The 53885-nt window shown below is 44.1% G+C and overlaps 1 protein-coding gene and 1 long non-coding RNA gene across 2 annotated transcripts; one reads left to right on the top strand and one right to left on the bottom strand.

Annotated features, from left to right (window-relative positions):
• Window positions 1-3671: 3671 nt before the first annotated feature.
• On the bottom strand, window positions 3672-30846 carry RCL1 (RNA terminal phosphate cyclase like 1). Its single transcript, XM_068423821.1, has 9 exons — window positions 30704-30846; window positions 27934-28005; window positions 26930-27105; window positions 20752-20826; window positions 19384-19508; window positions 17767-17892; window positions 14880-15036; window positions 8991-9094; window positions 3672-3991 (listed from the first exon to the last, which is right to left on the bottom strand). The coding sequence occupies exons 1-9, from the start codon at window positions 30837-30839 to the stop codon at window positions 3841-3843; spliced, it is 1122 nt and encodes a 373-aa protein (XP_068279922.1). The 5' UTR covers window positions 30840-30846; the 3' UTR covers window positions 3672-3840.
• Window positions 30847-30961: 115 nt separating this feature from the next.
• LOC137676746 (uncharacterized) lies at window positions 30962-36019 on the top strand. The gene is made up of 2 exons (XR_011050128.1): window positions 30962-31130; window positions 34699-36019. It is a non-coding gene; the product is annotated as an uncharacterized lncRNA (long non-coding RNA).
• Window positions 36020-53885: the final 17866 nt, after the last annotated feature.

Raw genomic sequence — 53885 nt, forward strand, 5'->3', positions numbered from 1 at the left:
ATGACTGACTTTCATTACACATACAATGCTGTCACCGCAGAGTTCAACCCACACACCCTTTGCTGCAGGACTTTCTGTCTTTTTACCCCTCCCACTGGCAACAGATAATAGGTGTTTTTCAGAGCTTGTCAGTGCTGCTCCTAGATCAGACACAAGGAAAACGTTATACGTATCCCAGCGAGAATGATCTTTTAAGACAGAGCTTAGCAAGACCTAAGCAGTAACTGTAAAAGATGCCCTTTCCACCTTTTTCTTTCATTTGGAGTTGCCCTGACACAGCTGCATGTCTTATTTGGTATCCCCTAGGATCAAGACTAAATAGAAATGCTTTCATCAGACATACAAAATAAGTGTGTGGAGATGGCCATACAATATCAAAAAAATGAGAAACAAACTCATAGGCAAAATTATGCCTCTCGAAAGCTGGTACTTTTCTTCTTTTTTTCCTCCTATTGCTGTCTCAAGAGCATGACTGAAAAACGGGGAAGTGAACGTCAGAGCTTGCAAGCAGCAGAATTATGCCTCAGTGGCTTGAAACAAAATCTGTTTGACTCACATCACCTGCAGGGAAGGGGAAGAAGATAGAGAGTATCTATCCTCTGGCAGTAACATAATCACCATTTTGAACATATTACCCAAGGCAGCCATGTACATACTGTTTTGGCCTAGCTAACTTACCTACTGTGTGCTTCCTCAGAGAGCTATTGCACTGGCTTCTAGCGGTACGCCTCCAGTAAAGTGCATTGGCTTGGACTAAAGCAATTTCATCTCCAGCATAATCTCTACTACTCCAGAACCTGTCCTACAGCAAGTTAACAAGAATTTTCTGATTTAACCATAGAAGGTGCAGTCAAGTTACCATCGTAGCTTAGAAATGGAAGAGAGTTTGACGACAGATATTACAAAAGTGCAAGTGGGTGTAAAGGCACATTTTGCAAATACTTTTCACATCACCACTGTAGCAGCCTTTTCTGTTAGGCAAGTTTAAAGGAAGATATTCTCCATTTAATGAGGTGTTCTGATTAGCTCTCTACCAAACTATTTTTCTGTATGTTCTTCACCCTCTCCCTGTAAGTTAAAATTATTGCAATTAAAATGCACATTACAAAATACTTCTGTTAATTAGTCCCCTCCCACACCTGCACCTCCTTATGGTCCAGCCTTAAAGCTTTCTGTAAGCAGAAAAGTTTCCAATCACAGCAGAAGGGTATTAACTAAATTGGTGATGGATAGCTCAAAGAGTACAGGGTTATTCAAGTACAGCTAATCAGTTTGAATTCAAGTCATCAGAGTATTAAACCTGCCATGATGGACTGAGATGAAAGATGCATCTCCTAGTAACTAGCATCCTTACCATAAAGTCTGTGGCTACAAAGAGTATGAATTGTCTTCACCAAAAATTAACGTCCTCTGTCCAGCTCTAAAACAGAACTATCTTACTGCTTGTGGGATCAATCCGCCAAAACAGGTGTTAATCGCTGTTCTGCCAACAAACAAACAGCTTTTATCTGCAGGATTTCCTGATAAGTACTTTTCACAGAATGTGAACGTCAAACAATTTTAAGAAAACTCTTACCTAAAATCTCCTCTGGAATTGTTCCTGTTTCTCCAGAGACTGGCTGTTCTGGAAAAACATATTCCTTTCATATACATATCTTTTTTCTCTGGAAAGCAACAAGCAATTCTGAGTCATAGCAAGCATTGTGCTGTAAAGCTATGCAATTTGCAGAGGGGCTAAGGGTTACCAGTCTAACTTCAACACCGAGGTTTAGTTAAGTATGGGTAATTTTATGACATAAATACTCTATTGCTAAAGAATCTGCTACCTGGGCAAGACATTGCCCTTTCTATGTTTGGTGCAACTGAAACATTGGGAAAAGCTGTCACAGCTTCACAGCTTTAAAGTTAAGAGCTTAAAAAGTTTAGAGATAACAAAGCTTTTGATTTTTGAAGTTGTGACAATACTTTCAAATTTTTTTTTAAATTCTGAGCTGTACTACAAACTTGTATCTTTAATTAGTGTAAGATTTATGTTTTTATTCTAGTGGCTATTAATCTCAGCTTGTACATTTCACCTTTTGGATCAGTGGCTCTCTGTATTTAGGGTAATGTTAATTTGGAGAGTTTCTAGCTTTTTCATTGCGCAGGTGACAGAGGGGAGCAAGGTAAAGTCTTCCTTGCCCACATACTTTTTCCTAACGTAACTTAAAATATAAAAAAATACAGTCAGAGGATTTTATTTCATATTCTGCTGTTTTATTTGGAGTTTCCTTACCTGCCAATGAAATTTTGGAAAGCAAGTAAATTATAAGAAGGGCCTTGCCCTCTCCCTTCCTCCCACCCTGGCAACTCCCAAAGCTGTTCTTCTGATGTATCAGTTCAAAATAGCCATTTATCTTTTGAAGTGCCATCTTACAGGGCTGGGGAAAAGGTTTTTGGGATTTTTTTTGGTTGTTGTTTGGTTTTAAAGGGAAATAAAACCTTATTTAGGAGAAAACACTATTTTTCCAAAACATGTTTAGACAGAGTGCAAGAAGAACAAAGTACAGTACAAAAATGACTCGCACAGCCTGCAATAGTTAATAAAACACTAATCAAATACCTAACTTTTTGTCAAAATCCTTTTGGGTTCAATATACATTTTTCATATTACCCAGGTAATGCCCACTTTACAGTGGCATCAGATAAAGTCTGTAAGACCATTATAACACAGTCACTTGTATTTGCTCTATACATACACCAGCTTTTGACATGGTTTTACTTTACTCCAGACACACTGAGTGTTGTCTGAAGTCAAGTATAAATTTCTTCCCTTGTGTCAGGAGTTCAGCATCAACTTCAGCAGGTTTGCCTGGAATATACCAAAAGCCTTTCTGGGTAAATATTTATATCCTGGTAGAAACTTTTTGCACCTGTCAATCCAGGCAGTGCCCATACACCATTACCCCTCTTTCAAAAGGGAGCAGCTGCACAAAATGTGATGGCATAACTGAATATATTTTTCTCCCTCAAAGCCTACAGCTTTTTTTGCTACCTTTCACAACTAATTGTGAACTGCAGTGTATGGCATGCCAAACAAACCTAAAAAGAATATATGCGGTAAGTCAAAAACTGATGTCAAGGAGTTTTCTCCTCCCATGCTCATCTTTGCAGAGGAGGCTAAAACAAGCCAGTATAGGCTGTGATCTCTTCTGCAGTATTCTAACATTAAGGAAAATTAAAAGACAGGGGTTTTTTTCTTCCTCTGAAACTGTAATTTAGGCAATGTAAGCAGGAGTGAAGCATTTGACAAATTCTATACACATGCAATGTATAAACAAAAAATTCTTGTCACACCCTTAGTTTTATTTCCATGCCAATATTGTCTCTGCAATTACCTCAAGAATCTAATGTTCCTTTTGTGATCATTTGTTTTGCACTGCAAAGCTCGTTTTGGTCAATCTGGTTTTCCCTCCCTATCTAAACCTTTCAGAAAAAGATAAGAGTGAATTCTGTAGATACACAAAACTAGAGCACCCACTGCATTAAGGCTTGAGTGCACGGGGATGTAAGAGACACTTGTGTCCCATGCAGTGGAATACAGTGCAAAGAGTCCCAAGCCAGCTGAGACTCCAACCAGCCATTCCATGCAGCACAGAATACTGGTATTGCATTTATAAACAGCACAGGTCTAAACAGCCTAAACTCAGCTTTATTGTTTACATGCAGCAAGCTTGGGTACCTCTGCACTGGAATCATCACTGGTTTCCCTGTGCCAGAATAAGCACAGGGAAAGACACGTTTTATTGGATCTTTGCACCGTTTTCTGTCACTCCATTTCACGAAGTCTGCAGATGTTTCTTATCTTATACTTTTGCTAAGGTTGGAAAATCCAATGCCGACACACGTCATTAAGACTTTTTCCCCGCCTATGTTCTCTTCCTCAGGGGTCTTTGTTTCAATTTTAAACATGATCTGGAAGAAGCTTCTCAGGTGTCGGAGAAACTCAATTCTGAAGGAGAGAAAACAACAGAGTTTAAGAAACAAAACAGAAAACCCATTAGCAGTATGTACTAATGCTAATTCCAGCAATGACAACAGCGAATAGAACATGAAAATATTGCTTAGTACAGAGAAACAAGCCTACGGGCTAGTGACGCCTACTGAAACCAATGCACTCTCTGTATGAGCAGAGAGAGGAGGAATGCCTGCTAATATAGCAAGACAAAACAGTGAGGGAGGGAGAGGAGGGAGAGGAGGGAGAGGAGGGAGAGGAGGGAGAGGAGGGAGAGGAGGGAGAGGAGGGAGAGGAGGGAGAGGAGGGAGAGGAGGGAGAGGAGGGAGAGGAGGGAGAGGAGGGAGAGGAGGGAGAGGAGGGAGAGGAGGGAGAGGAGGGAGAGGAGGGAGAGGAGGGAGAGGAGGGAGAGGAGGGAGAGGAGGGAGAGAGAGATGTAGCCAGACAAGGTCACTTACTCATGATGCTGACTCTCAATCAGGGTCATATGAACCCCATACCAACCTGTGGTTCTTTTCCCTTCCTCCCAACGTTTAAAGCAGAAATAAAAGATAAACAGGGATAGCCAAGAGGTTGGCCTCGGGTGCATACTTTAAAAACAGAGACATCAGATCCTAAAGCACGTGTTTGATTTGTATTACTAACTTGTCCCTTCTTAGTTAAATGTTTAGTTAGAACCACATTCAGACTCAGAATTCTTTCCATTTTCTCTCCTGATTTTCAGAGAAAAAAAGTCATTTATTTTCCTTTCATCATTTTAGAATGAGAGGCGCAAAGAGACTAAACAGACACAGTGCTCCTAAACGCACACTGACTGGAGTGCAAGTGACAGGAAAAGCTACTGAAAAGTATAAAAAAAAAAAACATAAACAGCTGAGAAAACATTCCTCCTGGCTTCCCTGAAACAGGGAACAAGCAATTACACCAAAAGGCTACAAATATAAAATTGGTAATTGCTCCTCACAGAAGCCTGGTCTCTTCCAGTCATGGCCACAAGCAAGTCTGCAGTCTTGAACTAAGGTTTAATCTCCTGCAGCAACTGGTATATGCCCTTCTTAGGTTAAGTTTCACCTTTAAAGAAAGGGAATGTGCACATCCAGTCCACACATTTGTTTGGCTGGCAATCTGGAAAAAGCCTCTGCTCTGCATGCTGAGAGACCATAATCGCAAGGTAATCACACTTGCATCTTTACACCAAATCAAGGGAAAGTACCCACAAAATGGGAAGCAGGAGACCAAGAGGATAGGACTGTCCCCACTGCAACATCACGAGGCCTCCAAAAGCCTCCTGCCAGCTCCTATTCACGGAAATTGTGAATAAGCACAATGAAGTTACATGAGCAAGAATTGCCTTATCCACACGCCTTATCCAGTTGGGCATGGTGCTGCTCCTGCACTTTGGTACGTACATGGGGAGAGGAGGGAAACAGCAGGAGCCAGACAAAGAGAGGCTGCTGTTACCTACACTGGTCTGTGCTTAGCAAGATCTAAGAGTTATCTCTGGGGCAATCAGCTGAAAACCTCTGCAGGGTGAATGTGGGCACATGGCTCCCCACACTATGTACACCTTTCTACCTCACCTTCCTAGGCTGGTAACTGGCCTCAGCACAGACACTAGCTCTCTCATCTCTCAAATGAATTAACAGTTGAAAGAAAGAACTGAAAAGTGCCTTTTCTTCCATGCCTCCCCATCTGCAAAATTTCTGGTTGCTGCTAAAATAGGCAAATGGGCATAGGCTGGCACAAATTCTTCAGTAAAGCTGACAGGCAACAAGCTCTGTACCAGCCTCCTCCTTAGCTGGGTCCTTTCCCAGAGCTCTGGCAGTGTAACAAGAAAGCAGCCAAGCCCAAACCAGCAGGAGCAGCATGCTGAACTACAAGGAGGGCACAGAATAAACTGTACAAATGCCAGAGGCAGCAGGGAGCCAGAGGCTCAAGGAAAAATCCTAAAAGCTGATGGGCAAACCTTGCAACATGTTGGTGGGATCAGTTCAGTCTGTACCCCTCTTTGCACTGTGTGGACTACCATGCTTCTCTACCTCTTCTCCCTTTTAAATAAAGGCAGAGTGAGAAAAAGCAAGAGGGCTTTGCTACAGCCCCTAAGTACATGGAGAAGGCTCACGGGAGCAGGAGCAAAGGGGAGTTGGGAGAGAATTTGTTTGGGAGCAGCACGAGGCCAGCTCTGTCTTACAGCAGTAGAAGCACAAGTGGTAAGGGCCCTGGAAATAGGAGAAAAGGAGGGGGGAAAGGCATGGGTATGTGACAGAAGTGCAACAGAAAGCAGGTTTGTATTAGCTTGAGGCTGATATGGGTCGTGTCTGCGAAGATTTGCACCTCAAATAATAGCGGAGGCTGCACCAAGCATACGTGTACAGGCTGGAGGACTGAGGGAGGGGGTGAGAGGTATAGAGGAGTTTAATTTTGCAGGAAATTTAGACTCTGTATTCAGGCAAGAACAAGGCAGAGCTGAACCCTTATTCTCAGGCCCAGGGACAGCTACATGAGCCACACAGGAGGTTTTCTTCAGGGCCAGGCGCTTTCAAGTAAAAAACAATTCTACTACCAAAAAAAAAAAAACCCCAAACCCCACCCTGAGAACAGCGCAGAGCACAGTATTGCTCCCTGCGCCCCACCAGGGCCCCTCCCCGACAGCTGCCGGGAGGAACCGGGGGAAGCCCGAAGCCAGGCCTGACCTGCCGCGGCCTGCGGTCAGTGCCCGGACACTCAGGCCGCCAGGGGTCGCCGCGGTGCGGGGAGGTCCCGGCCCCGGCCGGGCTGCGGGGAGCCGGCGGCAGGTGGAGGGGCCGGGGGCGGCGGGGACGGGCACCCCCGACCTCGGGCCGTGCAACGACCAAAAGCGGGGGCCCGGGCGGGCAGAGGCGCCCTGCCCGAAGCAGCCCCGCCTCTGGGGCTGCGTCTGGCCCCGTCCCCTCCTCTTGAAGACCCTAAATGCTCGCCAAATCAAGGGCCAGGGCGCTTAAGCTTTCCCGTTGCTCTCCTTCACTTACCCCTGGCTCACGCCAATTCACCTGCAGACAGACTAGCCTGTCCTGTGAGACTGATCTCTGTGAAGTGGCAACACAGCCAGCACCCTGCATCTGGTTTTAAGATCAGCTTGACAGAGAGACGCTTACTTCTGTGAAATCTGGATTATAAAACGAGAGGACGTAACCCAGATGGCCACAGGCCAAGTGGTCTTTTTGGTGACCAGTGTCCCCAGTACCACTCAGGACAGCCCTGCTTATGGTGTTGTGCCCCCCCGCCCCACTATGCCATTAACAGGGGCAAAGGATGTCTCCTGTGGAAATTCCCAATTAAATTTGGGAGAGGCTTCCTTATTCTGATGTACATATTCCAAAGCACCATGTCCTCACGCAGTGCTCTCGTCTGCCAGCTGAACTGTCGCATTCATGCTACATTGTGCTAGACAGGGAAGCCCATCTGGCATAATGGGGCTTACAAATAGCTTCAGATTCTGCAGGGTGAAAGTGTTAAATGCAGAGATGTCACAGCCCCAAGAGGGAAACAGAGGGACAATGAAGTGGAACATGACAGTACTGCAATTTACTTCAAAAGCCCGTGCATCCCATGAGTTGTTCTGTAGCCAAACTTCCCAGCTCTTTATGAGCTGCCCTAGTGAGGGCACAGTGGTGCTGCAGACAGAGCTGTGTGATCTCTGAATAGATGCTCATTGGACTGATGAGTCACAGATTCTCACAGAATCACAGATTATTATGATCTCATGTGACACAAGCTGCTTCAGGATGTCTGCTCCTGACCTTCATCCCTGCCGCGTGCTCCTTGCTCAGAAGAAGTGGACAACCCACCTATTTGAAATCAGCCTGCTTACAAAATAAACTAGTGTGTTTGCATGATTTTCATAGCATGAAAAAAAAAAAAAGACCCAAAAAAGACTGTACAATGACAAGGGATTCGTTTGTTTCACATGCTTAACTGTGCACTTCAAACACTGACATCTACTTTTTGTAAGCCTTTCACATGGATACTTACTTTACAGGATACTTACTTTACTTACTTTACCCCTGTGCAATGGGAGGCTCCCCTGTCTTCCCCTCAAAATCTGGTGAATGTTGTTGCCAAGATATCAGGGGTTTAGAATAGCAGTTAGGCAATTTCTAGCTCTCATGTGATGGCACCACCATTCTTCAGTTATCACAGTACTGTACCTTTCACATATACAGCACCGGTACCATGATAACCGAAAAAGGACAGTTCATAGTCTTATTACTTGCTGCCGTTGTCAGATAAGCAACCCTCCCTCCATTTGATTAAAGGAAAACTGCTCAGTCTCTAGGAATAACTGTGATCTAGTCAATCACCTGTCAGTCCGATAGAGTAAATGAGATTTTTGATACTGGATGTCCTTCTCCTAACTTTTGTAGTTAGGAGAGTTGTAGTGTTGCAACTAGCAATGTAAGAAATTTAGTCCTTTTCTATCCTCTGAACCACTACCAGCCGCAGACAAAGCTTTAATAAAAATTGGGTCTGAAGGACTAGACAGAAGTCCGCTGCTCAATAGGGCTAAAGCTTTGGGGTTGCACATAGTTCCATGAATTGAAGTCTTAAGCTGTTTCCTATGGGCAATCACAGCTTTAGCGTTTGGCTAGCCGTTTGAAACATGCAATTTAATGTCACAGCTACAAAGAGATCACTAAGAAAAGATGGTAGTGTATGCTAGGCAACAAAAAGCAAACTGATGTACATATACGATCCAAGACCAAGAACCAACAATAAACCCCATCTCTGCAATTCTAATTGCCTCAGAACCAGAAATAATATAGAACAGTAAGAGAATCATCTTGTAACGTGTAGAAATAAATACTAGGTAACTTGCACAACCCGTCTCATTTGAAGATGGGTACAAGTTGTTCTATGCATAGCCACACGTAAAGTCTTTCATGTACAAAAAATAGCTGTGCAGTAAAACTAGCGAATTAAACAAGACTGGGTAATTAAACTGAACAAAACAACTTACGTGTATGGAGATAGAGGTCCTAACAGGACTTTGGAAACATCCCGTTGTCTGAGGGTCATGAGGAGCAAGGCAAGGCTCTGATTTGTTGAATCTACACAGCCGCCCTGCAAACCAAAATGTTTTAATAATTAATCTCTGTACAAACCAGAAATTCAGCTGGGAGAAGAGTAAGGAAGGATAAAGATACACTTAAAAGGCTGAATTACCGCTCCCAATTTTCAAGGGCCAAAAAGATAAAAATCTATATTTTGTAACAATGACAAATTAATTTTACATGGCAGGCTGGGAAAGGAACAGAAGTAAAACAAAACCCAGTAACAAGGTCACATTAAAGATCCCTCCCATCTCTCCCAACCTGTTCTCTTCTAACATGACAGAATATAAGCACTGAAGAATTTCTTTGCAGTAAACTGAAAATAGGTATTCATTATAGTTCATGTGCATTTGAAGATACCATGAATTGCAGCACTTTATGATAACTATAAAAAGTTACATTCAGACAAACAGTTCAGCATTAGCAGCAAGCTTGCAAAACAGCAAGTTAAAAGTTATTTCACACACATCTACCTAAGCCCTTGCTGCTAACTTTTGTGGTTTTACATTTGTAAAACATTTTTCCCCCTACTTAAAATGGAAGAATTTTTTTTAATTGCTATGTGAAAGAGCCATTCATAAAATCATGTAGAACTACACATACTCTTGTACATGTTTGACTGTAGTAAGTAATACATGCATGGTAAATTGTTTTGTATGTGGAAGGTGTCAACTATGACGCATATATAAATTAGAATTGGAAGGCTTTCTTTGTAAACAAAGCTTGAACGTAAATTAAAAGGGATACTATCAGTCAAGACTGCTCTAGAGAGAATTTACCAGCTATGACTATGCAAACATATTGAAAAAAGAAAAAAATATCTGGCATAACATTATTTCAGATTGTCCTCATATTCATCCTGATCCACAGCCACATGAAATCTGTGAACAGTTTCCTGCTCTATCAGGCCTAATGCTAAACCCTCTGAACAGGCTCTCTGGAGAGAGCAAAACTAAAAATTCATCCTTTTAAAAATAAATTCTCTAATCAGGTAAACTGACAGTTACTCTTTGTGGGCAAGGAGTCATCATTTTAAGATATAACACCACACAAAAAGGCAAGGGAGGAGCAAAATAAATTTTGGGCTACACAGATTAAGAAAACACAATGACGTGGCAATGTCAGCACATTTACTCAGTAAGAGAGCAGAAAGGAGGACCTTTCCAAGGAGAGTTACTGAAGGTTTAATTTTCAAGATGGCCTTGCTTCAATGTGACAAGTTTCAGCTCTGTTTTTCTGAAAAAAAGCCTCTGCACTTCATGCAACTAATGTACACCACAATGAAGGAAACATCTTTATTGCCTTCACTACCACGACCTAATTCCTAGCAACATGCTCTTACAGAATCCCTTGCTCTTTTAACAGTGTGAACCTGCCATACCAAAGTGAAGTTCATGCACTCAACCTAACGCCCTCTATGGGACTGATAAAAATTGTGCTTTGTCAAGACAACGGTGAACAGGGTACCTGCAGAATTTGCTGGTGTGATCTAGAGCCACAGCTCTCACCAGCTGTATTGGCAAATCTGAAAAACATGTACAAGAAGCAGATGAGAGTTTGGTAAGGAGTATTCCTGACACAGGACCTTCTGTTTTTGTAGTTCAGTTAGTAATTTTAAATGTGCTCTATCACTTGGATGAAAACTTTACCTTTTCTAAGTTTTTTTTTTTTTAAAGCCGAAAACATTATAAAATATCTATTTTTATGACCAAATTTATACAAAAGCCTCAATCAGCTTGGAGACAACCACGTCCTAAACAATGCAGCAAAACATGTTGCATCCATCACGTCCTAGCTGCTTACATAAGCTCTCTCACTGCAGTGAGTCAGTTGTCCCCGCTATTGTTGTGCATTAGCAATGCACTCTTATGCCCATTCCCACACAGGCAGTTGCCAGACAGGGAAACTAAGTGATTTGCTTGTAATCTAACAATGACAGAACAGTAACTTGTGCTAAATGAAGGCCATGCTGCTCCCAAGAAGGCCAACTTTTTTCTCTCAATCCACCTGCCACTTACTCAAGAGTCCAAAATAAAAAACAATCCTCCCACAAGAAATGGGATGGGCAAAGTCAGAGCCAAAGCACTGGCATTTGTTCCAAAACAGCTGGCACTCGTTACCAACCTAGGATGCAGCTTCTAGTCTGTATTAATTCAAGTTATCGCAGTTTCTCCATTATTGTTTCCATTGACAACAGAGCCAGATCCAGCTGGATGTGACAATTAGAGACACAGATCACTTAAAACCCCATCCATTTTGCAATGTTTTTATAAAAATACCACAGCTGACATGCACATACAAATTATCACAACTCTGGATATTGGACAACAGTGTTTCAAAGACGATTATTCTTCTGAGCTTGACCCCAGCTTTGATTTAGTCTTGGTTATCATTTGGCATACAACTTCCTCCCTTATCTGTGTGGTACATGTTTGCATGCCTCAATAATTTGTTATGTGAAGTGCAGAGGTTTGGTTTGGTTTGGGTTTTTTTTTTTTTTTTTTTTTTAGAATGGAGCAGAGCCTTGTCACACTGAAGTAAGGCCATCTTGGAAATTAAGCCTTCAGTGAAATGCTTCACTCATTTTAGCTCTAGTTAAATAAAATAAATAGCCTTACCCCTCCTGCCCCCACCAAGCCCCACTAACAACTCGACCTTTCTTCATTAAAGAACTCAGCCTTAAATAGGTATTACATCCTCCCCTATTTCTCACGATCACAAGGAATATAAACATTCAATCCTTTTCCAGTTCTTCCAGGCCTTTCCATTCTGATAATCACCTGCTATATAAAGCTCCCATAACTAAGGCCTTTCAAAGACAAGAGGAAAATCCTTATTGGCCTTCTACAATTAAGCTTAGGTAAGAACTGCATATGGATTTGTAAAGACAACGCTAGCCAGTCACTCCGCTAGCCAGTCACTCCGTGCCCCCTCTTTCAAGGCCACTGTAATGAGCACTGTGCCACTTATTATTAGTCAATTAGCTCCAACATCTTTCCATCAACAAATGTACATCAAAAAGCTCCACCAATTCCAAGCATCATATGCCCCCTTTCATTTCATTTTGAAGGCTTAGTAAAATGGACCATTAAGCACTCAACAAGACTCAAATCCTTAGATTTCCTAGGTTTTCAAGTTCACATAATAGCGAGCATTAAGCAAGCACTTCAAGAGACATCCCTGGGCCCCTTTAAAGGGTAATGTGGGTGACCCTGACAGCTAAAACCCTTCTACAGAGAATTATTTCCAATGCCCCCAGGATGCCATTTTCTGGTCAACCCTCCCTGGCTCCTGCAGCACAGTAACTACAGGCAAAGACACAGATGGAGAAACAGTCTCATAAAGAGAGGATCTAAACACAGCAAGAGAAATTCTTCCTTGAGCCCTGCATTCAGTGAGTTCCTGGTGTAAAGAGAGTGGGACTTAAAGAGTGTCTGTTAAGAACAACCTATTCTTGCCCCATGCACAGCTTTCCCAAATTTTTACTGTTACACTACATTATCTTATCTAGGCAAAGAAACTTAAAAAAAAAACCAGTATCTTCAAACTAAGCAAACAGTGTATGCTTTGCAACATGTTTTTATATCCTCTTTGGGGTCAAAACTAGGTCAAACTGACCTAAGCTCAAAAAAAAAAAAAAAAAAATTAAAAAAAAATCAATGAGAAAGCACTGGCCCAGAATCTGGAAAGATGGGCTGTGTGAGCATGTGTGTCATACATAAACTCAAGTGTGCATCCCTAAAGCTACAGAACAAAACCCACCCTACTGCCTATGACACAGGGAACGAGAAGTTCATGAACACTGAATAAGAACCGAGCACTCCAGTGCATAAGCAGCACGATAGCCAAAAATGCTAAGGAACAGGAACTTTTCCACCATGAGCTGCTGCAGCGGAGGACCACAAGCAGTCCATACACTGCTCAGCACTTGTCAGTTACTCTTGGACTGAAGGGGCCCCCACACAAAAGAACCTTCCAGGAGCACCAGCACTACCATAGCCACAGCTAACCACCTCACTGACTCAGAATCTGATCTTCAGAGACTTTGAAACCTTGTGGCCTATTACTTCATCATTCAAAGACTTGCCTGACCCTATTTCCTCCTCAAATACTTTTTTTCTGATGTCCCAAGATCCTCACTACCCTGGTGCTTTGCAGAATTTGACTCATTACATTCAAATGGCTGCAGTACACTAAAGCAGAACATTACCTGGTTCAGGCCTTTCCAGTCCCCCTCGTTTCAGAAGTTCCCTGTTATCTGACTCTTAAGAAAGTATGTCATCTGGACAAATTCCCCCACTAGTTTCAATCTGTCAAATGCTGGATGGTTTTCAAAGGAAAAAAAATACCTATTGCTGCTGATATATGTATGTGGAAATCGGATTTTTCATGCCTCCAATTGTCTGACTACCTGAAGATGTTTTCCAACAGGTTTATACAAAGCAACAAGTGTACCAAATTTTAGGTTGGTTTGTATTGGGTTTGGTTTTTATTTTGGGGTGAGGGCAGAGGAGGAAGCTGAAAGATTTTACAATTCACCCCTCAAATAAAAATAGCTACCTGTCACTACATAATTGTAGAAACAAAGAGATGTTTCAGTTACTAGTTGTGAGTGTGTTCTCCATGCATGCTGGACTTTCAAATGGAGGAAGAATATTTGTGGTGTTTCTATGAGATAAGAACCCTGGGCTAGAAAGGGAAAGTCCTCTAGCAACATGGTGCATATCCTGAATAAACAAAGACAACATATTAATGGAAGACCAGAACAAGTGGGAAGCTGGTAATTCAGACAGATGAAGGGTTTGCAGCTGAGAAAGGAAAAGATAACGCAGGCACAGATAAACAATCTACTACAGGCATGGATGTGATTTATGAGGTTAAGGGGTATTTTTATAATTCACTACATTACCTAATCCAGAATCTCACTAATGGCATTTTTAATACTTTGTAAAGTCCTATCAGGTTGTTCCAGTTCAGAGCAATTACTTTTTTAAAACAGTGAGTACAATTTGTAGATGACTGCCTCCTAAAGGCCAAATGTGTTTTGTTAATACAAACAGCTACTTATTTTAACATTTGTGGAGATATGCAAAAGCAGGTAGGTTCTTTATTAAATCAGAAACTCACTATGATGCTAATTGCCAAATAATTTGTAAGGCTGAAAGCTGGTCATCCACTAAAAGTCTCACCACAAATGAAAAACGTTCTAATACCAAAAAAAAGTTAGCTGCAGAAGACTGATGCATTTAAGATTCCTATGCTAACACTTGTCCGAGCTCCTTTCCAATGAACCATTCAGCCAATTCCTCATAAAACCAATAGATCTCAGCACATTTGACTTTGTCATCATCATCATAAAGCAGCCACTATTGAGGCTAGCTGCCTTTCCCCCCTGCCTTCTTCCTCGTATGTTCTCCCACCCATAATTCCAACCACTAGTTTAAGAGCATTGACTCTATTAGTACCCCTCCAACTTACTATTAAAAAAAAGTAACAGCCCATGTGAAGCCAACTGAATTCTGTTGCAGACAGAAAGCAACAAAAGAAAAATGTGCCACTACTGTGATTCATACATCATCTCCTGGATATGGGAAATGGCCCAGTAAGTCATTATACTGTTAATGGAACCATTCAAAACCACTCCTTACCTGGATGAAGACACTAGCAGCACCAGATCATTTCTCTGTTCAGATCCAAGCCTGTCTGAGAGTGTCCCCAAACCACCTCCTCCTTTACCAATATGTCATTGCCTTCTTCCCCTACAGCTATACACACAAAACATGTTGGCCACTTACCCTGTAGACCTCCTCAAGCAACAGCTTTGCACAATTCTGGCCAAGTTCCTCGGGAAGCACAGCTGTTCCCTGGCCCTGAGGATCTGAGGCTAGCTCAGCACTGAGAATAGTGCCATTGATGGTTTCTGCAGTAAGACACATGCCAAAACCTGGTGATCTAAAAGAAAGGGAAAAAGTGCTTTCGATTTAAGGACAAAAATTGAGTAATAAGCCAAGAACTACTCCCAGCCAACCTCCTCCTCAAGTCACAAACAGCTCCTCTCATAGGACAATACTGGGAATCTGACTTGCTGACAAATTTCCTGTTCTATACATTTGATTCACCCTGGGAAAAACATTAACAACAGTATTTAAAAGTTAAACCCAGTACCACTTGCCCCAAACCCACTGTGCTGGCTATTCCTGGCACAAATTCTTTAAAAAGGAAAAAAGGAAAGGAAAAAAAAAAGAATAAAATATTCAAACCTCAGAAATATCCTCCTTCATTAAAAAAATTTTTATTTAATTAATGTTCAATGAACATTTCAAATGTATCCAGAATTTCTTCTCTGTGACATTCAAAACCAAAACTAACTTTCTTTAGGGATCGAGCTCTTTCCCTGGAAGTTTCAATATTTAGCAAGATTAGACCGTAGCCATGGCACCAAGCAGGAGAATACAAAAAAAAGTTACATCCACATTACTTGTATTTCAATTGCTTCTGTTCACTTTCAGTTCAACACCATCCAAATCATTAACAACTGTGTAAGAATTCTGAACATATGATTTGATCAGAGCTTAGGATCCTACAAAATGCTATTGTGAGAGTTAAGAAATATTTTTGCTATAAGAAAGTCACAGATGGCTGAGTACAGCTTGCTGAGAAATCAAAAAGTTGTAAGGGAGGAAAAAAAAAAGTCACAAAGATCCTCTTATTTATAGGCTCTGGAAGAACACCAATAGCTAGCCATTCAAAATAAGGTTAACTTCCCACCGTTCTGGACTCCTGCTGCCTCCACCACCCAAACTTTTTAGTTAAAATAGTCCCACTGACCCAAAACTGTAAGGAATGTCACCAACATCAACAAACCACAAAATCAACCCCCAAACACCAATACACACAAACACTCCCAGTGCCAGAAAAACAACAGTTCCTCCAGAGACATTTCAGTAGGGCAGGAATGAAAAGATATCAGTGGTTCCCACCCATATTTAACTGCGTGCACTTGCTGAGCAACACAGAAGGTATGTTAAAGATGTTTCTCTTCTCCTTTCTTTGCTCTGAGAGAGAGATAGAGATCTAGACAGCAAGATAAGAACAGTGTCAAAGATGTTATTTTTCAGACAAGTATCCTTTAATAACTATACCCCCTGGCAGATTTTGTTAGTGTTCAGTGGCATGTGGCCATCTGCCTAAATAAAAATTAAAATCACACAGTGCCTCATGTACGTGCAGACAGTATAAGGAAGCATCCGCACAAACTTTTTGCTGCAAATGCTCAAAACAGAACCAGGAAGTTTCTCTTTGGAGAGACATTACAGGTGGCAGAAGATGCTCAAATAATGTATTCCTTGGAACTTTTGGCACTGTGGAAGAGATATAGTTCAACGCTTTATATTCTGAAATCACGACTTGTTTTGGGCTGGGCACAGATGGGCTGAACTAGTCCTTGCTGGTCTTACCAGAGGCACCATCGGAAACAACGAGGCATACTGCTTTCCTTCCTTGTACTGCCAAGACACACACACACACAAGCACTGGGAACCAGGTAATAAGGCTTTGCCATAGTGGCACAATGTTAGTATCAGGTATACTGCAACCGTGCTGGCACCATACTTACACTGAATGTGACAGCACAGCAGCATCAGAAAGCTACATGCACCAGCAAGGTGGAGAGGGATTCAGTTCCTCTTCCCATGCTGTTGTTCATCCTCCTGCATGGGCTACCCATGCAAAAAGTACATGTAATGATGCTGCCCCAATTCATTTGAATTTTTCACTTTGTAGATAAAAAAAAAACAAAATAAGACCCCAAAACCTCACAGCTCCCAGAAGAATTTTCACAATTCTGATCACTGTTAACAGTCTGGAGCCTCAAGACTCACTAACCTGGGATATTAAATATGATGAAGGATTGGAAAAGAGGAAAAATACCTAAAAGCGAGTCAACAATTTTTAGACTTGTAAACTTGCAAACCTAGCAAGTTTTCTTTAAGGTAATATTTCAAAAAGCAGAAACAGTGAAAGAAAATGTGCATGCTTGGATTTGAGCACACAGACAGAAGACAAAAAATTAGTTATCCAGAACTCCTTTAACCTCAACAAAAAGTGACAAGAGGACAACAAAGCTGAAAGACATCAGTAAAATTGTCTGAATCACATCCATCACTTCTGTGTTCTGCTGGCAAGCAAAATCTGTGGAAGTACAGTAAAATACTCTCAACTTTCCAGTCCTCACTAGTGAAAGGACACTCTTTCAGCTATTTATGTAATGGTAAAGTAGAAGACAACCCATGCAGCTCAAATACTTTCGAAAACAGTTTGGTCCCATCCTTAATATTACTGTTTCCATCAGAAGGTGTACAGTCAAGTTTGAATGTTAGTTTTCACAACACACCATGGCACCTCTGATCTTAATCTCACTTCAAAGCAACAGTTTAAAACTCAAGAGAGCTCAACAATGTATTACATTCCTTGTTTAAGAAAACACACTTCTATCCCTGTACCACAAGTAAGACAAACATATCTAGTGAATCATTTCATTTTTTCCCGTGAGAAATATTTATTCCAAGTCAGCAAAACAGAAGATCATAGTCTAAAACTCAATAAAATCACAGATCACAATACCCTAGCAGATGAACAAATGCAGAATTACATTTCTGTTCCCTGTGAATACTGGATACTCACTTTCCAGAGCTGACTCCCTTCATATGATCCGTGTAGATATAAATGTCTGGGAGGAATTTATTCAGGATGCTCCTTGCAGATTCCACCATTCTGTTTGCCATCTGTGGTGACACTCTGACAGAGTATCTACATTCCTGAGCTAAGGAACTCATTGTGAACACAAAAGAAATTTAAACCAGAGACAAAAGTGGCCACTTATCCTGCCAGGTGTTCTGTTGTCTACTGGCTTGAAGGACCACTTAACAGCCAAACTAAAATGAGACTGCCTCTCACCAGGCTTACTAAAGGCAAACTTTTATCCGTGAGAAAAAGCCCAGGAAAACCTAAAGGAAAGCAGAAGTTCAAAAACCTGTAGTTCGCATACATTGACCAAATCCAAAGTGGCCCAGAATGGTGCTGTGTATTAATGACAATTTAGAAAGATGGCACTAAAGCCATGATCATTGCTTTCTCCTTCACACAGAAACAGAGGATCAAACTACTTAACTACAGAGGTGGACAGGGGCATAAGGGAATTACTGTCTTCATGGACAGACCATGACAAACACCACCAAAAGCACACGGAGCTGCCTCCTTTGTTATTCTACAGCACACACACCCAGTAAAATTGCTCTCACTTGGCAATGCTGCACTCATCCATATGCCGCAGTTGGAAACAGAAGTCAAGGTGTGCTGTTCTCACACACAATTATGATGGTATGCCATAAAGTAAAAGGAGGAACAGGCTGCAAGTCTGCACCTCTGGCAGGAAATCTGCCTCCATTCCTGCTTTCCTTTTGGGTAATCAAAGCCAGACCACGTTTGGGACTCTCAATCACAAATTAAACTACAAGTTGGTCAATGCTCAAGAGAGAACAGGAGCTCATGAAATACAACCTTTAGTATGCCTTCCCTGTAAAGGATTTCTACTGTCTTCCTACGGTGACAGCAGATTCATGACAGATACCATAAAAAAATGCAAGAGAAAAATAAACAAAAAAAACCCCACAAACAAAACATTAACTAGATGTGCAGTCCTGTTTGCTAAAGTGAGTACTCCACAACAATATTTTGTGCCCTTGTCTTTGTGTGGAAGTAAAACCTCCTCCACTTCCACCTCCAGTGGCAATACTGAAGGTGAAGAGCTAACAAACTTCTCACAACACAACAAAAAGCTCAGTTCACATGTGTGCAGTGAGGTGTAAACTGAACTAAACTCTAAGCTCCCATCCAACATTCTGCTAGACTTATTAACAGCCAAGATGCCACCTATTCAATGCATAACAAAACTACATTTGTTACTACTGGATTTATGCAAGGTAAGATTCCTTTTAGTGCTGCTACATCATGTGATGGAAGGTATTTTAACTTTTTCTTGCTATTGAAAAGATTTTAAATAGTGTTGTTCAGTTTGAAATTTATTTACTTGTCTGCTGATGCTTTTTGAACAGCAATGTTCTGAACACAGCAGTTTTGAGACATGGTCTTGAAATGCAGTTGTGTGATCCCTCTGTGTAATGGCACCCTGTGTTACCTGGATTCTTGCTCAGTAACACAGGTGCACTTCTGTGACTTCAAGTTGGGAGACTTATTTTTTTAAGGCAAACTCATTTAAAAGAAGAAGAAAAAAAAGGATACGCAGTTCCTCTGATGCGCTTGATTTTGCCAGGGTCTGTGAACTGAACAGGCTGCAAGACCTTTCTCACTGGACAAGCAAAGAGTATCTCTCCACCCCCTTTGGGAGGCATTCCTCTCCGATTTATCTAGAAACAATAATGGATGAAAAAAGCAAGTTAGTAAAGAGCACAAAGAATGCACTTACACACTCAAAAATTATAGCTTTTATTTCAATATAATAAAATGTTATCAGTAGGGGTATTATGTGAACACAGGTGAGCAAAAGACATCCTAAAGGCAGAAATGGCCCAAACCTATAAGAAAAACTGATTTATTTTTTTCTTCCTCTCTCTCAAGTACAGTAGGGCATGGCTTCTCAATGGAAAACAAAACAAAACCAAACCAACCAACCAAAAAGCCAACACCTTTAGTAGGAAGGCAGCCTTTGCTTAAGACTGGTCTCTAACAGCAAATTTGTACCTCACTGCTGAAGAAAGTCTAGAAGTATTTGATGCTTAGTATGGATCATTCCCACAAACAGGCCTGGCCAGTCCAAGCCTGTCCCACCACACCAGCCAACGTCCACAAGGATGGGGATGGGACATGGGCCTGCAGGTGGCTCTGGCTCAGGGGGCCCACGGTCAGGCAGGGCAGGGCTGTGGGAAGGTGGAGAGTGGCCCTGCTGTGTGGTTGCTGGAGCAGGGGCTGACACTACCAGGGGGATGACATGGGGCCCCGGCCCATGGGCAGGGTGGAGGGAGGCACCCCAGGGGGGCTGGCAGAGCAAGCAAAAACTAGTAGTGCAGCTAGGGCCTTCACACATTTCAAATGAGCATTCTTAACTTTGAAAAGCTATAGTTTCTTTCTCCAACCAAAAAAAGTCTATTCTACATTCAGATTTATAGGGCTTGTGAAGAGTGTAGTCTTTGAAACAAAGTTTCTTTCCTGGGTTTTCCAAACTGGAAGCAAACCTCAATCACCCAAACACAGATCCAGCACCTCTGCTGGTAAAGGAGGCAAAAGATTCTACTATTACTCCCTAGCCCTAAGCACAGGGCAGGAAGAGTAAGTGGAAGGAAAAAGAAATTAAATGAACAGAAAAGGAACAAGAAAGCAAAAAGGTTTCTTAGCTTACAAAGATCCCTGAGACTAATAAAAGTCACTACTTTCTCCTTACCCTCTCTACCCATAGCCTTTGCCTCTCTCTTCTACCACATCTTCAATCACTGCATGGCTGGTGTGCCATTTAAAACATTCCAAGAACAAGAGGCATTTTTAGAAATGGGTATAGCTACAAGTAGATACCAGCAGCAAACATATGGCCCTGTGAAGCAGTGCAAAAATATCGTTTCAATATGTACTAGAAAAGAAAGGAACAAATTGTCTTACCTTGATTTCCAGACTTTCACCATCAATTCCAAACCTCTTCAGCAGGGGTAGAGCTGTTGCCTTAAGGACATCAACCTATAGAACACAGAATTAAAAAAGGATACTCTTTATTGGAAGTTACAGAGGTCAGTAATTTAAAAACCATTGCATTATGAGGTGTCTAACAAAGACGAGGGTTGTCCACACTAGGTATTCTATGGGAAGACATGGGAATGCAGCATAGAGAGCTTTGGCTACTCTTAGACTACCACAGTATCTCATTACTTAAAAAATTTGCTAGAAGAAGTTACTGGGAGATGGAATTTCCTATTCTGGATTTCTTCCTCAGCCTGATTTTTATTTCTATTATGGTTCAGCTAGAACAACTCACTTGTTTTTCTGAACACAGATATTGATAAAATTATTTTCTTCTGTCATTGCTAAAAAATTTCTATAGCTAAATAAATCATGATTGCAAGAACCTTTGCATTTTGGAGCAAGTCCTTCATTTCGCAGGAAGGACCTCATTCTTTTGTCAAGAACTTATTTTCATCTGTTTCTGAGAAACAGAAGCTTCTAGGTAACTTCTGTTGAAATACTTAGAAGAATCTGAAGTGGGTGACACATCACCCATGCACTCCCTTTGAGCCAGATGCTCACCACATTCAGGTCTGAGCAGGATTTTCCTTGCCACTGCTCCTCCTAATTGCTGACCTAAGACAACAGTGACTGCCGTCTTCTTCGCTCTGCTGACTCTTCAGTAGCATTGCCAAAGATGACAAAAATGATTTAGCAGTGCAACGGCACAGGGAGTTACCCAAGAGAAGCAGTTTGGGAGAAACAGGACCAGGACAGCATGACCAAAAAGGAACTAAATTCAGGTGAAGGAAATGGGCATGTAGTAGACAGCAGTTGAGGAGGAAGGAAAAAAGCACCCTCCTTCCCATGCTTTCAGCCAGAATCCACAATTCTTGAGTTTCATTCTCTCTGCTTGGCAGAGAATGCAAGCCACTGACAAAGTAGTAGCACACACCTCACCTACAAAGCTGTGAACAACCTGTTAGGCTCCCAGAGTAGCTACAAGTGTATGCTGCAGTTCTCATTCTTCAGATCCTGCTGGCCAACATACTTTCTTTCTTACAGAGAGGCATTTGGTGTTGTTTTTAATGGTAGTATCAATATTTGAAAGTCTTCATTTAAAAAAAAAGTAAGTCAGTTATTACATTTTTATATTTATATATTTTATATTTTTTTTTACAGCCAGGCTACCTTAATTCAGCCCCTTGGTAGTATTCATTATTCACAAAAATTCGACTTTTAGAGCAAAAACTTCTACGAAAACTTCTGTGTGCACACACACAGACACACATGAATACCACTGGTAGAAGTTCCAACAAGTTGATCTGGTCCACATTAAAGTTACACAGTATTTCTCTCTCTTTCTTAGGAAACAACAACCAGTAAAAAAAGAATAGTTTCACTGTGTAGGTTACAAACTTCCTTTCCCTTCTCCATTTCCACTTTTGCAGTTCTGGACTGAAGTCTGTATCTCTGGAGAAAGCATGTTATGCCAGCATTAGGAAGCTGGATCAATTTTGAGTCTGGTTTGCCTGTTTCCAAAAATTTCAAGACTTGCCATAGTTTTTAGTCCTCAGACAAATTCCAGGCATGATACTTACCAGGTACCAGACAGACACAGAATAAGAGACTGTCTCTGTTCCAAATTTGCAGCCTAAATAGAGAAGGTAATCAGCAGTGTAAGTGGAAAAGGCTGTTCCGCTTAGCAGACAAGTGGAAGTTCAGGCAGGAGAGGTTAAGTACTTCACTAGAAATCACATGACGGTAGCAGAACTGAGACCTGAAACCATATTTCTAGTCTCTTGCCTATACTCAGCCATAAAGCCATCCTTCAGCTCCCCTTGAAGGGCAGTTATTTCATCTCCAGAGCAAACAACACAACACTGAGTTGTACCAAAGCAAATGCATCATACAACCAAGAGCACACCTCACCACTAATGCCAACAACTTGCTAAGTCATGTAGACTTTGGTTGTTCACAAACAAGTGTAAATACAAACCTTTTTCCTTTAAAGAAATCTACAACAATTAAAAAAAAAAAGTAACTTTCAGTGGTTTGCAGAATCCCTTAGCTAGTGCAAAACTGCAGAAAAACAGACAGACCCTACAGCACATGGCTATCTAGGAAAGGGGCAAGCACTAGCTGGCCTGCATAGACATTAGCACTGCCCAGGAGAGCATTTTTCCCTGCCATACATACAGTGTTATGTTTTGGGGAAAAGGGTGTAGACTCAGGGTGTGGGGAAGAACAAAACCAGAGTTTAGCAAGTAAAAAAGAAAAAAAAAAAAGACAGAAAAGTCAGTAAGAAAAACTTCTGTTTTCCTGGGATTACAGACAACTGCTGAATTTTGATTAGCACTGAAGATTATTCCTCCCAAGCCAACACTTCATATGCTAGTCTCATGCCAGCATGAAAGTAATTTCAGTTTTAAGTCCCACAGCATAGCTGTAAAAAAACTTCAACACTTGCAAACCCAAACATTAAGAATGATTATTCTAAAACCAGGTTACTGCAGCACTATGTATCTGTCAGAATAACAACATGTAGAGAAGGAAAGGAAAATAAGAGCTATCACTTGCGTGCCACCTCCATTCCCTTCAAAAAGGCACTTTACAAAGACACCCCCCACATACATACTCTCTATACAGAGAAACTTGAAACGACCCCTCAACTCTATATGCCAGTCCCACATGGCTGTTCCCACTAGCTATCCATGGTCAGGTCTCAGCAGTGGTTGCGCAAAGAAACATAATACAGATGTAGGCTGCCACTTCAGGCTTCTATTCCAAAGCCATGTCTCTTCCCGACAAACGTGAGGAAAGTAACATCCCTCTCACTCATTGAGGACTTATCACTCACACATTATCATCACGGTCCAACCTGGAGCAAGGGCACATTACCCTCTATTTCAGTGGCCACAGTACTCTTTTGGAATGGCATCAGCTGTCAAAGAGCTTTCCATTGCACTCCATTGGAGGGCTATTAATGTATATAAACAAATGCTAACATAAACATACAATACTCATAACTCCAGGAACTCAGCCTGACCTGTGCCTCACTGAACACAGCTGAAGCCTTTCCTTCCACAAGCCACCCTTTAGAAACGCCCTTCCTCTCACCTTGACCACTTCCACACTCCCTACAGCAGGAGATCTGCCATGTTCCCTTTCGTTCTCCTGACAAGGTGGTCTCTGGCAAAGAGCAACATCAAACCCACAACAGCACAATCACATCCAACACATATTTTTGAGGCTCTGTAAAAGCTGAGAGCGGATTTCAGAAAGCCCAGTGGGTCAGCCTGCCTGCTCACTACTACCATGAGGGAAAGGTCACGCTTCTCTGGCTGCCCAGACATTCCTGCTGCTTACCTCGTGGATGCCTCCATGAGAAAATGCATGGGTACAGCTCTCTGCCATTTTGCCAGTTAGTTGAACTGACTTAGAGAAGGCTCTGAAAAGCATCTGGGGTATTGGAGTACACTGGACTGTGTGGCTGAAAGCAGGAGATATGGAGGGAGGATGGGCAGGACTACCTTCTCCTTTCAAGGACAAAGGGGGTGCTACAGGATCATATGTTTGTGTGTGTATGTACATATGTATTTTCACATACATATATGTGAATTTGTACATTTATATGCAGGTGACAGATGTTGAATGCGCTCATGCAAGGATACATCCTGCAGAGTTCATTTAGTTCCAAACTAAAGACTTTTACAAAACATGATACCCCTTTTACAAATAAAAACAATAAAAATTCTCCAAAGATGATGAGCAGTTGCCTTGCCTATTGTACCTATGAAGTTGAATGGAAAGGTTCTTACATGAAGAGCAGCAAGGAAAACTCCTTGACTATTTTAAACTACTCACAAGATATTTACATTGGTTTGCCTTTCCCCTTGGAAAGCCAGAAAGTGTACAGATGGATAGACAAATTTAAGCATCCCTTTTTTGGGCAAGCATAGGTAACAAATGTTCACCCAGTTTCTAAACACCTTCTGCCTACTGAAAAATAAAAAGCCCAAATCAATTTGAAACCAAGTTTCCATTTACTTAAGCACACAAATCACTTAGGGTAGCACTTAAACTTGTGCTTTTAATCTCAGCAACCTGCAGAGCCCTATGCTATACAAAACATCTTGTAAAACTCCTTAAAGTAGTTTATTGGTGTGCACGAGGTTTAATGTTTACTCAGGCAAGTTAAACAGACATAAACTAGTTTTAAACCAGTTTTAGGAATCGGTATTCAGTTATCACCACTTAAAAAGTTACTACATGAACTGAGTCACAGTAAATACAGTTGTGCTTCTACAGCACAACGAACTTAAGATGTAACTCCTTAGCACGCACATCTGCATTTTACTTACACTTAAGTGTTAGGTACTGTGATTCAGCTGATGTATGCTAACACCCTTCCCTGTCTGAGCTTTGGCCAGTGCAAGTCCCCTTCGAGCACAAACCAAGTGGCTCAAATTCTCACACCCATTTCAACTAAAATTGTTTAACCTCTGTTATCCCATGTGACTGATGCCTGAAAAAGGATAATTTCCAGAATCAAGACTCAATTGCTTAGATGAGTGTCCAAACTTATTCGAAAGCAACATTAAGACTGGACTGCTCTTTTTCTCCAAATTCTTCAAGAATTTCTCCATTATGATTAAACAGATGCAGTCAACCAAAGGAGACTTCTTTGATTCTTACTACTTATCACTTCTATTCAGTACTTCTAATCATAGTGACTGACAGGTTAGCGAAACAGGCATTTTACTTTTTTTTCTTTTCCTTTTGTTGTTGTGTTTTTTGGTTGGTTTTTTTTTTTTTTTTTTTGACAGTGCTGTGTATAATAAAGGATTTCAATCATCCTTTGGCTCATGTGGGTGTCTTCACAGAGCCACAGGTGAGAGAACAAGTGTTTTTAAATGACAAGAGAAGCACAGCTGAAAAGCCGTAAATACGAGCAGGACACAGAGGCTTGTCTGCAATTATACTTAATAGTATTTGTTCATTTAAACTCGTGAAGTTTTCAGATGACTATGTTTCCTCAATCTACTCAGAGGAAAACAGGCAATCTCCAATCACCACTCAAAAGGTAAATAGCAGTGCTGTTCTCCAACAACCATTAAGTTTCGGGTTTTTTGGGAAAAAAAAAAAGCGCATAACCACTAACCATTACTTCAGTGTTTTAATCCCACATTATCCATAGCTCATTTTTGTAACAACACTGTTAAAACAAAGGACTGTAAATCAGGAGTAACAGAAATCAAGGCAAGCATTTCACAGTTGTTTGATCTACCATGGCTTCTAGCATCTTTCTGAAGAATTAAGAGTTATTACATATTTTTGCTACTGTAATTTCATAATTGTCATGTGACTTCTGTTTCTAACAGAAAGAAGGTTTCACAGTAGCACTGGTATAACTATGTCCAGCACCTAACAGAAGAGAATGATTCCTTCCTTGTCACACTCAAATTTTAAAAACAATCTCCTCTTTTTAAAGTAAATACATGTGTGGAGTGGGAGAAACAATCCACCTAATTTCTAAGAGAAGAGGAGAAGCAAACCAGGGACAGCTCCTCACACTGCATTTAAAGGGAATTTCCAGGGGAGAAGACAGAAGCAGTACAGCACTGAAAGTCAAAAGGTGGATTACAAACTGCAGTTTGTAGTGTGATGCAGAAAGGCAACAGTTCAGCAGATGCTTGTTTGATTCAGAGAGTGTGCTGGCAGATGCACTAACACTTCACAGAATCACAGAATGTTAGGGATTGGAAGGGACCTCGAAAGATCATCTAGTCCAATCCCCCTGCTGGAGCAGGATTACCTAGACCATATCACACAGGAACGCGTCCAGGGGTTTTGAATGTCTCCAGAGAAGGAGACTCCACAACCTCTCTGGGCAGCCTGTTCCAGTGTTCGGTCACCCTCACCGTAAAGAAGTTTTTCCTCATATTTATGCGGAACCTCCTGTGTTCCAGCTTGCACCCATGATACATGAACACTTGGATACTTCTGGATGCGAGGGATGATAAAAATGCAGCATATTTTAGAGACTTATTCCTAATTTTTTTTTGATTAGGGAAAAAAAAAAATAACCCTCCTCTGGTACTTAAATTTTATTACTTACTGAAGGATCTACTTGATCATTTGTTACTCCCCTCAGGACAATCTTCAATGGATGTTTCATGAAAGGTGCCAAGCAGAGCAGACTTTCCAAATAGTAGCCAATACTCCGGCTGGGGCTGCAGTCATGTTCCAATGAGCCTCCGTACAGAAGACCAGGCTGATAATACAAGGTAGTACCTGGAAAGATGCCAGTAGAGCAAACCAAATCAGGGTGCTAGCAGCACACTGGCTGTTACTACAGCATAAAGACACTTTACAACGATGTATGCAGGCAAATTGGAGACAAAAGAATTTATGGAAGACAGTAGCACTTCCAGCATGCTGTTTCTATGTCTGCAGTTAATAAATCAGCCAATGCACATGACTGCCTGTATTGCACATTTCTCCCTTCCCCTCCTCCTCAAAAATCAAGGATCTCTTAGCAACCCCCAAAATGCTGATACAAGCAACTACTATCCTCCACAGCAGGTAATTCTCCACCAGACCGTCACATCATCGCTATCTCGGCATATCTGGTGGTAGTTCACCTACTTTATTGATCAACTATAATCCTTTAAAAAAAAAAAAAAAAAAAGAACAAGAACCAGAACCAGATGAGATTTTTATGTGGAATGCTTCTTGCTCAAACCAACCCCTTTTCTGACCATGACTAGGCAAGCAGCCTTGGTCAGAAATCTGCCTTTGTAGAAGGCAAACCTTGCCTTCTACAAAAATCTGTTCTGGTTCATACAGACCTTCCCCCACTACGAAATCCTACATACCAAACAAAATACTAACTTAATTCTTGAGCAATAGAGATTCCTTAACTCTCTGCATTATGGTGGAACACTGATCTTCTTGCATGCAATCAATCACTACAGAACTTTTCAGCTTGGTTATTTCTGATCTTCTCAGTCAGTGCTATCTGAACACCTACCTCTGTCAAGCCAAAACTCTGATTTCACTGCAGCAACTGATAAGCGCCCAGAAGACGAGAACAGAGAAAGAAGAGGAAACAGATCTCACCTGTTTGGTTTATTTCAATCTGAGAGCCATTGGTCAATTTGTCAATGAGGCGAATAAAACTTGCTTCAAAATCTGAGGAGTAGAACAAAGACAGAATTTTAAAGTTCCTTACATTTATTCCTGGAAAAAATAAGAAACTTCAACACCATACTTGTACATTTTCCCTTTCCTACCTCTCACGATAGTAAGTCTACCCTCCCTCTTCAACTTGTTGTGGTATAATTCTACCATATGAGAAACGGCAACTCACTTTAAAGGGAGATGTTAATTTGCGCTTCCATGCGTACAGGCATCTCAAATCAATTGAGATGCCCCCAGATGTGATCGTTGGACTAGCCATACTCATCTCTCTGGCACACAGTAAGTGATACAAGGTGACGCTTCTGACCACAGTGGCCTGAGGGATCACTCAAGCTCAGGATAAAACCTTTGACAATTTACAATTTGCTAAGTACAAAGCAAAATGTACAAATCCTAGCAAAGAGGACCCCGCATATTTAAGCATGACAAGCTAATAACAGCTTCCCATTATTCTCTGTAAGTCTTAGTTTAAAAGAAGGGGACGTTCAAATGTGAACTGCTGCTGCTGCTGCACAGTCGTTCCACAAACACAATTAGCTATCTACAGACTTTCAAATTTTCCATTTCCAAAACTGTCATTAACATAATAAAGGCTAGAGAAATACAAGTCTCCCCATCGCCTCTTCTCTTGCTTACAGTGTACACTATAGCAGTACATGTGGAACTAATTCCTCAGTTTCTCTTGTTTGTATGGGCTCTCGCTCAGAAACAAAGGAAAGGACAAGTACATTTAACAAAAAAAAAAAAAGAGAGAAGGAGGAATATTCCAGTATTCAGGTATCCCAAGCTGGTACAGACTCAGTATCAAGGAAGATATATGAACATACGCAGAGTTCAAAACCCAGGTAGTTCTAAGGACCAACAGCACCTGCATAACAACTGGCAGGTTGCAGAACTTCCTTAGCAATAACCCTGTGTTACTTCTTAAACCAGTAATCCTTGGTGCTGTCTCCAGGCACATCAAGGATAGGGGGATCATTAGGGGCACTCAACATGGCTTCACCAAGGGGAAGTCATGCTCAACCAACTTGATAGCCTTTTATGAGGACGTAACCCGGTGGATAGATGATGGTAAAGCTGTGGATGTGGTCTATCTCGATTTCAGTATTATGCAAATATTAACAAACTGTAATTTCTGCAGGTAACTCTTTGGTTTAAATGTTTATGCCCCAGTTGCACAACGCTGGTTCTGCTCTCTGTTATGATAATTTCTAAATTTGAAGTTTATATGACAGCATTGGAGCCCCTTACAGAGCAAGAGTGCGTCCTTGTGAATACACATTTCCCTCTTGGAGAACAAACCCATAGAAGAGTTTTCATTGCAAATGTTCCAGTCATGAAAAGCAAAGAGAGAACATTTGTGTTGAATCATCAACATAAATCAGGGTTTGTTGTTATTATTTTTCTGCTACGCTCACGGTTTACATTTTAACCCATACTCAAAAACATGGCAAAACCTACAAACTTTACCACCCCCAAACATCCCATGGTAATAATACTTTGGGTCACGGTAAACATTACGACAAGCACGCAAGAAAGTCTGACAGTTTTGGAAAAGAATTTCTAGCTATAAACTGAAGTCCCCCTCAGTAGGCAGAGCAGCATCTACGCTGGTCCTACACGTTCTGAACTTCACACTTTGCCCCCAAAATAACTGAACACCACGATAATGTTTCTTCCTCAGTCTCTATCCTATTGTCTTCTCACTTCAGTTAAATGAGGAAGTTTACGTTGGGGTGCCAAAGGTTCTGTACAGGAATCAAGAGGGTACTCCCTGAGCATGGTTTCCCTCAAAGGAGTCCACAGTGTCGGAAGCTTTCAGAAACAATAAGTAAATGCATTACACGTCTTTTCATCTTCACTACTATTTGGGCAAAACCCAAATAAAAATCAAAGCATAAAACCTGACCCACCGAACCTGCAGTCACTGGGGCTCCCACAAGGGGACGGGGAGCACGCTGCCGGGCAGGCGGCAGCCACCGACGGCACGTTCTGCCGCTCTTCCCTAAGAGCCTCCTTTCCGAGACACGAACCACCCGCGGCGCCGGCAGCGAAGTCCACGCACGGCCCAGCGGGCGGGTCGGATCCACGCTGGGCATCTCCTCCCGCTCCACCACCGCAACGCCTCAGGCCCGGGGCGGGGCGGCAGCACAAGTCCCAGCCTCCCGGTGCGCTCCGTGTGGGACCGGCCCGCGGGGTCCCACGCTGGAGGGAAAGCGTGACCCCGTGGAAAGACGCAGCTGCAGGGCCGAGCGCGAAGCCGCCCCGCCGCCAGCACGAGGTCTCTCCGTGGCACCAGGACAGGGCTGCCACCAAAACAAGGCGGCCAAGTGACACCCCCCGCCTTGCTTTGGCCTCTCGCACCACTCCCACGCTTCCCCCTCCCAAAGCCCCGCTACCCACCTGTGCCAGCCCCACCCGAGACGGCGACGGCGCCGCGCCGCCCGTGCCAAGTGTGCGGGGCGCCCCGGGGAGAGCTCTTCCACGCGGAGACACCGGCACGCAACCGGGACCCCCGGCACCCGGCCCTCTCGGTGGGACCGGCCGGGAAGAGGACGGAGCTGCCCCAGCTCCCCCTGCGGGGCTGTCCCTGCCCGGCAGCAAGCCTCCGGCACAGCCGGCGCCGGTGCTTCTCCGCCCCCTTGCTCCCCGACCCCTTCCCCCAGCGGCCGCCGGTGCCGCCGCTCACCGCGGAGGCCGGGGTCCTCCTCCTTGGCGCGGATCTTGCGGATTTTCAGCGGCCGCCCGCTGAGCGTGGCCAGCACCAGCCGCTGTCGCAGGAAGTTGCACCCCGCGTAGCTGAGGCACTGCGCCTCACCCGCCATGCCGCCGCCCGCCGCGCCCACGTGGTTGGGAACAGGAAGCACTGCGACCGCCGCGGGGTTAAAGGGCAAGGGGCGGTGCGGCGGCGGCCAGTAGGGGGCGGGCGCGGGCCGCGGCGGCGAGGTGGCTATGGTTCCCGTCGCCGTACTTCGCCGGGGACCGCGGAGCTGCGGGGAGCGTGGTGCGGTGCGGTGCCGTGCCGTGTGCCGTGTGCCGCGTGCCGCGCGCCGCTGCCGTGTCAGCAGGCCGAGTTTGTCGCGACAGCGACTGCCCAGCGGGCCGTTCTCGGAGAGGTGGGTCGGTGACAGCTGAGCGGTACTAACCGCCTCTGCCTTTGCTTCTGCTCTCCTGACCTGCATGATTTTAATTGCAGTTTAAAAGGTTCCAAAGTATCGATGTATTTTTTTAACGGGAGCTTGGTGCCTGCCCGTGCGGCGTGGCGCTCCCCAGCAGCCCTGCTGCTGCGGGGGCTGCGGGCTGTCCCGGGTGAGCAGGCACATCCCGTAAGGGAGCAGGGTGCCGGCACCAGGGCACTGACCCCGCGTCGGGAGAACGAGTTTCTGGGAGCACGTTCCTTTAGACAGTCCTTTTCAATAGCTCATCCCCGTCTGCCTTAAGAAAACGGAGCAAAGGAATGAGTGTGATTTCCGATCTTCAGGCCAGGCTGTTCGTGTAATTACAGTGGCAGAGCCCTGCTGTCCGTGCAGAAGAGACTGAGTGAAGCTTTCAGTCTGTGTTTTAATAGAAACGTGTATTACAGTAGAGGTGTGACAGTGTCAATTGCTAGGCTACATTTATGTGTGCAGGGAAAGATGTTTCTTAGAATAGAGTAGTTTAGTTTCAGTTGGAAGGGACCTGCAACGATTGAGACCAACTGCCTGACCACTTCAGGGCTGACCAAAAAGCATGTTATTAAGAGCAGTGTCCAAATGCCTCTTAAACACTGGCAGGCTTGGGGCATCGACCGCCTCTCTAGGAAGCCTGTCCCAGGGTTTGACCACCCTCTCTGTAAAGAATGCTTCCCAATGTCCAGCCTGAACCTCCCTTGGCGCAGCTTTGAACCATTCCCACGCATCCTGTCACTGGATCCCAGGGAGAAGAGACCAGCACCTCCCCTCTATGCTTCCCCTCGTCAGGAAGCTGTGGAGAGCAATGAGGTTGCCCCTCAGCCTCCTTTTCTCCAAACTAGACAAGCCCAAAGTCCCCAGCTGCTCCTCACAGGACATGCCTTCCAGCCCTTTCACCAGCTTTGTTGCCCTCCTCTAGACACATTCAAGGACCTGAACATCCTCCTTAAAGTGTGGGGTCCAGAACTGCACGCAGTACTCTAGGTGAGGCCACACCAATGCTGAATACAGTGGGATAATCCCCTCTCTTGACTGGCTGGTTCTGCTGTGTTGATGCACCTCGGGAAGCCATTTGCCCCCTTGGCTGCCAGGGCACACTGCTGACTCCTGTTGAGCCTCCTGTCAACCAGCACCCCCAGACCCCTTTCTGCAGGGCTGCACTTCAGCCACTCCTCTCCCAATTTATACATGTACCTGGTGTTACTCTGTCCCATGTGCAGAGTCCAGTATTTGTTCTTGTTCAATTTCATGCCACTGGTGATTGCCCAATGCTCCAGTATATCCAGATGCCTCTGCAAGGCTTCTCATCCCTCAAGAAAGTCAACAGCACCTCCCAGTTTGGCATCATTAGCCATGAACAGAAACGGTCAGATAATTTTCCTTACAAATAACACTGTTTCCCTTTTTCCAGTCACTGGGGACTTTTCCCTGACTGCCATGACTTTTCAGATACAGTGGAGAGTGGCTTGGCAACTACATGAGCAAATTCCCTCAGAACCCTGGGATGCATCTCGTTGGGCCTCATGGACATGTGTGTGTTCAGGTTCCTCTGGTGGTCTTGAACCTGATCTTCTCCTACAATGGGACGGACTTTTATTCTGCTAGTCCCTGCCTTGAAGTTCAGGGGCTTCAGAGATGTGGGAAGGGAGATTACCAGTGAAAACTGAAGCAAAAAAATTGTTGAGTACCTCAGCCTACTCCATGTTGGTTGTCACCAGCTCTTCTGTCTTATTTACTATGGGGTGTAAATTTTCTTTAATCTTCCTTTTCTGGCCAATGTACCTGTAAAAGCCATTCTTATTTTTCTTTGCATCCCTTGCCAAATTCAATATAGTGATATTTCTCACAATTTGACTAATATGGTCTTCAAGAGAGAAACTTTTTTACTAGTAGCTATGGAAATTGCATGACAGTTACCTTCCTGCAGAGTTTCATGTTGTGAAATGAGCAATTTTGTATAGTTAGACTTGGATTATTACTGAATCTTGCAGTAAGCATGTATCCCAAATCATGGACTTGGCCCTGACTGAATATGCTGTGATAATTTTAAAGGGATAACTTCTGTATTTTAACATTCAGCTATATGCCTTATTCTACTTCTAAACCTACAAATGTTTTTGATACATATGCATTTATTTTTTGTGCTTTGTTCTGGATTGCAAGTAAAATATGCCTTGAATCACACCTGACTCATAATAAGCCAGTTTTGCCTTTCCATAAGCTGCTATGGTCAATGAAAGCACAGAAAAAGTTTGAAATAAGATTTCTGTGGTGTTGTTTCCTTCTGTCCTTTATGTTGGCTGCAGCCTAAATCACATTTCACCTGCTTAGTCACACATTTATTATTGTAGTGAGGAGCATTTCAAGGCTATAGTCACCAGGACATTATAGTAGTCGCTTAGCGAGAACTTCTGTCTATTTCAGGAAGATCAATATTATATTAGCGCAGGCTTTTTAGCAGTGAGAGTCCATTTTGGATAATTCGTGCTGACCCATGAGGGGTTCACAAGCTATTCATATGCCCCGTGACATGTTAATTTCCACAAGAACTGTGAAGAAAGTTGCTGCATTTTGTTTTGTTTGTTTTAAATAAACTGGAGTGCTGTCCCACACTAGCCCGCTCCATTTACTCCTTAGCTAACTGGAGCAAGGAAGCAGCAAACTGAAATTCCTTGGCTGAGCAAGGATAGTAATACAGTACTACAGAAGTGCTGAGTCTTTTTGTCTTCTGCTATTATTTCTATTGCTGCTACTTTTAAGGCCTTAAACAAGATCTCATCTTGATCTGTGCTCTATGCACGTAGTGAGAGATTAAGTGTTCTCCCCTGAATTCCAGCAGAGAAACACAATGAAAGAAATTTTAGAAAAGACTTAGCCAACATCAAGTAGCTGAGCTGCTGCAGGTCAAATCTTACAACTGTCAGGCCTTTCAGTCAAAGAAAGATCAAGATGAGGTCCTGGATTCTCCAGCTGGATCTATTTATAAGAGGGTGGGGTGTGTGGCATGGGGATAAATTAAGAAATAGGCAGCAGAGGGAAAGGTAGGTGGATCTTCCCAGGAGTTAGTTGGGAAAGCAGTTTTGGAAGAGCATGATGTGTTTCTGGAGTAGGATGAGGCAGGATGAAGACTGGGGAGAGCAGTAGAGCGGTCATATGTTCATTTTCCCTCAACTGAACTGGTGGCCTGGCTTTGTGAAGTTCCTAAGAGGTCCCTGGATATCTGTTTTGGGGCAGAGTTTAAGCAATGTAGGGAAAGATTCTCTGTTTTCTTTAGAGTAACTACCTAGCTAGGAGCAGGAAGGGAGAACAGAAAGTTCCCACCATAAATACAGGCTGGCTGGGCAAAAAGCAAGAGGCAAAACATGCAGCTGTCAGAGTATATGTTGTCCTTGTGCACTGTCCGTAAGGTTATGAACAGGTAACAGTGCTGTTGGAGGTATAAATGCTAGGAAGCAAGGGAATGACTGCACCTGTGCTTTAAGGAGCTGGTAAAGGGCTTTTCATTTTCTCCCAGGTCCCAGATCTGTGGGAGCATGAGTAGACCCGAAGTGACAAAACTGATTTGGAAGCTGGTCAAAACATCAGAAAACCTCCTTCTCGGCGTGCCTCTAACCTCGAGGAAACCACTGTTGCTTGTTGGTGCAGACACAGGATGATATTATGCATACATAATTGGTGAGCCATTAGGTGACATTTGGATTTATTGAAATAAGTGTGTGCTAGTGCAGAACCAGTGTAATAACCCCAGGCACGGCTGGACAGAGAACTTCTTGTCTACAGTGTTAATAGGCAATATGGTATTTATGAGCTCAGTCTTCTGGGTGTTATAGCAGTTGCTTGTTTGAGACAGATAAATATGATGGATTTGGAATAAGAGGCAAATCTAACCTCGAAGCAATGTTAATCCTCAAATGTACTATGTAAAACTGCCTGAAAACAACTGAGAACTGTTCTTGATGGAGAATGTCTTGCCAGTTTAACTGGTTAATGGGAACATAGTGACTTCATTTAAAAATGGGAATGTTCCATGTGATGAGTTCAAGACACTTCAGGAGCATACATGTGACTTCTCAGTGATAACATCCTTTCTACACCACCAACCTCCTCTGCAATGCAGTTCATCTCTGATGAGTTCCTGTTTAAAACAACTGAAACACCTCTCTTCACTGTTGATTAGTTTCATTAACTGCTGTATTGGCCCCCAAGGTAAATGTTTTGCAAAGTACCAGCATAATAAATGCCAACTTGACCAAACACCTGTCCCAGGTTTTAGGCATTGTGTGTCCACAGCTATAATGTTCCTTTGCCAAGGCTGCTTGTTCTAATATCACCAAAGGGAAAAAATGAAACCTTCTTCTAATTGCATTACAAATTATATGAGGGTGGGGATGCAAACTATATGACAGCAACGGACAGGAAGAAAGAACTGTTCATACAGCTCAAATGTGAGTCTAGTTTTGCATTGCATGCTTATCCCAATGAATAATGTCTTTTCAGGCTGGAGATATGAAGTGATACACTTCCTTTTGGTAAGCTTGCGAGGCAACCTAGATTGTCAGGTGTGATCTTTTGGACCAACTGAGAACAGACAGGGCAACATTGGAAGACTGCCATTTGAGGTTTTTTAAATACTTGGAGCCGTGCTATAAACCAAACTGTAGTAAAATATCTCATTATTTAAGCATGCTGTCATATGTCTGTATTCTGGTTGCTTGCTAGACAATGTGTGATATAAACATAGAGGTTAGTTAGCCTGATATCACCATATTATTTAGGAGTAAACTGCTTTTTTTTCCCATGGAAGAGGGAGAATTAATAAAATTTAGTGATTGGAATGACTTTGTTGAAGTGTTCTTTTTATCCTGTTTCTTTTTTTTCTTCTTTTTTTTTCTTTTTTTCCTCCATCCCTTCTGTATATCGCAGAGTCATAGAATGGCTGAGGTTGTAAAGGACCTCCAGAGGTCATCTGGACCAAATCCCTGTCTCAAGTAGGGCCACCTAGAGCCAGCTACCCAGGTCCATGTCCAGACGGCTTTTGAATATCTCCAAGAAGGGGAACTTCACAACCTTGCTGGGCAACTGGTGCCTGGGCTTGGTCAGCCTCACAGTAAAAATGTGTTTCCTGATGTTGAGGAAGAACCTCCTGTATTTCAGTCTGTGCCCATTGTGCGACTGTTCACTCAACTGCTGCTCAGGTTTTTGCCAACACAAGCTCATGCTAAGGCCTGATGCATGCTGGGAGCAGAGCCGTTAGATCAAAGTGAGGGCAACACATAGGCAGGACATGGTGGCCAGAAAGGGCTAAAGGTCATTATGCAGCCACTATCACCTGCAACTTGCTGTCTCCTGCAGCCATAATCTTTTTGTATTGGTTGTCTGGCAGTTTCTTCAGGATCTACTAACTCATGGAAATGTTACAGACCAAACTTCCAAGCTGGAAGGTACAAGTATGACAGCTTACTCAAGTTTTTGAAGTGGATCCAACAACAGCTGGACTACTGAGGTTTTTGTGCTTCCCAGTGTGATAAGGGGATTCCCGCACCATGACAGAAGAGGAAGGATAAGCACTCTCACCAGTGGCTAGGTAACTATTTTACTCATACATGCATGAATTACAAGTTATGAGTAGTGAGTTATGAATTAGAGAACAACTGAGTTAGAAATCTCATTACTTAAGTGATGAATTAGTGAACTCACATGCTAGACTAGTCTGTACAAAGGAGATTGAGCCCTTGTTTGTCATGATTATTTGTTTCCTTTCCAAATAAGCTCATAATATGAGGTTTAATTTATAGAGTATGTGGTCATGTAATTTTGAGAAATCCAAATGGACCATGACAGCATTGCATCTTGTCCTGTCACTGGGCGCCACTGAGAAAAGCCTGGCTCCATCCTCTTTGCTCTCTCCCTTTAGGAATTTATATACATTGATGAGGTCCTCCCTGAGCCTTTTCCCAAGGCTGAACCATCCCAGCTCTCTCAGCCTTTCCTCATAGGAGAGATGCTCCAGTCCTTTCACCATCTTACTAGCCCTTTCCTGGACTCTCTCCAGTATGTCCATGTCTCTCTTGTGCTGGGAAGCTCAGAAATGGACATAGCACTGCAGGTGTGTGCTCACCAGTGCTGAGGAGAGAGCAAGGATCACCTCCCTCCACCTGCTGCCAGCACTCCTGCTATCGCAGTGCAGGATACCATTCTCTGCCGTTGGCGCAAGGGCATATTGCTGGCTCATGTTTAGCTTGGTGTTGAACATGAACATGGACACCAGCAGGTACTGGTGCATGAGGTTGTTCCCCCAGCAGGTGCAGGACTTTGCCTCCTTGTTGAACTTCATGAGGTTCCTGTCAGCCCATTTCTCCAGCCTGTTAAGGTCCCTCTGGAGGGCAGCATGACCTCTGGTGCATCAGTCACTCCTCCCAGTTCTGTGTCATCAGCAAGCTTGCCGAGGGCACACTCCACCCCATCATCCAGATCATTAATGAAGGTGCTAAACAGGAGTGGACCCACTACTGACCCCGGGGGTACATCTCGCCCCAGGAGGGTGTAGGATGTGCTCAGCTGTCTCCCGCAATGGGTGCATTGGAGCTGGCTGGGACTGGCCATGTCTGGTATGGAGCAGCCCTGGCCTCTCCTCACAGAGGCTCCCTCAGCAGTCCTGCCACTGCCAACACCTGGACAGGGACCCCAATACACCGAGCAAGGGTGTCTGGAGCAGTGCAAGTGCCTGGGCAAGGACAGGCAGCAGGCTAGGTGGAGGGACTGCAGCTGGTGGAGGAGTTGTGGTGGGGACATCTGCCGAGAGGCATCCCAAGGCCTGTCTTTTGGCCAGGGCCTCCACGTTGGGGCTCCCGCCTGCCTCAGCTCACATGCCATGGAGCCAGGGCACAGCACGGCTCTGTCCTTTTCCTACTATAGGTGCTCACTCTCATCACAACCCCACAAGGGCCTGCAAGCTGGCTCTTCCCAAACGAGCGACTGGGGTCCATGGGCCGTCCCAGAAGGAGCTGTTGTGGTGTTCTGGTTGCTCATGTATCTCGTTGAGGATGGGGGCATGCAGCAGCCCCTTGGCACATGCCTGGGGCCACTCTGGTGGCCAGAGCTCCCCATGATGATGTGGAGCCAGAGCGGCTGAGCAAATTAAAGCCCCATGCAGCCCCAGCCCCAGCCGGGTGTCACCCAGAGACATCACTCCCTCCTTGCCCCATGGGGACACCCTTGCCATCAGGGCTGACCCTGCCCAGGCAGGTGGAAGGCAGGGGGCCATGCTCAGGATCCTTCCTAGCCCTGTGCTGCTATGCCAGATACCCAGTGCTCTGGGGGCAACCTGTGCCCCCATGCAGGGACCCTCCTGGTCCCCCGGGAGACTATAAAACACACATCAAACACCCTTCTTTCTCTAAATAGGCTGTGGTGGCTTGACCCCAGCAGATCAATGCCCAGATGGTTGTCAAGCAATGGCTACTTTGGAAAGACCAAAGGCCCAGGCTTTATTGTGGAGCATGAAGTTACACTGCATGGAGTACCCCTGTGGTCAATGTGGGTTGGCTGTCCCTGCTGTGTCTGCTCCCAGCCTCTCGCCCAGAGTCAGCCCACTGGCTCAGGGACACGCAGAGAGAAACAGAGGAAGCCTTGGTGCTCTGCAAGCACTTTTCAGCGCCAGCTAAAATGCTGGTGTGGTTTCAACACTGTCTAGTCACAAATGCAAAACACAGCGCCATGTGGGCAGTGGGGTCTCTCGCTCCCCCCAGTAGATCCAACCTCTCACCTGGAAGGAACTCGCTGTGTCCTACTGCCTGTGTGCCTGTGGCAGGCATTCTCCTCCTGGCAATTGGTTTGGGGCTGTTGCTGGAGTGGCCTCCCCTGGGCAGACAACACTCCTGCAGCAGAAGGAGGACACACAAGCTTGCAGGGGAGCTTCGTTTCTCCCCAAGATGAGGAGGAGAAAGGCTCCTCCAAGAGCACGAGGCACTGCCCTGTCAAGGAGCAAAGCTGTCAGCAGCATGGACGGATGTTTAGCTGAGCCTGCTCAGGTCCTCGAGAACAGGTACGAGGGTTTGTTACTCCCGGGGACATCAGCTGGCGGGTAGGACCCACAGAGTCTACAGGGGGGCTAGGGGGACACGATGGAGAAGCCGGCGAGTGCTGTGGGCAGCACAACAGTCCCAGGGCTCAGGAAACCTGCTGTGAGCAGGGAAGAGGCTCAGATGAAAGTGCCTCTGGCCCCCTGGGCCAAACCCCATGGTCCTGCTGTCTGGGGTCTCAGCAGGAGACTCGGAAGTTCCTGCTGCTCTCCAGCTCAAGTGTTTCTGGGTGCCTGGAACAACTACCATGCAGGTATATCTGAGCAGCCTCTGGCAGAGCTGCAGAAGAGCTCATTTCTTGCCTCCCTGGGCCTCCCCAGCAAAGGGCTGCTGGGCTGTGGAGTCCTGGTGGGTGTCTGCTTAGGGAGAGAAGCCTTGGGGGGTGTTTCGGAGAGGGCTCTGGCCCTTGTGCTGCAGAGGCCCTGGGAAGAGGTGGAGGCTTTGGAGGAGGGCAGTTTCTTCCCTCTCCCCAAAGAGTGCCAGGCCTCTGAGACACCTGCCCAGGGGCAGGTTGGTGCTGCAAGGGTAAGAGGGACCTGGGCTGAGAAGCTGTCCAGTGTGGACAAGGAGATGGGGAGTGCTGGTGGGTCAGGGCGAGCAGAGGGGAGGCTGGAGGTGCTCCCGCCCAGGAGAACCCTTTACAGTTACAATTATCATTCACCTCTATGTGCCAACTAATGTGAAAAGTCAGCTACCACGTCTCAGTTATATGTGGTATATGAGAAAAAACCCTAAGTAATCACAATGAAAGCCTAGAGAGCAGCTTACCTTTGTTCATACTTAGTAGAACTGTAGTTGTACTATATGTGAAATGGCTGGTGCTTCTTGCTATTATACAAGCTCAGTATATCATGAGTCTCTCAGCTGAGCTTCAGGGCATCTCTATGCCATGAACTCATATTCTGTTGGATGCAAACCAGTATGTGGCTTTGATTTATGTATTTAATTTATGGAACACTTAAATTTCTTTGTACTCAATGTGAGATCAGCGCATGGATGTTTGGGACTTTATACAGTCATTCTGACACTCTTAAAATCTCTGGCTACAATAAGTTGTTCAAAGCTGGAGTGCTAGTTAAAAAAACAATCAAACTGAAACTTGACATATATTTGCAATTTTGAAAAGGGTATTGAAAAAATCAGTTGCTTATAGCAATAAAACTTCTCTTTCTGTAAGCCTAAAATAGAACCCGTTTTGATTTCAGTACAAAACTTCAGTAACATGACATAATTTTGAACTTCTTTTTTTCTTTTTCTTTTTTTAATCTTCCTTTCAAATATTGGTGTCCAGGTCAAGAATCTGAGAAATTTAAAATCAACTATTGTTATTCTTAATGAAGATGAAATCTGTGTTTCAAGTATATCTGTACTACCTAGATGACAGACTATTTTTTTATAATAATAATTTGCTTCTCAGAAATTTTTTTATTGTTGTGCCTTGAAGTGTTGATGGCTTTACTATCTACATATATTTTCCTGCTCTTCATGAATAGTCTTTATAGGCAGTGAAGAATAACTAGAACTTGCAATACTGTGGAGAAACTCTTCATTCTTTGTGACAGCTATCACCTTTTGTAAATAAATTACAGCTTCTTTGAAAAGAATTGTAACAGAAAGGAAAAGCCTGTCATATCACACAAACTCTGTTAAAGAAGGTTAATGCTGAGCAGGTTGATAGTTCAGAAAACAAGCACCTAACACAGTACTGTAATATTGGTGTAGATTTGAAAGACAAGAAAATAAGGCCGTTTTATGTTTTATGCACAGTTTTGGTTTAAGTACTTCCCTCTAAGTTCAGTCCATTATAATTGGTTTGGTTTAAATCAACGATCTAGATAGATCTTTTGAAATAAGTAGTAAATGATGCTAACTGTAAAGCACATTAAATGAACATTTGAGAATTTGGGGAAAGTTTTATGCAGCAGTCTGTCAAAATGTTTAAAGTCATTAACATGTAAGAGAGGAATACTGTAAATATATTTTTTGAGATTTTTGTACAAAAATAAGTTGTATATTAGTGCAAATTGCTTAAACTATAGAGTCATGTGCATCCCCACGTGTATACTGACCCTTGCTGTGTGATCCTCAGAGGAACACCTGAGTAATATGGCCCCATGTATTTGTTACAGTAACAAACTCTGGGGAAGTACAAAGGAAGGACATCTTGGTCAGCAGAAAATTCAGAAAGATGTATGAAAATGTATATCTTTACAAAAAAGAATGGACCACAGTTTGTTTTGAACCAGGATATGCCCAAGGCAAGTCATCTACCCAATGTTTAAGTTTAAAAGCCAGTTTCTCCAAAATGTAAGTGTAATTCCCAGTCTGAAGTACTAAATTATCTTGATTTTCCTCAGTTCTGTAATAAGCTTATGAAACATGCCTTCTAAAAGGGACTTAACTGTATAGCTTTGAAAGTTCGTGAAAACATTGCGTTCTTACTACGGATATGAAAAAGATATCAAAAGGATAGGAATCGGAGGCACGGTCTTTGTGTAGTTGACAGTCACAAATTATTCCTGATATTTTGTGCATTGTTATAGGTTGAAATAATAAGGTGTAATTTAAAAGATTTGGGGGATATTATGTATATATCTTACAGGTTAATTCATGAGTCACCATCCCTGAAGGTATTTAAAAGCTGTGTAGATGTGGTGCTTAGGGACATGGTTTAGTGGTGGGCTTGGCAGTGCTGGGTTAACGGTTGGACTCAATGATGTTAAAGGCTCTTTCCAACCAAAACAATTCTATGATTCTATGATCAGCATATCATTCAGACCTTTTATTACAGGCTGTGCCATACTTCTGGGATTGTTACCAGAAAATAGTAACCAAGAAAACTCTCCAAACCAAATGATAGTTTAGAAAGCTGACACTGGTTTATTGCAGCGCTGGGTGCATGGGGGATCTCTCCTCCTAGCATGCACACCTAGGAACAAAAGCTTGCTCATTATATACATCACAAATATGATTATTCATATAATTCCAAGAAAAGCCCACCCATTCCAAGAAACTTATGCATATGCTAATACATTATGTCATGCATTACATAATGTTTTTATGCATGCGTACTAAATTGGGGAAGGGGTCTTGGGTGGTCTCTGGGGGTCGCTGGTGGTCACAATCCCCCTTTAATCGTGCTTCTGTGCAAGCGTGGTCGAGGCCTTCTTGTTTACAAGTACATGTGTTCTCAAGAAGAAGATATCGTTTTGGACTTATCTCTCCTCTGACACAAGAGTTTATGAATCAAGTTAATTTAGACATCACAAAGTTGTTCTTTACAGTTTTGTTTTGTCTTTTGGCCCTTTTATAATTAGCAGAGACCTTTGTTTTTCTAAGACTAAGCGTAAACAGCATGAATCATTGTCTACTAGAACATTGTTATCAATCCCATAAGCAGACTCTATCTAAAAAACATGTAGTTTTCTTCAGAACCTATTGTTATTCTCTATTATTCTAGCTAAAAGGAAAATTACTGACAGGAAAGCTAGTTCTGTGTAAAGGTAACACAGAGCAGGCCTTTTAGAGCCTACTCTGAGGCCTACTCTTGCTAAACCGTTGCTAAACCTGAGGCCTACTCTTGCTAAACCATTGCTGAACTGAACAGTCTGGTATCAGGATGATACAGAAAGAGTAAGTCATACCAGCCAGAATTCTTCCTACTCTTCTGGTTCATATTTCTTAAAGCCCCTGAATCAGAGCAGTTGAATTCCACCCAAGGCATTAATAGAGAGAGGGTTAAAACCGTTGTTCTAAAATCATAGGCCTGGAACTGGCTTTCGTGAGGATTTACTCTATCATCTTGCCAGGGAATGAGGTGAGGCCGACTGGGCTGTAGTTCTCCAAATCCTCCTTCTGGCCCTTCTTGAAGATGAATGCAATGTCTGCCTTTCTGCAGTCATCAGCAACCTTCCCAGATGACCATAAAATTTCAAGGACAGACAAGCAAAATCTTGCAAGGGCATCATCCAGCCTGCTCCTGTGCTTCTAAAAGGTGGTTCTTCAAAACTGACAAGCACTCGTGGACTCCTATGCCCGCAAAAGCACATTCCAGGGGACATCACATACTTCTCAGAGTAGAAAATAGAAAATATCATTTTTTAAACTACTTGTATACCTATGCAAACCGTGCAGCTCTATAGTATATTTAGGCAGAGGTTACTATATGCAAGTTATTTCTGTCATCTGGGATATTTATTGAATCATGTTTTTCACATGGGCTCATGGCTGCCATAGAACAAACTTCTTCACTGAATTGAGCCTGGCTGCCACAGACCTTTCTTTGTGTCTGCGCTATCAGCAGTACAGAGTACTGGTTCAGGGAACTGCTGTAGCTGCATACTTCCTTTTTTTGAGAGTTAGTTTTCATCTGAATCAGCTCCCTGAACAAGTTCCCCATGAACTGCTGGTTCAAGAAAGGCATTAAAGGTGTGTTGATGGGGTTAGGGAGAACAATGTGACTTAGCAGTATAAGTCGCTGTGGAACAATACCTGAGCCTGAAGAACTGAGATCAAAGCAATTGAAAGGCTACTTTACACTTGCCTGCAATTACCTTCCCTGAAGTTGTGTGCTTTATGGTTTTCCTGTGTAGGCATAACTTCAGGCTATACTTCACAATATGAAGTGTTGGATGGCAATGCTAGTTAAAGGTGTTCCTGCTCCTCTGCCATAGCCTCTCACCTTCCCAGTACTGCGGGCACAGCTATTTCTGCAGCCATGTTACAAACTCAGTTGTGGAACTGCTCCACTCTGAAGTGAAGAAGGAGCATGAACAAGTCAACCTAGTATTCATGCTGATCTTTTCATGCTGTGAAGCCATGTCCTAAAAGTAACTCCTACCAGCGTGGTTCTCGCATCCTCCTTTCCACTTGACTTATCCTTTGCTGAGGTTATAGCTAAAGCATATATTTAGACAAATGCTGATGCCCAGGGTAGTGATCCAATTCTTCTTCCAATGTGCTGGTCCCATCCTTCTCTTCTTTTGGTTCTGATGCTTCTTTTTGCCCTTTCTTTTAGTTTTTTTTCTTTGAGTTAGCTTTTTTTTTCCTTCATAATGAACTCACCAGCAGATCATTGCTTTACTTTGCCTGAGGGATAGTGAGTGGATGGTTAAGGAAATCTATTTTTGATCACCTTCCTTTGGGAATCAAGCGGAGAAGGCAGTGTCTTCCTTGTTCTGTGCATGTGTGGGACCTAAGTGATATAGTGGCTACTCAAAATTACAGGCTGTCAAGCATAATAACAATGAAGAATATTTTATTGCAATTTTTACTTTCTGTCTTGCTTTTAAACACATAAAAAGCTGATTAGGGAAAAAAAGGAACGCTAAATCTTAGAGATAATGACATATTATATGAAAAATTCAAACTTAGCCTAGATGAGAGTACTGGCTGTCTACATAATGTCTGCACAGGTCAAAGAAACTGTCTCAGACAGAGCTTGGAGAATTGCTGTGAAAGGTGTGCTCCTTACATGCCCATTGTCAGTCTTTGGAAGAGTGCTCTTCAGAGAGGTATACATGGAATGCGTATTTCCTTGATTGAGATGATGATGTCAAATCAAAATGAGGGATGACCTCATGGCAGTCTACAACTTCCTCAAGGAGGGTAGTGGAGGGGGAGGTGCTGATCTCCTCTCTCTGGTGACCAGTGACAGGACAAGAGGAAATGGAATGAAGCTGCATCAGAGGAAGTTCAGACCAGGCATTAGAAAAAGGTTCTTCACTGAGAGGGTGGTCGGTCACTGGAACAGGCTCCCCAGGGAAGTGGTCATCAGAGTTCAAGGAGCATCTGGATGATGCTCTTAGTCATATGGTTTAGTTTTAGGTAGTCCTGCAAGGAGCAGGGAGTTTGACTTGTTGATCCTTATGGGTCCCTTCCAACTTGAGATATTCTACGATTTGATGATTCTGTGAAATATTTCAAGATATGAAAATAAAACAGAAAAACAGCAACCAAGGCTTGGAGTTATAACAAAGATTATGTTCAGCATTTGGAAGAAGGAATGGATTTATATTCAAACCTGATTTGAAATTACCTTTTGGTCATAACGTAAACTCTCAAATTTGCTTTGCTGCTGTTTTGAGAAGTCTGCAAAGTTTTGCCCTGTTGTTTCCTGAATTCATAAAGACCAGTTTCCTACTTAGTTGCTTTGATCATGGTTCTTTTCTTAAAACAGCTGGAAGTAGATTGTTCACTTGCATCTCCTCATAGAAAATTGAATTTTTCTTCTTAATGTAAACTCACAAGCAATCTCACTTCATTTTATTGTCAGGCCCTTCTTTTCCAAAGGAAAAATTACTTGCTAATGACTGGTAATCTGCTGCATGAATCTATTGAATTACACAGAATCACAGAATCAATCAGGTTGGAAGAGACCTCAGGGATCATCGAGTCCAACCGTTGCCCTGACACCACCCTGTCAACTAGACCATGGCACTAAGTGCCATGTCCAGTCTTTTCTTAAACACATCCAGAGATAGTGACTCCACCACCTCCCTGGGCAGCCCATTCCAATGTCTAATAACCCTTTCTGAGAAGAAATTCTTCCTAATGTCCAACCTGAACCTCCCCTGGCGAAGCTTGAGGCTGTGTCCTCTTGTCCTATCGCTAGTTGCCTGGGAGAAGAGGCCAGCTCCCACTTCACTACAACCTCCCTTCAGGTAGTTGTAGACTGCAATAAGGTCACCTCTGAGCCTCCTCTTCTCCAGGCTAAAAACCCCAGCTCCCTCAGCCGTTCCTCGCAGGTCAGACCCTCCAGACCCTTCACCAGCTTGGTCGCCCTCCTCTGGACTCGCTCCAACTCCTCAACATCTTTCTTGAAGTGCGGGGCCCAGAACTGGACACAGTATTCAAGGTGTGGCCTCACCAGTGCTGAGTACAGAGGGACGATCACTTCCCTAGACCGGCTGGCTACACTATTCCTAATAGAGGCCAGGATGCCATTGGCTTTCTTGGCCACCTGGGCACACTGCTGGCTCATGTTTAGCCGGCTGTCGATCAGCACCCCCAGGTCTCTTTCTGCCGGGCCGCTTTCTAACCACTCTTCCCCCAGCCTGTAGCGCTGCATGGGGTTGTTGTGGCCGAAGTGTAAGACCCAGCACTTGTTCTTGTTGAACCTCATGCCGTTGGTCTCGACCCATCTATCTAACCTGTCCAAATCCCTCTGTAGGGCCTTCCTGCCCTCCAGCACATCGACACTCCCACCCTGCTTGGTGTCATCTGCAAATTTACTGAGGGTGCACTCAATCCCTACGTCTAGATCATCTATAAAGATATTGAACAGCACCGGCCCCAGAACTGAGCCCTGGGGAACACCGCTAGTGACCAGCCGCCAGTTGGACTTTGCCCCATTCACCACCACTCTCTGGGCTCGGCCATCCAGCCAGTTTTTAACCCATCGAAGAGTCCACCCATCCAAGCCCCAGGCAGCCAGTTTGTCTAGGAGGATGCTGTGGGAGACAGTGTCGAATGCCTTACTGAAGCCTAGATAGACTACATCCACAGCCCTGCCCTCATCTACTGAGCAGGTCACTTTGTCATAGAAGGAGACCAGGTTGGTCAAGCAGGACCTGCCTTTCATGAATCCATGTTGGCTGGCCCCAATGCCCCGATTGTCCTGCATGTGCCATGTAATGGCACTCAGGATGATCTGTTCCATCACCTTGCCTGACACCGAGGTCAGGCTGACAGGCCTATAGTTCCCTGGATCATCCTTCCGACCCTTCTTGTAGATGGACGCTACGTTTGCTAATTTCCAGTCAGCTGGAACTTCTCCAGTTAACCAGGACTGCCTGTAGATAATAGAGAGTGGTTTGGCAAGTTCATTTGCCAGTTCCATCATTACTCTGGGGTGAATCCCATCTGGGCCCATAGCCTTGTGGGTGTCCAACTGGCACAGCAGGTCACTAACCGTCTCCTCCTGGATCCTGGGAGGTTCACACAGCCCCCCGCACCTGACTTCAGGCTCTGGGGACCACTACCCTCCTCATTCAGCAAGTGGTGGAGGCTCTCCTTGACCCTCCTTTTGCTGTTGATGTATTTGTAAAAGCTTTTTTTGTTATCTTTGACTGTAGCAGCCAAATCAAGTTCTAATTGAGCTTTGGCCCTTCTAATCTTCTCCCTACACGACCTGGCCACGTCCCTATAGACCTCCCAAGTTACCCGACCCTTCTTCCAGAGCAAGCAGGCTCCCTTTTTTTCCTTAAGTTCTAGCCTAAGTTCTCTGTTTAACCAGGCCAGTCTTTTTCCCTGACGGCTTGTCTTCCTACACACCGGGACAGCCTGCTCCTCAATATTTAGCAATTCCCTTCTGAAGCATGTCCAGCCTTCCTGGACTCCTTTGCCCTTCAGGACCGACTCCCAAGGGACTCGGTCCACCAGCCTCTTAAACAGGCTAAAGTCTGCCCGCCGGAAATCTAAGGCAGAAGTTCTGCTCTTACCCCTCCTTACTTCCCCCACTATTGAAAACCCTAACATTTCGTGGTCGCTATTCCCAAGACGGCCACCGACCCTCACATCTCCCACTAGTCCTTCTCTGTTCACAAACAACAGGTCAAGCAGGGCCCCTCCTCTAGTGGGCTCATTTACCACTTGCATGAGGAAGTTGTCCTCCACACATTCGAGGAATCTCCTAGATTGCTTCCTCTCTGCCATGTTGTATTTCCAGCAGACATCCGGCAAGTTGAAGTCGCCCACGAGTACAAGGACCGGCGACCGGGCGGCTTCTGACAGCCGCTTGTAGAACGCCTCGTCCGCCTGCTCATCCTGGTTGGGTGGTCTGTAACAGACTCCCACCGTAATGTCCGCCCTGCTGACCTTCCCCCTGATCTTCACCCATAAACATTCAACCTTGTCATGCTCACCATCTTCCTCAAGTTTGACACAGTCCAAGCACTCCCTAACATACAACGCTACCCCACCGCCTCTCCTGCTTCGCTGTCCCTCTTAAAGAGCTTATAGCCATCCATAGCAGCACTCCAGTCATGAGAGTCATCCCACCACATTTCTGTGATGGCAACCACATCATAACCTTCCTGCTGTACAGTGGCTTCTAGCTCTTCCTGTTTGTTGCCCATACTGCGTGCATTGGTGTAAAGGCACTTCAGCTGGGCTAGCAGCCTTGCCCCCGACACAGGCCTGTCACCCCTAGGTTCATTTGTGGCTGCCCTGGTCTTATCCCCCTCCCCCATCGAACCTAGTTTAAAGACCTCTTAACCAGCCCTGCCAACTTCTGGGCCATTACCCTTTTCCCCTTCTGACTCAGGTGTTCCCCATCTGGCATAAGCAGGCCCAGTGCCATGAAAGCCGCCCTGTGGTCAACGAACTCAAAATCCCACCTATGGCACCAGTCCCTTAGCCACATATTATTCTGTTGTACTTTCATAGTCTTTTCCCTATTTTCACCAAACACTGAAGGAATTGAAGAGAGTATAACCTGCGCACCTACCCCCTTTACCAAATGCCCCAGGGCCCTGAAGTCCCTTTTGATAGCCCTGGGACTTCTCTCTTCAATCTCATCCCTACCCACCTGGAATACTAATAGTGGGTAGTAGTCAGAGGGCCTCACCAGTTGAGGAATCCTCCTGGCAACATCCCTTACCCGAGCCCCAGGGAGGCAGCAGACTTCCCTGTGAGTCGGGTCTGGCCTGCATATGGGGCCCTCCGTTCCCCTTAGCGGGGAGTCACCTATAACAATTACTTTTCTTTTCTCCTTTTTGGAGCTGGTTGCAACCCTCCTACTTGGTTGCTTCTGTTTACATAGCCCCGTAGAAGGTCTTTCACCTAGATTCGTCTCTTCCTGACACTCAGGAAGACGCTCAGGCTCCAGCACCTCATACCTATTTTTCAGGGGACGTGGGGAGGGGAGGAAGGTTGGGATGGGATTCGCCTGCCACCCCGAGCAGGGACCTGCCTCCATTCCCCCCCATCCCCTAGGTCTCCTCCTGCTCCTTGTGGAGAAAGAAGAGGATCCTCCACTAGCCGGGGAGCATTAGGCCCGTCCGTTTTCCCCAGGACAGGCAGGGAACAGCACTGCCCGCCATCCTCTTCCTGGGATGCTCTTGTACTCCTTAACCTTTCCACCTCCTCCTTGAGTTGGGCCACCAAGGAGATCAGGTTATCGACCTGTTCGCACCTCACACAGGTGAGGTCTCCGTTACCCTCGAGTGCCAGGGCCAGGCTCTGGCACTCCCTGCAGCCTGCCACCTGCACCTCCGCATGCTTCCGCGGCAGGTCCATTTGGGTTGCCATGTCTATTCTGGCACCCACAAGGGACTTAGGGCCCCGCCGAGTGGAAACCATACCTGCCTGCCCGCCTACCCTGCTCGCCCGCCCTGCCTGCGAGAACTGCTGCGCAAACTGCTGCACAAACTGCCGCGCCCCTGTTTGCGCGCTCCTGTTCACCACACTCCGGGTGGCTCACGCTCCCCAGGGGGCCCCTCAAATCTCCCACAGTGCCTCTGGCTACGCCCCCTCCTCTCCTGGGACGGGACTCGAGGGCTGCTGCTCGGGTGGCCCTGAGTACAGAACCCGCCCGGTACAGCCCGATCTCACCCTCACCCACGCTCACCTCAGTCACTGTCGCTGCTGCCGACTGACAGCAGAAGGTTCACAGCTCCTTGGCTCCTTCCTCGCCTCGTGCACTGTGAGAGAGTCGGCGCCCTCCCCAACGAGCTGTGAACAGCTGTGACCTCCCCCGCCCCGGGACTCACACAATCACTGCTTACTCACCCTGTACCCTGTGGGACTAGTCCCTGCCCTCCCAGAGGCTTCTTATCACCCGATCAACAGGGCGTGGTGCTACGCCCCCTCCTCTCCTGATTCGTTGCCGGGAACTTCAGGGTTCAGCCAGGACTCGGGGCTGCTGCTCGGGGGGGGGGGGGCCCAGAGCACGGAAACTGCCCGGTACAGCCCGATCTCGCCCTCACCCCGCACTCACCTCAGTCGCTGCCGCCGCTGCCACTGCTGCTGCTGCTTCCGACTGGCTGTTTGTTATGGTTTCACCATGTTTAAATTGTTGAATTCACAACAACCATGCATGACCGGAGCAGCGATAAGAGGGGATACAATTCCGAAAACTGCTATTATATAGACAAGAGAAGGATCTTAACACTTGTCATCCTCAGAGCTTCATAGAGGCCATATAGGAAGAGCTTTCGTCAGGGTTAGCTGTCATGAGACCAGGATGATACAATTTTATCTGCTCTAAAGAGCTGATTAAAAAGTGAATGAGAATGTATATTATTTGTGGTTAGATTGGGGTGGATTAAATTAAATAATCCTAATAAGATTCTTTTTTTTCTGAAACATGACCGGATAGCATTGATCTTCTTGTTTACATGCAGTGCATTTGGAGACAGCAGTGAAAATATAATCTGCAAGATAAGTCATTGTATAGTTGGATTTTTCCTCATTTTACCAAATATTGGACAAAGTTAGATGTTTTAAGTGGATTGGATGGCACACATCACACCTGCAGCTCAAATACAAGAGTACAGCCTAGGAAACAAGCCTCTATTAAATAAATACGGCAGTGTGAGAGTGGCGGAAAGCACCTAGTGTCCATGCAGAGCAGGAGCGCCTTCGCGGGTGGGTGTAGGGAGAGTCATCTGGCGACCAAAGGTGTTACTGCAGGTCTCCAATGGCCACTCTGGAGTGGCCTTAGGGGTAGCTGTGTTTCTTCTGAGTAGTGTGTGAAGTCTGTGGAGATGTTCTGTGGTTTTGGCTGAATCCTTTAAGGATTCCTATTAAAAAAAGAACAGAGTTAAGATCTTGTCACTGCTTTTTGAGTATTATTTCACCTGTGATAGCTTTAGTGAATCTTCATTTTACGCATGCAACCTATGTTTCAGTGTTGAAAGACCCAAGATTAGCTTTAGCTCTGTTTGTTCTTGCTTATGCAGGTTAGGGTGACATGCAGCATTTGCCATTCATGTACTTTTATTCCTTTTCAATGCCTTTCACCCTAAATGTAACATTAGGTTAATTATACTGTCATATAATACATGCTTTGGTGAATGTGGATACTTTGCAGAGATCAGAGGAAACAGCATAAATTTGGAATTCCAACACCAGTGTTCCGTGCTTTTTTCCCATTATGGGTAGTCCACTGGGATATGTCATGATAATATGAAGCAAAGGATACTTCCACATACATGCAAACTCTTACTTTTCAGTTCACATGCACCCCTGAAGTTAAGTATCTTACTACTCAAGAACGTTCTCTACCGCTAGTAGACCTGACCACAGTATGATTTTTGGAAAGCACGTTGAACCTAAGTGTAATAACTCCTAATTTTCTTGAATTTCAACAGAGAATCATAGAAAGTTTTGGGTTGGAAGGAACCTTTAAAGATCACCTAGTGCAACCCCCCTGCCAGGGACAGGGACATCTTCCACTAGATCAGGTTGATCAAAGTCCCATCCAACATGACCTTCTATGCTTCCAGAGTACTGGAAGTGCTGTTCCAGTGTCTCACCACCTTCATCATAAAAATTTATTCCTTATATCCAATCTAAACCTATGCTCTTTCCGTTTAAAACCATTACCCCTTGTCCTATCACCACAGGCCCTACTAAAGAGTATGTCCCAATTTTTGTCATAAGCCCCCTTTAAGTACTGAAAGGCTGCAATAAGGTCCCCCCAGAGCCTTCTCTTCTCCAGGCTGAACAACCCTAACTCCCTCAGCCTGTCTTCCTAGGAGAGGTGCTCCAGCCCTCTGATCATCTTTGTGGCCCTCCTCTGGACCCGCTCCAACAGGTTCATGTTCTTCTTATGTTGGGGCCCCCAGAGGTGGACACAGTACTCCAGGTGGGGTCTCATGAGAAGGGAGTAGGGGGGCAGAATCACCTCCCTCAACCTGCTGGCCATGCTTCTTTTAATGCAGCCCAGGATACGGTTGGCCTTCTGGGCTGCAAGTGCACATTGCTGGCTCATGTCCAATTTTTCATCTACCAGTATCCCCAGGTTCTTCTCTACTCAATCCATTCACCACCCAATCTGTACTGATATTGGGGATTTCCCTGACCCAGGTGCAAAGGCAAAAAATCAAAACCAGAAAAATTATACATTCAAATGAAAACAACACATCAGTACTGAAATAAAGTATGAGAAAATTTGTTACAGGAAGCAGGCTGAGAAATTTGTGAAAAATGAGGATCAAAAAATGAAAGACGGATTACAGCCTTAGCTCATACACGCAAAGCCCAAGATTTCTGAGATATGGGCAAAAATGTGTAAAGCTATTCATGTACAGATGAACATATCCGTACTTTTAGAAAAAGGGGTTTTGTCATGCTTTTGAGGAATCAAAGGAGTATAACTTTCTGATTGTGAGAAATTTGTTGCCAGCTGCAGCCCTGATCTAGGGTATAACAGAAAAGAGAGTGGGTCTTGCGCAACATATGTATCTCATCATATCCCCTCCCACCTAATAAATCTACGACCAAATGTCTCTGCACAAAAATTGTTAAAACATTCTTGATAAATAGGTTTGTTTTCCTGCTTGCAAACAATTAAATTCAGCCAGATCTCTGCACAGTTCCTTTGGGTTTCAGAATTTGGAGGATATTTTGTAATTCCAGAGCAAACAGTGCCAAATTCATGATAATATTTAATGCAAAGAAATTCTGACACTTACTGTTCCCTGTTTTCAGAGAACAATTTTGTCTACTTTAATTTCTTTCATTTGCAGGCCTTTTAGACATAATTACAGGATACTAGTTAAATAACAGTTCGCTATGAAGTTGTGGATATGGGATATGATAGAGGATAGACACTCCCACCGAAATCAAGAGGGTCTTCTTCTGTGAAGACAGCTGTGTAAAATGCTTCCAGGCGCTCCTACTGGAGCTACGGAAGTTTTCCACTGCATAGTCTGAACCCCTTATCAGTGAACCTTTTGATTTGCGTGGAATATGTCTAGTCCAACACGTCTAGTTCAAATGAACTCTCTGGTCTGGTTAATTTCTCTTCCTTTGTGTACTTCCCTGCTCTCCCATATAGGTATTTTTAGTTCTGTCCATCTCATCCTTCTGCTGTAACTTCTGATGACTTGCTATCATCTGTTAGCAATTTGCAAGTATCTGTTTCATGTCAAGGCATGTGAAAACAAAATCGGGAAAACAGTCTTCCTCAAAACTGACTCACTCCATCAGCAGCCAGAATGTCCTCATGTAACTGAGGTAAGATACTTCTGAAAACAGTCCCTGGTAGATAGACTGGAAAACACTAATCGGCTGGTATAATGTAAGGATACCTGTAATGAGAGCTGTATCTGTCATAAAAGTATCTAATGACATAGAAGAAGAGGGATTTCCTTCCCCTGGAAATGCTGGTAGCTTGTTGTTCTAGGAGTTCAATGATTTCTGTAGTCAAGACAAAGACATTTATTAACTGCCCAGAGGTGCCACAGAAAGGCTGAATGGAAGGTCATAGATGTATAAATGTGATCTGGACAGTCATTACAATTTAATCTCATGTAAAGCTATTTTTCTGGTTTGCCTTTAATACTTAAGAATGATGTTTATTTTCATGAAAGTAATGGTTGGAGAACATGGCCGTCTCCTGATATTTTAGTCACTTGTTGAGATAAATGCAGAAAAGGTCATTACAGAAATT

Source organism: Nyctibius grandis, chromosome Z (assembly GCF_013368605.1).
Source record: "Nyctibius grandis isolate bNycGra1 chromosome Z, bNycGra1.pri, whole genome shotgun sequence".
NCBI lineage: Eukaryota > Metazoa > Chordata > Aves > Nyctibiiformes > Nyctibiidae > Nyctibius > Nyctibius grandis.

Coding starts and splice junctions, on each gene's coding strand:
- RCL1 (XM_068423821.1), bottom strand. CDS start 30,839: ATGGCGGGTGAGGCGCAGTGCCTCAGCTACGCGGGGTGCAACTTCCTG. Junction 20,827..26,929: donor ATGATCAAGTAGATCCTTCA/GTAAGTAATAAA, acceptor TGTGTTCTATAG/GTTGATGTCCTTAAGGCAAC. Junction 15,037..17,766: donor AAGGGAGTCAGCTCTGGAAA/GTGAGTATCCAG, acceptor CCTTTCTTTTAG/ATCACCAGGTTTTGGCATGT.